At 29.2% G+C, this 51,760-nt stretch overlaps 7 protein-coding genes across 10 annotated transcripts in view; 1 reads left to right on the forward strand and 6 right to left on the reverse strand.

Annotated features, from left to right (window-relative positions):
• The window catches only part of LOC112685199 (pre-mRNA-splicing factor Syf2), a 4,139-nt gene extending 3,400 nt beyond the window's left edge, over nt 1-739 (forward strand). Inside the window, exons 2-4 of the mRNA XM_025557019.1 lie at nt 1-26; nt 97-389; nt 454-739. The exon at nt 1-26 is cut by the window's left edge and continues 115 nt beyond it. Coding sequence (XP_025412804.1) covers nt 1-26; nt 97-389; nt 454-619 — 485 coding nt within the window. The 3' untranslated portion in view covers nt 620-739. The remainder of the gene's footprint in view (nt 27-96; nt 390-453) is intronic.
• Nucleotides 740-1,484: 745 nt separating this feature from the next.
• Nucleotides 1,485-7,443, reverse strand: LOC112685189. Of its 4 annotated transcripts, none has more exons than XR_003148769.1 (9): nt 7,316-7,443; nt 4,455-4,609; nt 3,699-4,380; nt 3,463-3,602; nt 3,317-3,404; nt 2,789-2,878; nt 2,519-2,726; nt 1,828-1,890; nt 1,625-1,655 (listed from the first exon to the last, which is right to left on the reverse strand). XR_003148769.1 is itself a non-coding variant. In XM_025556998.1 (9 exons), exons 2-9 carry the CDS (start codon nt 4,563-4,565, stop codon nt 1,633-1,635), a joined length of 1,299 nt encoding a protein of 432 aa, XP_025412783.1. In that variant the 5' UTR covers nt 4,566-4,609; nt 7,316-7,443. The 4 variants fall into 4 exon arrangements, 3 of the variants coding, with proteins under 3 accessions (XP_025412782.1, XP_025412783.1, XP_025412785.1); XM_025556998.1 differs by having other exon boundaries at nt 1,633-1,655; nt 2,625-2,726; XM_025556997.1 differs by lacking the exon at nt 7,316-7,443 and having other exon boundaries at nt 1,485-1,655; nt 2,625-2,726; nt 4,455-4,565.
• A 3,991-nt stretch (nt 7,444-11,434) lies between these two features.
• Nucleotides 11,435-11,920, reverse strand: LOC112685212 (craniofacial development protein 2-like). The gene has a single exon (XM_025557035.1). The coding sequence runs from the start codon at nt 11,918-11,920 to the stop codon at nt 11,435-11,437; it is 486 nt and encodes a 161-aa protein (XP_025412820.1).
• A 625-nt stretch (nt 11,921-12,545) lies between these two features.
• LOC112685213 lies at nt 12,546-13,364 on the reverse strand. The gene has a single exon (XM_025557036.1). It carries the CDS (start codon nt 13,362-13,364, stop codon nt 12,546-12,548), a length of 819 nt encoding a protein of 272 aa, XP_025412821.1.
• Nucleotides 13,365-13,675: 311 nt separating this feature from the next.
• LOC112685214 lies at nt 13,676-17,126 on the reverse strand. Its single transcript, XM_025557037.1, has 4 exons — nt 16,004-17,126; nt 15,640-15,906; nt 14,834-15,306; nt 13,676-14,740 (listed from the first exon to the last, which is right to left on the reverse strand). Exons 1-4 carry the CDS (start codon nt 17,124-17,126, stop codon nt 13,676-13,678), a joined length of 2,928 nt encoding a protein of 975 aa, XP_025412822.1.
• A 1,585-nt stretch (nt 17,127-18,711) lies between these two features.
• On the reverse strand, nt 18,712-19,125 carry LOC112685215. The gene has a single exon (XM_025557038.1). The coding sequence runs from the start codon at nt 19,123-19,125 to the stop codon at nt 18,712-18,714; it is 414 nt and encodes a 137-aa protein (XP_025412823.1).
• A 12,883-nt stretch (nt 19,126-32,008) lies between these two features.
• LOC112685198 (protein phosphatase inhibitor 2-like) lies at nt 32,009-35,168 on the reverse strand. The gene is made up of 4 exons (XM_025557018.1): nt 34,923-35,168; nt 34,627-34,806; nt 32,367-32,446; nt 32,009-32,254 (listed from the first exon to the last, which is right to left on the reverse strand). The coding sequence occupies exons 1-4, from the start codon at nt 35,036-35,038 to the stop codon at nt 32,124-32,126; spliced, it is 507 nt and encodes a 168-aa protein (XP_025412803.1). The 5' UTR covers nt 35,039-35,168; the 3' UTR covers nt 32,009-32,123.
• Nucleotides 35,169-51,760: the final 16,592 nt, after the last annotated feature.

Consider the following 51,760-nt stretch of genomic DNA (forward strand, 5'->3'; position numbering starts at 1 on the left):
AACTCAAAGAAGAAGCTAAAGAAAAGGTATGCCACTATTAATGAACTGTTTACTGTGAATTTTTAAGGCACTCAAGAGTATTTGCAATAATTTTAGGGACAAGACTATGAACGTTTAAAATTATTAAACATGACTGCAATGGAAGCAGATGCTATTGATCGGAAAAAAAAACGCAAAAATCCCGATCCTGGATTCTCAGACTATGAACAAGCCACTGCTCGTCAATACAATAGAATGATATCTAATATGAAAGTTGACATGAACTCTTATAATAGACAGAGAGACAAATTAGGAAAAGCATTCTATGCTGAAGCCAACACTTATTTGCATGATAAAGTCAAAGATTCAAAAGAAGGAATTGATAGGATGGTTGACGACTTAGAAAAACAGTAAAAACATTTAAACATTAAAATTTTAGGTTTGAAACACAATTTTATTTATTTTTTTTTTCAGAATTGCAAAGCGTAATAAATTTAGTAGGAGAAGAACACATAATGATGAAGCAGACATTGATTACATCAATGAGAGAAACATGAAATTCAATGCAAAATTGGAAAGGTACTATGGAGAGCATACTACTCAGATTAAGCAAAATTTGGAAAGAGGAACAGCAATTTAAATTTAAAACAACCATTATATTCATGTATTGTAAATTTGGTTTTTATTGTATATATAATAAATTAAAAATGTAATAACCAACACACAATTTATTGCATCAACCCATGTTCTAAGTAAAATTGTATACAAAAATAATAAAAATGCAGAGTTCTATTTGTTCTAAAAATTCAGTGGTATGCAAAATATGATTTAAATCTTCAATAATTTTTTTAAATTAATATTAAACATTTCATTTTTACATACATTTGTTAAACAATAGTCTATAATAAATAACTTAATTAACAAGATATTCAACATATTAAAATGGAATATAACTGGGACTTCTTAATTAAAAAATATTTATAATCTTAATAAAATTAGAGATTGACCAATCATAGGATTTTAACTAAAATTAGTTAAAAAGTTGAATGTATATATCATATACATAATTGATTTTTTTGTAATTTTAAAATTATTTAATTTTGATTCTTTAAATTCATCTTTTGACATAAAGCAGCAACTATTATACTATTTAAAAATGAATTATATTCATAGCAATAATTACTAATTTGAATATTTCATTTTACTCTTCATGTAGAAAAAATGTCTTCATATTTGGAAGAAAATAAAGAAACTAGTTTTGCATTGATTAATATCTATAAACATTAAGTTACAATTTTGGTAAAAAAAAATATTTCATCAAATTTAATAAAAATATCTATAATATGATTCCTTCAATCTTATACATAAAACCACATATATAGTTAAATACCTTTATAACATTTAATTTTGACTTGTATAAAAAGTATTGAAACATTAGCATACAAAAAATATATTGTATTCATATAACATATAGATGAATATAATGCACATTAAAATAAAAAATTACAAGGGCTCTCAAATTAACTTAAATATAAAAGTTAGCCAAGTACTTAATGTATAATATGATATTAATGTGTAATTTAATTGCATCAAATAAACTATAATTGAGGTTGCTGTTGTCTGCACCATTAACACATAATAATCCAAAATACTTCAATACAAACTAGTAGTTTTTCCTGCACAGAAACAAAATTTTTTTATAATTAATATTTAGTTTTTAATACAAAAATACAAACTTAAAGTTTTTTTAAATGTAATAAATGTGGAAACACATCATCACTTTCACTTTAAGAAACAAAAAATGTTATACAATATTTGTATATCTTCTTTAACTATGTATCAACTTACTTTGATGATTTATGCGATGAGTAACTCTTACATGAATATTGTCAAAATAAGGCTGAGGTTTTCCTAAAAAATAATTTTATATTATATTAAATTAATATTACATACAAAAATATTTGAATATCCACAGATACATGAAATGTACACAATTAACGTAAAATCATTTTAGAAATTGAAAATTAATTATATCTTACAAATGTAATATTGAACAGGGTTTCTCGAATCTATTTGTCATGCAACTCCCAAATATAATATCAAAATTTAAAACAATGAACTTATGGCTTAGAACATTTTTTAATATACTGTAGGATAACACAAAATAAGAACATAACAACGCTTTACAAGTATTACAAGCATCGAACATAACGGCTTCATAGTTTAAGTTACAGAAACACTGGTTTATGTAACAGATAAAACAAATAATTTTTAAGTATTAAAGAAAAATTCACACTTTATCAAACCAATTATGTAATCTCTATAAAATTCAGATTTTAAAATTTTAATAGACACATAATTTAAAAGCACTAAAAAATTAAAAGGATTTTTAAAAAAACTGCATTTTATATAAGAAGCCATGAAATGTTGAAACTAAATATATTTAAATAAAACACCATTTTTTCACAAAATCTCAGTCACAATTTAATGTTTTTGTACTAATAAAAAATAAACATGTTAGTTATGTTAAAATTCTCACCATAAAACATAGTAAAAATATCACATTTATGTTAAGCATGGCCTTGTTAGATTCGAGGTTAATTTGGTACACAAGGGTATATTGCTGTTCATGACTGACGTTGTACCTAAATCAAAACGAGCCATATCACACTGTTCACATCTTGGCAATATTGGATGATTTTGGAATGTGCACATAGGACAAACCCAGTTTTGACTTTCTAAATGTTCTACAAAATATAATAGGCACATGATGATTAATAAACTTAAAATTTAACTATTAATGACTAACCTTGATAATCATTGTGCATTTTCCCAAAAGAAATTTTTTGGCCAGTATAAATTTGATTATAAAATTTATCATTTGTTTCATCCAATATAACTATAATAAAATAATAAAAATATTAAAACATTTAAATACTATTAAAAAAAGAATATAAACTATATTATATCTAACATAAAATTTTAATTGAGAGAGCAATATCAAACATCTTTTATTACAAACTTCAAAATAATCACCAATTACATAAATAATATCACCAGATAATTCATAATGATGACAGAAAAAAACGTAAAGTGTAAGTAAAGATATACGAATGTCACTGATGGATGTTTTACACCATATATTATTATAATCATTGTATAAACTTTAATTAGATAAAAGATATAATCCAAAATTAATAAAATTTAACATAATTTTAATGTTTTAAGGAACTATTATTGCTATCATATTACTATAGTTTAATTATTCAGTTTATTTTAGATAATATTATAAAACATTTAACATACTTTCATTATATCAACAATTATTTTAACCTACCTTGATTTCCTGTCCCTGTGTCTACTTGAAGAGTTAATTTATGACATTCTAATCGTAAAAGTTCAATATCATTTCTTAAACGTTCAATCTAAATCAAATAAAAAAAACTTAAAAACATAAGCAAAATTATAATTTACACAACAAACTTTTCTGGAATATGAACGTCTTCTGGCAATATCTTCTTCCATCATAATCACATTTTTTTTCATAATTTCTAATCTTTGTCTTTCTATTGATAATTCTGAAGCCAATTTTCGTTTTCTTTCTAGTTGAGCATTAATTACCACTAAAAATTTTTTATAATTTAAATAATAATACATAAATAACTATTTAAATATGTAAGTAATATATATAAAAGTAAAGGTTGAAAATAAATCCTTACTTTTAATTTTAGGTAAAATATTGTCAGTTTGAATTGAACCAGGAATTTGACTTTCAGCTATCCGATTAAGAGGTTTAATATTTGTTGGTGATACCATAATACGAGATGTAGTTACAGTAGTTTCACCTTCAGGATCAATACTTATATGAAGTCTTGATTGATAGCAGTTTTTTGGATCAGTTGTAGGATCAAAAGAACAAGCTGTATACGTGAGCTCAGATCCTCCTCCCGTTGATAAATCTAAAGGAGGTAAAGGATCTTTGGTGGGTTTTCTTAGTGTCAGACTTACAGAAGTAAATGGCCGACATTGTGAATCAACAAATGACACAGAATCCAATGAAAGACTAGATTTGTGTCTGTGTTCTTCTTGGGGCAGTTGTAAAGGTGTTGATGGGGCTGAAATAGATGAACACTGGCATCTATTTAAATTAAAATCTATATCTAAAATTTTAGTATTAATTGAATCACTTCTACTTGAGTTCATTACATCCTTGGTATCATTTAATGTTGGTGGTGCATTTGAAAACTGTAATTTGGGTAAAGAAAGATTATTTTGTTGCATTTCAAGAGACTTTGGTCTGTTAGCCATTTTATCAACAATGTCAGATGGATAAGTTTGTTGAACGTAATTTTTTTGAATGTTCTTTAGATTTGATACACAAGCTTCTCGATTAATTGAATGCTAAAACAAGAAAACTTAATAATTAATAATTGTAAATAAACTTGTTGATTTTAACAACTGACTAACTTTCTTACCTTAAGTATACAATCAGAAACAACTTGATCAGGAACGGTTGGAAATTGTTGTTTGAGCTCGTGAAACATTTGCATCACCGAGATCCTAGATTGTTTTCGGTACTCTGACATTATTGATAATGACTCACCAGCATTTCGATTGATGTTTTGTCTGACTGAAAACAATAATGATATATTTATTCACTACATTTAAAATAAATCAAAACCTTAGATAAATTAGTTTTATTTTATTCCTACTTTTTCAATATTAATATTCAGAAAAAAATTAGGTATTGAAACTTAAATTTATACTTATTTATAATAAGAACTTAATATTTAATTATTAAACAATCGTTTTTTAAAAATATACATAATATTTTAATTACTATTCTTTAATGAAACAAATAAGGAAAAAAATATCATGAGTTAGTGCCAAAATTAAAAATAATAATACTTTATGAAAACAAATCAACAGGTGATTTTATAAAAATAGTATCTTTAATTTGTGATAAATTATAAAATTAGTTTTCAGTTGTCATAGGGTTTATAAGTAGGTAGTGTTTTATTTTTGACCTGCCATTTACAAATTTACACCTAAAAATAGCTCAGTATGTAAATAGTTTATTTTAAATTGTGACGGTCATATTTTTGGACAATAATCTTCATAACACCTACAAATATTTTTTTTATGTTACATCCGTGATGATATAATATATATTTTTAATTATAACCAAAAACACTAAAATTAGTTTAATAATACATATTTCACTCGTTTGGTTATTATAATAAACAAGTAAAATCAAATTATTTGTGTTTCTTTAAACAACCTAAAAAAATGTCATTAAACCTCTTATTATACAAATAACTTAAACGATCAATTAAAAATATATAAATAAACAATATTTATATACATATACATTTGTTCAAAATTATTTAAAATCAAATGAATAATTTATTCTTTAAATATTATATAAAACAGATTTGTAATTATATTATGTAAAATTATGTCTTACTAAATAGTAAAATAATAATAATTAATATGAAATAATAAATAACTGCCTATATCACTTAGTTCATTGACTCAACAAATAATAAAAATATGATTAAGAGTTGTAGAATTCCAAGAAAAACGGATTAAAATTAATGAAGGTCGTTAAGGAATACAGCTAACATCCTATATAATTATAATATACAGTATACACTAGCATAAATTAATACATTTATAAATGAAAACTTATAAAAACTAAATAAAAGTTAACACTAAAATGTTTTGAAATTGTATTAATTTATTAAATATTTAAAATTATTAAAAATAATAGAAATTTTACAATGTGAAAAATAAATGAATCAAACAATTTTATTGACATAAATTTTTATATTTTTAACAGAATTTTTTATTTTATCAGGATTAATAAAAGTTATTTACTTATGTTTTACTAAAAATAAGAAAACAAAAATTACATTTATTTAATATATTTTATGGTACTCAATTAATTAATTTTATTAAATTATTACACTACATAATTCTCATTTTTAACATTACAAATTTATAGAATACTAAATAGAAATAAAAAAAGGTTAAATAATATGGAAGAAGTTTTGTTATTTTTTTTATTTCCTCGAATAACAACTATATTTCTAAAAAGATGAATATAGAAACAATATTTAAAAAATATAATACATTTATAACTGCATATTTTTTTGGTAAAGTAAATCGCGAAAAACAACTCAAAATTACACAAATATAGGCTTAATAAAAATTTATCTCTAAAACCAATATGTTAAAACCATCAAACATATAGAAAAATTATAAAAATAAGATATCTAAACAAATTTAAAGGTAGGCCATACTTAATGATAAAAATAATGTATTTGGATAAAAATATAGATGATACGATAATTAATAAATTTCAATTAATGAGTATAATCAGTGGTGCACATACGGGAGGGGGGGGGGGGGTCGACTGACATCTCTCAGAGAATTGATGGATGACTAGTCTTGTGTGAACTGGTATGAATATTTGTTTAATTTAATTCTAACCAATTTTTCAGTTATCCAAATCAGCATACTAATTATGTTTACCCTAGAATTAAAGCGTCACATGAGAATAAGTAGTAAGGTTCAATCCCAAAAATTATGCTATATAAAATTATAAATTAATACCTAGAAAATTGAAAAATAATATTAGATTTATTTAAAAAAAAATTTATTTTTAGTATCTTTGTTAGTAAGAAAAAACCAATAACACTTAAAAATAAGAGTTATACTATGCCTAAACTCAGATTTTACTGGTTGGGGTGGGTGGGTACCTCGAAATATATTTTTTCGACACCCTTGTCAAAAATCTTCTGGGTATATTCTATAATACTAAAATCATAAATTAATATCTATAATATCCAAATAGGTATTCCATACATAACTGATCAAATAATTATCCTCATCATTACTCTCATAAAATCAAATATATTGAATTAATACATTTATTTTGATTAGCTGACAATTTGAATACTAATTGATAAACAAATAAAAATACATGCATATAACATACACAAACAATATTTAACATTAAGTATATAGGAAAAAAACTTAAAATTTAAAATGATTCTTAAATAATTATGAAACATTTTTAATTTTAAATAAATATACCATACAATAATTGTAATTTATAAAAATTTTGAATTGATGAATGTTAACATAATAATGATAAACAAATTATAATTGAAATTGAACTGGAAAATAAAGTAATAAAGTGTAATTGATTTAATTTATATTCAATAAATTATACTAGCATGTAGGTACAATTATATTCATAAGCACCCGTAAGAAAAGTTAGATTTTTGGTTTATTGTAATTTTTTTTTCTATCAAACCAAATTTCTTACTTGTTTAAGTATAGGTTGGTAACAATTCAGAGGAGCGAACGTACATATTCTAAAAAACGTATTATTTGCAAATTATAATGAGAAAAACAGTAAAAAAAAAATAATAATTTAAACCGTTAAAAATTATTATTGTTAAAATTAAAAATCTGACAATTGTGAAAAATTTAAAAGCACCAACAAGTTCCTTCAGATTGTTTTCATTTTCCAACGGCCTTGAACTGACCAAATCAGGTGGAATCCAGTGTGAGCAACTATTAAAATTAATTGCATAAAAAAATTATACAATAAAAATGCTGTAAAGGTAAAATAGTAATAATTTTCTGTGGGCTTAGGTCAGTTCTCCTCATTGATAAGAGATAAAAATGAAGTTTCCAAATTCATTGACCGCAACGTCCAAAAGAAAAATTCTCTCCAATCCAACCTCTACAGTGTCATTAACATAATAACAAACAAATCCTTGAATTTCAAATTTATTTATTTTCAAATACAAATTTCAAAACCAATGTTTTTGAAAAAATTAAAAACCGGTCTGTTATTCCATATATGAATGATCACAAAATATTATAGCTTGAAACTTAATATAGTTAATAGTTCGTAATAAATTACATACGAGGCAAAAATTAATGATTACGGGGTGTCGCGGCTAACAACAAGTTTTTATTTAAAAGTAAATTGTGTCTTTTATTGTGAGACTTTGAAGTTATTATAATCTAATTTGGTTTTAAACTATAAAATGTTTGTTTTGTCATTTTTTTCCTAGTAAATTGGGAGAATCAAATCCTAGTGTGTGTACTAAAGCGTTTGTGGTGATAAAACACTTATGTAAAGTAACAAGATGTTTCTGTACTTATCCTGTACTCGTTATCGTGGTCACCAAAAGGAGAATTTAATAAGTTTTAACCGAAAGGTATTGATATTTACTCTTTGACGGCCTTTGCGTGGCGTATACGACAGGTCATATTGTAAAATACTATAAGTAGATCTATGTGAAAAATGTTCGTAAAGTCATCAGATGATCGACAAAACACGTATGAAAATGTAAAATTTCTAATCGTTTGTCAATTTTAAAAGAAAATTGTTAAAATAAATTAAATTTATACTTTAATTATTCACATCTGCTTAGATTATTTATTTAGAGCATTTGTGATACAATATGTGATTGTTCAAGAGGTGGTGGTGTGCTAATTGCAATAAATAATAAATACTATTCTCGTATGTTACCCCTACCTCCCTATTCCGTAGAACATTTATTTGTTATTAAATTAATTTCGTTTACTATATTTTAGGTAATACTTATTTTCCTCCTCGCCCACCTATAACGTTATACAATAAAAAGTTCGATAATATTAATGATCTATTAATTTCCTATCCCTACGTTAAAAATATAATTTAAGTAGGTGATTATAATACGCCAAACTTAAAATGGCAATTCACTTCTCCTTCCTTTTCACCTAACTATTTAAATTTAAATCAATTGTCAGTAGACTTTCTATCTAAAAATTCATTTTTAAGTTTATCCCAATTCAATACTTTCAGTAACTAAGTTAAAAATATCAAACTAGCAGTCATTAATAAATTCTTCCTTCCCGTCTTCCACCCCCTAGTTCCACCCACGCCTACTCATCATGAATCTAAAATTATTGTTTGCAAAATATTTTTTTTTTTTTTCCGGCTTAACGATCCATTGAGGATCTTTACCGCCAAAACTATCTCCTCCCATTTCTCTCTATCTTGCGCTATGATTTGCCAATTCGTCCTAACTTCTTGGCCTACCGCATTCCATATTTCATTTACGCTGTCCATCCATCTTCTTCGGGGTCTACCTCTTGGTCTTTTCCCTGTTGGCGTCCAAGTCATTATTTCTTTTATCAGGCATCCTTCAAAACGCCATACATGTCCAGCCCATTGCATTCTTATACTTTTAACGTATTGTACAATATTTTCTCTTTTGTATAGGTTCTCGAGTTGTGCATTTGATCTTAATTCCCATTGTTGGGTTTCGGTATTAAATACTGGACCATGTATTCTTCTTAAGATTTTTCTTTCAAATCTACTTAGTTTTTCTTCATCACCTGTAGTTGTGGCCCATGTGGCACATGCATACGTCAATACCGGTCTTATGTAACTTATATAAAGTTTTTCTTTGACATTTTTTGATATCAATTTTGATTTAAATATCGTCTCCATTGCAAAATAACATCGATTTGCTGTATTCAGCCTCACATTAATTTCTTCGTGCATAATATTTTTGTTGTTTAGAGTTACACCAAGGTACTTAAATTCTTTAACTTGTTCGAATTCCTTATTTTCTACTTTAAGGTTGGAGCTATCCTCTGATTTTCTTCTTATTGCCATGTATTTTGTCTTCTCTTCATTTACTAAAAGACCCATATTTTTACTTGCCTTCATTAATTTCTTCAGATTCATTTGGATTTCTGTTCCACTGTCATCTGCGTATGCGGGTAGTAGTCCTCTGTGAGGTGACCAGGCATCTCCGTTTGATATTTCAAGTACCACGCTTTCCAAGGCCATGTTAAATAATATGGGTGAAATGGCATCCCCTTGTCTTAGTCCACTTTTGATTTAAAAAGCCATAGACACCTCATTCCCAAGTTTAACTTTGCTATACGTTTTACTGTTGCATAATTGTACCATTTTGATAATTTTCAAAGGGATCCCAAATGTCTTGAGCACCTCCCATAGTTTTTCCCTGTTCACGGTATCATAGGCCTGTTTATAGTCCACAAACACCATATGTAGGTCTTTTGCGTATTCATAATGCTTTTCCATTAATTGTCTCACTACAAATATATGGTCTGTGGTTGATCTTCCTTTTCTGAATCCACTTTGGTATTCACCTACAGTTTCTTCGGCGTATTTCTCTAATCGTTTTAATATTATTAATGATAGAACCTTGTATCCTGTATTTAATAGGGTTATCCCCCTGTAGTTTTTTACTTTTCTTCGATCTCCTTTTTTGAATATTGGGCAAATAAGTGTTTCTTTCCAGTTTTCCGGAAGCCTTTCTTCTTCCCATATTTGTAGAATTATCGAATGTAGTTCCTTTTCTACTTCTTGGCCTCCTATCTTCCAAAATTCAGAGTTAATCCTGTCTTCCCCTGATGCCTTATTATTTTTCAGAGTGTGAATTGCCGCTTTTGTTTCGTCCAGGCTAGGGGCAAGTACTTCCTGGTCTACTGTGTAATAAACTCTAGTTTCTTTGTCATTATTGTCATTATCTGGTATTTTATTTAGTAATTCTTTGAAATAATCTTTGAATTTGTTAACTATGATTTCTGGACCATATATCAGAGCACCATTTTCATCTATTAGGGATAGTATAGGCGGGACGAAGCCAGCTTTAATTGTCTTGCACCTCTTAAAGAATTCTCTTGGATTGTATTTATACCTTTCGATTTCTTCAATCTTTGCTTTTTCTGACATTCTTTTCTCTTTTCTGATTAGCCTTGACACTTCTTTCCTTTTAATCTCAAATTCAATGATGTTTTCAGGTGTGGGTACCTGGATTGCTTTAATTTTAGTATTGTTACGGTCCTGGATTCCTTATCTACAACGTTCTTTGAACCATTTATTCTTTTTTAGTCTTTGTGTGAATTGTATTATGCTCTCCCCGGTTTCTGTTATTGAATCTTTAACTATATTCCATTTGTCCTCCAATTCTTCAATACTAGAACTTTTTTTTTATTTTAATTTTTCTTCTACTGTTTCCTGGTATTTTTCCGTATTTCTTCTTCTTTAAGCTTCTCGATGTCAAATTTTCTAGTTGTTTTTGATTTTCTTTCATTATTCCACTTTGCTGCCATTTTACTCTTGAAGACTCCAATTACAAGATAATGGTCCGAATCTACATCTGCTCCTCTATAGGTTTTAACATTTGTAATATTTGATTTGTATCTATTATTTATTAGTACATGGTCTATTTGGCTGGTGTATCTGTCACCTGGTGATATCCACGTATGTTTATATATATTCTTTCTGGGAAACTGCGTGCTACTGATATTCATTCCTCTGCTTATAGCGAAATTTATTAGCTTTATCCCGTTATTGTTACTTCTTTCGTGAAGGCTATGTTTCCCTAACAGCTTTATATATTTCTTCCTATCCTATTTGGGCGTTTAGGTCTCCCATTATTAACTTAACACAATGGTTTGGTAGAGAGTCATAAGTGTTTTCTAATGAATCATAAAAGATATTTTTTATTTCTTCGTCTGCCGTTTCTGTATGAGCGTATGTGCAAATTATTACCAGATCATGATGTTTCATATTTATTCGTAAGTAGCATATTCTCTCATTTACTACTATAAACTGTTTAATCTGCGGCATAGTACTTTTATGAATCATAAATCCTACTCCGTTTTCATGTTTGTTATTCTTGTTTCCCCCGTACATAAACACCATATTGCCAGATGTGATACTTCCTTCTCTTGGCCACCTAGTTTCTTGTAACGCTATAAGGTGTATGTTATATTTTTCTACGACTTCTGTTGGCATTTGAAGGGCTCCTACTTTGTATAACGTTCTCACATTCCAAGTTCCAATCCTTAATCCATGTTGTCCGGTCCGATTCCAATGTTCATTATCCATAACTCTGTCCCGAGGCTTTTGTTTTGGTTTCTTAACAAGATATTTTTACAGTGGCGGGTTGTTAGCCCGTCGCCAAACCCCCAATCTGGAGGGCCAGACTGCCCCAATCAATTAAGATCAGGGTAGGGAGAACTGAACCAACTAATTAAAGTCAGTTCAGTTCAGAGCTCGGGGCCCCGGGTTCGCCATACCCGTCGCACTGTTAGTGCTCCCCTGAAGGAGTTTGCGAAATAATACTTATATCAAATCCACAGAATCTTCCTGTTACATATAGCTATAGCCTATAATTTATAATATTTGTTATATACAATAGCGGCTATATGTTCATGATATATATATATATATATATATACTAGCTGACCCGACACGCCGTTGCCCACGTATTAGTAGGTTTTTTGGCATTTTCGTAGGCCATGTATTAGTGTTATTATGTATGAGAAAATTTAAAAATAATAGGTAAAGTATCTAAATGTTGAAATTAAGTACAAACCAACATATATATTTTCTAAATTTACATTTTATTCATCTTATATTAAATTATTGTTTATAATCAGTGACCTACTTACAAAATATACTATATACATTAAAAATATACAAATATAAATTAAATTATTAAAACTAAAAATTATCTAAGTACTACTTTGTGTACAACATTTCTGGTTAACCTGTCTTTCGCTAACACGAAGAGATTTGATGGTTTTCCTACACATGAGCAGGCAACATAAAGCTGTCCATGTGAGAAACATGTGTTTTCCAAATTCAAACCGCAAATAGACATTGTTTGGCCTTGAGATTTATTTATGGTCATCGTAAAAGCTAAACAAATCGGAAATTGGAGCCTTTTAAACGGTATTGGAGATTCCGACCCCATCAGTGGAATACGTGGCAACAGGACGATATCTCCTTTAAATTTTCCCGACAAAATTGTTGCTTCAAGAATATTTTCGGTCATTTTTTTTATGACTAAACGTGTACCGTTACATAATTGAGGTGGGTTTAAATTACATAGAAGAATGATTGGTGAACCAATTTTCAATTGAAGGTTGTGTGGTGGCATTTCTGGTAAATCCAGAGAATTCAAAAATTCAGTTGGAAAGTTTACGGTTTCGTTTTCATCAATAACTGTGTCGATTGATTTAAAAGACATCAAATCACCGGGCAAAATCTGTTGTATATGGAAGTTAATTTCGTTCACATCAACATTTCTTACTGCCAAAATAGCACAATTACAGAGCCAATTGTGATCTAAATAATAATTCAATATATCCGGAAAGACACTCTCAATTAGTTCATTTCTCGTTTCAACAACAGTGCAGAAAATATCTGGTAATTTTATGTATTCTGTATTTTGATGCAACTCAATTTCACCATTTCCAATATCCAGCAATTGTTTTGAAAATACTTGTGCCGTTGGATCATTTTGCAATTGTACTCGCATATTCATAGTCAATCGAAGTGTCTCAACACTTGTCCATAAAACGATTGTTTTATGCATGCGTTGATCTCATTGGCAAAAGTAGAGTGAGGAATAACTGGTAGTTTGCCGGAAATCACCGGACAGTAGTAAAACAGTACCACCGAAAAGTTTATTGTTACTTTTAAATCTTGCATAGTTCTATGAAATGCTTCAAGTGAATGTTTATGAGTCATAGTACACTCATCCCAAATTATTATTGCACTCTTTTGCAACACTGCAGCCATTCCGCTTTTTTTTTTTTTAATGTTACACATTGCATTTGGTTTGTTATGAATGTCTTATGGTAACTTCAATACTGAATGTGCTGTTCGTCCACCATCTAACAAAGTTGCAGCAATGCCCGACGATGCAATTGCCAAAGCAATTTTCTGTTGGGAACGTGTCTTTGCAAGAATTAATGATATTAAGAATGTCTTACCTGTTCCACATGGTGCGTCTAAGAAAAAAAACCCACCTTGGTCAGCTTCAACGGTCAGCATTATCCGATTATAAATATTTTTTTGTTCAGCTGTCAGTAATGGCTCATTATTCACAATAATTGTAGCTAAATCGACGTCATTGTACTGTTTTTCTCGTTGCAAATCAGTGTTAACTAAGTCGGCAGCCGGGCGATCAGGTGATGACATTCCATGATGACTAAGTGGCAAATTTGAAATTAAAATACATAAATCTTCGAACAACACTAATACTTCATTATACATCTCTGGTGTGAAATCTAAATTTGGACATTGATTTGTTCGTCTAATTCGATGCAATATGTCTTCAGTCATATAATTCTTATATTTTTCCCACAGAGTCGATGATTGTGTTGGAAAACATGTTGTCAAAATTATTGCAAATAGTTGACGAATATTATTCGGTGTGAATGTCAACGCTGCATCAGCAAGTGGCAAGTCCCAATGATTATCTGCTTCCATTAGTTGCAACTCGCAACATGCATCTTGATATGTATTGAACACTCGATCGTTCACTGTTCGCAAATATTCGAAAGATGTTGGTCCGTGAATAATCACCAGCAATAAACGCAAAAAGAAGCATTCACGTTGTTTAGGATGTACAGTGTAAAGTCGTCCCAATGTCTTGGCTTTAAATATGCCTGGGATCGATGGATGTGGTTTTCCTTGCTTACGGGGCTCCCACTTTTTCCCTATTTTATTCCATGTAAAATAGCGTGGAACATCGGTATATAATAATGTTTTTGCAAATTGGCCGAATACATCAGATTTTTGACATAATGTAAAGAATTCAGTTAGTGTCGTTTTCGGTGTCTCAAATGCTCTTTGGAAAATATTTTCTTCGATAAAATATACTCGTTGATCGTTTTCAAGATGTACTGCAAGATGCTGGACAGAAGGTTCTCTTTCATGTATGGGAAAACTGAAAATACGTCAGATAGCTTCGCTGCTGCTTATATATCTACCCATTTGGTATCTTACTATTTCGTCATTTTTGTTTATATCTTGTATTTCAAATACGGCCAAATCACTACCTTTGTTAACATATTTACAAATGTACTTAATGGATTTGACGGAACTGCAAAACTCGACATTAATATGAGCCTTATACGCTTTTGACAGCAATGGTGAGTACGGAAATACCCACCGATTATCAATTTCAACTTCATTTATAGAATTCGGCTTTCGCATTGTAAATGTGTGACCACCATGCTCAGGGTCTCTGCGGCGATACAATGGATAACCATCGAATTCCGTAATAGTATCATTGGTAAAGGGTTTCGGGAAACGTTTCTTACACCTTCCTTCTTCCATGCATGGTGATGTCATGTTAAAAGTACCACATAGTCCGTGGATCATGTGACTAGTAACAATATTAAACAATTCTGAGTCAGTTAGTGGATCCGGAATTTCGACAGAAATTATTTGGTCAATTTCTTCTGGACGGATTTTATCTTCAAGCCAAACCAAAATATGAGAATGAGGCAAACCTCACTTTTGCCACTCAATAGAATACAGCCAGCAACGTGTGTTACCAAAAACTGAATATTTTACGATTAAATTAATTAAAGATTTTAACTTTTGTTTGAACACACGTGTAACGATATCGTGACGATGTATTGATTGTTGGCCTGGTAATAACAAACTTTTTATTTCTTCCCAATTTGGATTACACGTAAATGTAACAAACAAATCAGGTCGACCGTAATGACGTACATAAGTCATCGCATCTTGTATGTATTCCTGCATGCTCCGTGGACTGCCGATGTAGCTTGAAGGTAAAATACATGCAGTTCCAATGTCATTGGCGTTTAAATTTTCATCGATGTTTCTGGTGATAGCATCTCGTAAATGGATGTATTTATCTGATCTTAATTTAGCCTGGTTGTATCTAATATACCGTAAACGTTCACTTTCGATCTTAGCAAACATATCCACAACGTATTGATGGAATAGTTGACGATATCGAAGGATATAATTATCTTGATTAAGTCTAATCATCAATCGATGCGCGTAGTAGTTCATTGAACTAACTTTTTTATTGATTTCATTACCTAAAAAAAATGAGTCATTAAATGGTTATAAAAATTAAGAGTAAGAAATTAAAATGACCAAAATAATTTATTAAATAGTATAGATTATTAAACGTACCAGTGATTGGATCACGCTGTTTTATGTTGATGTGATATTCATCCTGCCCTTGCCAGAATATTAGGGGATACTGAAGTGCGTCATACGAACGATAAAGGTCTGAAATTATATGAACAGTACTGTCTCGACGTATGATTTTGAGGTCTCTGTTGTTAACTGGATCACCAACCATAATAACAGCAACTTCATCTACGGTTGGCGCGTTGAACCTTCCAGCGTGTTTTCCTGAAGGTACTTTGTCGGCTTTGATGACAATTTGATAATTATCATTTCTTAATTGAGGCGATACTCTTTTAAATAATTGGATAAGTTGATTATAATTTTCAAAAAAGTTTTCCAAAGATTCCACAATTGCTCTCTCTTCTGCTTGTTCGATGAAATTATGCAGGCATCGAGTTGTCACGCGTTCCTCACAACTGCCCTTAAAATAAATTTGGAGAAACTTTGGATCATCATTAGGCATTGGCATTAATGACCCAATCTTGTGGTACACTTGGCCTTGGATTTTGAACGTAGTTACAAAATTATTTCCATTAGATGTGAGAAGGCAAATTTTAGTTGCGCCAAAGGACGTCATTTGGAAGCAAGAATTGAATTTGCGTATCTTACGCAAAAATAATTTCGAATCGTCTGATTCACCAGCAAGAAATGATTTTAAAGGTTCCGGTGGAATAGGAGGAGGTGCCAGTACAACTTTTCCAGATGCACAACACATACCAATCGTTTCATTGCGGAATTTTGACGCTTGACAATATTGGCATATTTTATCCATTGCACCAATTATAATTTTAGTATGTGTTGAGTAATTGATGTCTGGTGCATATTCGAACGCAAGGCGAACGAATGATGCACGTGTTAATGCACGGTTGGTTTGTTGTCGCTCTCTTTCAAGTTCTCTAAATGTGGCTATGTGCCGTTCTCGCGCTGATCTTGTTATCAATATATTTTGTCGTAGACGTTCATCACGCTGTTCTCGAGACTCTTGTCTGCGAATTTCTGCTGTTCTGATTTGTTGAGCTGCATTTCTTGCTGCAATTTGTTCTTCCGATTCATGAGTTTTATTAGCACACATACGTCGTGCATTTTTACTACACTGATTGTTAAGGTTAGATTTCCGCCGCATTATACTAAATTCAGAAAAAATTAAAGAATATTCAATACTGAACACTGCACAATAATAACACAATACAAAGTATTTATGGTCAGTGTGTAGGTAAAGTAAAATACGAAAACACTAAACCAATACAAATTAAATTGTATAAATAAAAATAACAAACGAAACTCGAGACGGCGCGATTAACTCGATAATGACTGACTCGGTCAGATTGTGGCCAGTGCCGGCGGGAGATTTTGCGGGGCCCAGGGCAGATTTTTTTCATGGGCCCTATACAAATTAAAGAAGAAAAATACATTTTTTTTCTATTTAACATAACCCCTTAAAAATATTTCATTTTTTATGTACACGATTAAACAAAGTATATTAAACGTACAATTTTCAATTTGGATTTATTTTTTAAAACTATAAATATTTTTTTGCTTATGCACAGATACATTTTTCGTATTAAAATAAAATATGTATAGATCAAATATTAAGGTACAATTAATACAAGTTAACTACACAAAAACTAAAAAAAAAATCAACATTTTAACATCAAAATTGTTTTTTTCTTTTTTAATTATTTAGAAATAATATATTTTGTGAGCGATTTCCGATAAACAATGTTAAATACATATATAATCGTAACAAGAGTACGTCGAGGATTGATTCGTTATCGCACAACTAGACAGTCCAATATAAGTTGTCTAATACTCTAAAATGAAAAAAAAATGAAATGACAACAGAAAGTGCACTCCGATTGTGTCTTAGTGGTTATGCGGACACCCATCACATACAAGATAAGGAGTACACAATCATTCTTCAATTATAAATAAATAATAATACGATAAACTATACGTATTTTCGGAAAGAAAAACACGCAACCCGGGTTATAATGGAATTATTGGAATTGATGTACACATAATAAATTACATAGTTTTCAGCGGTTCCACGTCAAAATATCCCGGTCAAAATATCCCCGATAAAATATCCCTAAACCAAAATATCTCCGGCAAAATATTCTATGACAAAATATCCCGCGTAAAAATATCCCCGACAAAATATCCCACGTAACTATTAATTAAAAATGTAAACCTTTTTATACAAGTTACATTGATATTAATACATTTACTGAATACAAAAATCAAGACATTTTTAAAAATATATTAAAATGGTATGTTTTTCGTCAAAAATTATTACACTTATTATGATAATATAAAATATAAATTACATAAAGATATTAATACATTTAAGGAATACAAAAAATGAATTAAAAAATTTATACTAAAATATGTGCTATTGATTTTAAATATTTATTGTTATTGGTTTCGTCATATCCTTTTACAACAGCAATTAACCGCTCGTCCAAATTTTTATACTTTCGCCTTTTTTTTTGTTGAGGTGCACCAGCTGTTTGCTGCTCCATTTTGGCCTCCTGCAGATCTTGTTCTCGTTTTAACATATTTATGAATTTCCACACTGTTACATGGTTAGCTGCAAGTGCAGAATTAAACGCTCTGTGCCATCCTTCTACTGCATTATTTGTCCTAGGAGAGTCTTCCGTTACAGAATCAAACATATTCCATATTTTAATTGGAAAAGTAGACGCTCTTCACCTACCACCACGTGTTGGTCTCCCAATCCACGTGTCCTCAAAATAATCAACAAATGTTCGTAATTCTTCTTCATTGTCTACGTAGTAGTTGGAGTTAATTAGTTCTTCAAATGCAGAAATAACATTATCAACAGGTACAAAAGCAAGAGCCGATAATTTTTTTATTTCGTGGGCAAATATTGCGTCTGTGGAATACCTGTTCTTTAATCCACACGATTGCAATTTTCGCCATAAGCACTGGGTAAAATGAAAAAAACATCCATGTATTTTAACATCAGTATATAATTCTTTAAATGATTTTATAAATGCTTGTTCGAAATCTATCACAATAGCTTTTGGTCGTAAATTTGATTTGAGTATATTAATTTGATTTAGTACTTCGGAATAACTATTTTCGTTTTTATTACACATTAATATATATATATAAGTGGATATACAGTGCAGTCAATGTTACCATGAATAGTATACAGCTGATAAAATATATTGGGTACAGATTTAAACGTTCCATCTGCGAACCATATTTCGGAGACATTCAGTATATTTAAATTTTCATTTGTTGTGAATATCAATATTCTGTTATTAATATCCCAATTTTCATTATTTTTACTGTCATATAGCAAAAAAGGTAAATTACGTAAAAAACAGAGTACAATAAACAAAATATACATATATACAGAAGATTTTGGTTATCTCGTTTGGCCATTTGGTGTTTTGACACAAAAATAAAACCCGTTTGCTTTTAGCACTCATGCGTAGCACATTATTTTCACCTACCACACTCCTCCCACGATGCAACATGGCGCAGTCTAGAAGGATCTGAAAATTGTGTATTGTGTATTTGAATTTTGAATTGTTGTTGAACCATGGAGTACAATAAACCAGATGCGTTGGTTTTAACGAGTAATTTGTCAGAAAATTGGCGCGTTTTTCATGAAGCGTTCGAGATTTACATTGAGGCGGCTGGTCTAATGACAGCGTCTAACAAACGTCAGGTGGCCATTTTTCTTAACCTTTTTGGTAAAGAGGGCCTAGAGAGGTATAACACTCTCAAGTTTGAAAACGTCGAAGACAATAAGAAAATTGATCAAGTGCTAACCGCATTTCAAAATTATTGCAAACCAAAAAAAAAAATATTCTACACTCCAGGTATATATTTTATAAACGGTTTCAAAAAGAAAATGTGTCTATAAAGGAGTTCCTGTCAGCGTGTCGTGATTTGATAAAAGATTGTGAATTTAAATCTCATGAAGAAATTTTACATGACAAAATTGTTCTTGACACGAAGGATAGCGAGACTCGCGACAAGTTAATTAAGCAAGCTGATGTTACTCTTGAAGCTGCAATAGAAACCCTTCGTATTACTGAAATTCAACGAAGAGAACTCAATCAAATGAAGGAGATTGGTGAAAAACAAAATTAAGTAAATGTAGTTCATTCAAAAGTACGTGGTGATAAGCGTACATATCAAGCTCAACAGAACAACGGTAACAACGGACATCGTGGTCAATGTCAAAAGAATCAACGACAGGTAAAAGGAAAAGTCTATAGCAAACAGGATGAGTCACCACAGGTTTTCAAAAATACGGGTAATTTTTTCTGTAAGTAATAAAAAAACGAATAATAATTGTAATCGGTCTGATAAATTATGTAAATATTGTAATTTTATGCACGACAAAGGCAAATGTCCTGCGTATGGTAAAAAATGTTTAAAATGTAACAAAATTAATCATTTTCAAAGTGTTTGTAAATCTGAGATTGCATTTGTTGAAAACGTTGAAGGGCTGAGTAATGATAATTATTTTTGTTCTACGGTATATACAATGAATACTTTGGCTTTTTCCTGGTCTGAGACTATTCTCGTTGAAAATAAAGGTATTAATTTTAAACTAGATACTGGCTCTGATGTTATTCTACTGACCTTAAATGATTTTAGCTTAATTAAAAATAATTGTCCTTTTAAAAACTTAGTAGTTAATAGGCAACCGATAAATTTACGGGCATGGTGATAGTAATATTAATACATATTTTACAGTTGATTTAAAAGTAAAATTAAGAGAAAAAGAATATATTTTAAATTTTGTAATTGTTGATAATCATTGCAAGGCAATTTTAAGTCTGCATAGCTGTATACATTTAGGGCTTATAAATAAAATAGAAAATGTTGATTAGATATTAAGTCGTAATTATGTACTGGAGAATTATTGCACGGTTTTTACAGGTCTTGGTAACTTTCCCGATGAATTTAGCATACAATTAAAGCCCAATGCAACACCTGTTACGAATGTTCCACATAGAGTTCCTATTAATATCCAAAATAAGTTGAAATGTGAATTACATCGATTAGTGTCAGAAAAAATAATTAGAGAAATAAATGAGCCGACTGAGTGGGTAAATAGATTAATGATTGTTGAAAAGAAAAATGGAAATACGAGATTATGTCTTGATTCACGCGATCTACATAAAAATATAATTCGTGAATATTTTGTAATCCCTACATTATCAAACTTATCGTCAAAACTGAAAAATGCAAAGGTCTTTTCTGTTTTTGATTTGAAAGATGGTTTTTGGCAAATAAAATTAGATTTAGAGAGTTCTAAATTATGCACGTTTGGTACTTTTTGTTTTAATAGACTTCCTTTTGGAATAAATAATGCAGCTGAAATATATCAAAAATGGAATATGAAAGTGTTTGGAGGTATTGAAAATGTATTTATATATCTTGATGATATTTTAATTTTTGGTGACCCTGAGGCTCAACATGATTGTGCATTAAAACAGGTTTTAGATTTGGCTATGAAAAATAATATTAAATTTAATAAAGACAAAATTCAATATAAGGTAGATAAAGTTAATTATCTTGGACATATATTTTCATATGAAGGCATGAAATTAGATAGTGATCGTATTAAATATATTTTCGAGTATGAGATACCAAAAACTATAAAAGATTTACAAAGATTCTTAGGTATGGTTAATTATGTCGGAAATTTTATTCCTAATCTGGCAATGTTGACTTAACCACTAAGAGATCTTCTTAAAAAGAATAATGAGTTTGTATGGACATCAATACATAATGAGTGTGTAAATAAACTTAAAACAATAATTGCTAGTCCCTCTGTACTTAGAAACTATGATAACACAAAAGAAGTGATAATACAGACAGATAGTAGTAAATTTGCCGATGGATGTGTTTTGTTACAAGAAGGCAGACCAGTCTGTTTTAAATCGAAAAGCTTATCTGAAACCGAAATTAACTACGGACAGGTTGATAAGGAATTTCTGTCTTATTTGCGTGTAAGGTATTTCATCATTATATTTATGGTAGGCGCGTGACAGTTTAAACCGATCACCATCCTTTAGTTTCGCTAATGAAAAAGAACATAAATGGCATTCCGTTTAAAAGACTTCAGTGCATTAAGGTCAAATTATCACGATATGATATTAATCTTATACATGTACCGGGGAAAGAAATGTTTATCGCAGATGCATTAAGTCGTGCGTGTATATCGTCTCAAGATAACGATGTTGATATCGATGTCTCCGATGCACAGATATCTATATTATACTAGATGACGAACTTCCGATATCCCTTGAACCACGCATTGATTATGTTATCATTTGTCCGCCATGTTTTGGGTTGGCAAAATATTGTATCAACACTATTCCCTACACATCACAATATTAATTATACACTATTTAGTAACTAATATTTATTAGATATGCCTGTTTCTTGTGTTACATACGGTTGTTCAAATCGCTTTAAAAGTAATTCCTCAATTCACTTTTTTCAGTACGTATGAAGTATAGATAATATGATTTAAAAACACCTCAACATTTACATTTTTAATTGCAACGTATATTCTGTACATTCTCTGTATCTGTATATTCTCAATTAGCTGAAACATTCCAGCCTTATTCGTGCACCGATCCCGAAAACGACACAATTATTGAAATTCAACAATTTCTATCAGCTTCGCTCCTATGTCGCTACCTGCAAAACCCTTCTTTCCTGGTGAAATTCAGTATATAATTAAAAAATTACCTCCCGGCATGGCACCTGGAAATGACCTCATTACAAACAAAATTCTGAAAAATCTGTCTCTCAAAACTTTATCATTGCTCACCCACATATATAATTCTATGCTAAGATTTTCCCACTTCTCTTAAATCTGGAAATTTGCATTCATTATACTTGTATACAAACCAAATAAACCTAAACACTTATCTTCGTCATACCGTCCCATAAATTTACTTCCAGTCCTTGGTAAACTTTTCAAAAGGGCCCTCCTGAAAAGATTACGTCCCATCCTTCAAAACAACCATATCATACCGAATAATCAGTTTTGTTTTCGAAACAGGCACTCAACAATTCATCAAGTTCATCGTCTTACTGATGAAATCTCAACTGCTCTCGAAAATAAAGAATATATGTATATATATATATATATATATATATATATATATTCAGTATACTGTTCCGGACTTTTTTTTAATATTGCTCAAGCATTCGATAAAATCTGGCACGATGGCTTACTATACAAATTAAAACTTTTCATGCCAGCTCCCTAATCTCTTATTATCAAATCTTACCTACAAAATCGTTCGTTTGTTGTATGACAGGGAAACGATATTTCATCTACTCACCCAATATATGCTAGAGTTCCACAGGGTAGTGATCTATCCCCTGATCTATATAATGTATTCACAGCAGACATCCCTCAATCTAGTAACACCCTTCTAGCAACATACGCTGATGACATAGCTATTCTTTCCTCCAGTCCAAATCTTATCTTAGCTTCAGCTGAACTCCAGGTTCATACTAATAAAATTGAAGAATGGGCCAAAAAATGGAAAATAAAAATTAATACGGAAAAGTCTGTACAAGTTACTTTCACGTTAAAACAATCTCCCTGTGAGTGCCCTCAATTAATTATGAACAACGTCTCCATCCCTGTCCAAACCAAAATCAAGTACTTAGGCATAACGCTTGATAAAAGACTAACTAGGGGCCCCCACCAAAAAGAAAAAAGAAAATCATCGAACAGATTTCACCTCCTCCGACCACTCCTAAACTCCAAAATAACACTCCAAAACAAACATATTATATATAAGTCAATCATAAGACCAATCTGGTCTTATGGAATAGCAATCTGGAGTCCAGTAAATCCCTCGAACATCAGGCCAACTCAGGTTTTTCAATCAATTGTGCTAAGGTTAGTATCCAAACTTGGAAAACAAACCCTACTACAGTATATCAGTACTAGAGCTCTCGAATTTGAACGTGAATTAAGATTCACGTGATCACGTGTTTTTTGTTTACGTGTACTTAAATTTAAAAATCCGTGTATTTAATTCACGTGTCATTAATTAGTAAATCACAGATATTTATTTAACGTGTGCTTGAAACAATATTTACTGAATTCATTTTTTTTTTTTTTTTTGGCTTATTCCGGGCTTTGAAGGTCCATCGCCTTTAAAACTATTAGAATGAAAATTATTATGTTTATTTTTTACAAATTATTGTTATTTAATTTCACATAACATGTAGTATTTATAGGTATAATATTCTAATTATAATTTATAACACAAATACATACACATGGATATCTGTTATCGGTTAGGATTTATTAAACTATAACATATATATTATATTATACGAGTAAATTATGCACGTGAAAAAATTGAGCTTATTGTCCAAAATTAATAAATAAATAAAATGTAAAACATGTTCTTATTGTTATAAATTTTAATGCTATCCATAATTGTTCAATTATTTTTGTATGTATGTAAAATGTTATTAAGTTTCAAATAATAAACATTTGTCAAAAAACTGTATTCTAAAATATTAGTTTTCCGTGGATGTTCTTTTCATAATAAATAATTGTTAACCGATCACTGCCAATTGTCATGTAAAAAGTAGGAAGTCATTGGAAGATATTTAATGTATTGAAAATAAAGTTTTAAATGTAATAATAAACGCGTGATTTAATAACAAAATTCACGGACTCACGTGAAGTTAAATTCACGGATTCACGTGTATTTAAATTCCTAAATGCACGTGAATTTATTTCACGTGATTGCGTACGTGAATTTTAATTTCACGTGTATCCGTGAATTTAACTACACGTAAAATAGAGACCTCTAATCAGTACATAAACATTTATTTTATATATTTTAATTAATATATATATATAATAGTTAAAACTAAATATAGTAAGTATAGTGATTTGGTTTTGTGTATTTAAATAAGTCATTTTATTTATTGTATACTCATTGCTTACGAGTATAATATAATCAATATATATTATATACATTATATAAATAATCAATAGTGCAATTTTAAATTAATATTCTCAATTCTGTGATAAAATATTATTTTGATTGAACGCAATGAAAAATGTTTAATTTAATAATTTAGTGTGTTCAACTATTTTATATAGTGTAAAGTAATGTTGTTTTGCCAACCGAAAACATGGTGGACGTATGATAATCTTGCGTCCCCGGGCTTCACTTCTCTCAATGGAAAACATCGGTAGTTCGTTATCTAGTATAATATAGATATCTGTGCTCCGGTGTAGTCCATTCAATTAATATGTCTACAAATATTCGAAATGAGTTTGTACACGAAACAATTAAAGATGATTTATTAAAACAATTAGTATACGTGTGCAAGAATGGCTGGCCTAACCAGAACAATAAGGTCTCGCGTGAGCTTAAACCATACTTTAATATGCGTTACCAAATATCATTTGAGGACGATTTACTTTTTCTTAATAATCGTGTGTTTTTTCCCTATGAGGTTACAGAATAAAATTTTATTTAAACTACACGAAGCTCATCTTGGAATTTGTAAAACTAAAAGCACGTTCTTTATTTTATTGGAAAGATTTAGATAAAGATATCGAGCAATATATTGGTAAATGTGCAGTATGTAATAAATTTAGGAGCGAGAATACTAAAGACCCTATGATATGTCAAGAAGTTCCTAATCTACCTTTTGAGAAAGTTGCATGTGATATTTTGGATTATGGGAAAGATACTTACCTTGTACTAGTTGATTACTATTCCGGTTGGCTTGAATTAAATTATTTATCTTCTAAAATGTATTATTTATTTATTCAAGTCAAATAATTAAAATACTAAAAGTTATTTTTTCGATACACGGGATTCCAAAGCAACTTGTGGCAGACAATATGCCTTTTAATTCTAACGAATTTCAGAATTTTGCGACTGATTGGGAATTTGTTATAACTACGTCAAGCTCTAGATACCCAAAATCTAACACACTTGCGGAAAAAGGTGCAAATATTGCGAAATCAATACTAAAAAGATCGGATAAAGGTAAAGTTGATAAACAACTAATGTTGTTAGAATATCGTAACAGTGCTATTATTGGCTCTAAGTTTTTCCCAGCACAACTTTTAATGAGTCGCGTTTTAAGATCGAAAATTCCAATCTTAAACAACTCTTTAAAACCTACTTTAGTAAACAATTTTAATTTAGTACATGAAAATAAGAATATAAAAACAAAACTATATTACGATAGAAATGCCAAAGTTAAAAATAATAATGATTTTCAACCGGGTCAAAAAATTGTTTAGAGATCTACTAACTAAAATGTGGAATCCAGGTAAAATCATCAATAAATATAATAAGCCTAGATTTTATGTTTTTAGTGATGACACGGGTAATAATAAACGACGAAATATTGTACATTTAAGGCCTGCCGGTAAACAGCTCAGGTATAATTGGAATAAAGATAATAACGTTGTTTTGAAGCCTAGTTGGATACGTAAGCCACGTATATTGTATCTCTAACTAAGCTTAATTTATAATTATTATTATATACTTTTAAATTTGTAAGCTTAATTTGTAATTTGATTATATATATAAAAAGGGAGATGTTACATACAGCTATAGCCTATAACTTATAATATTTGTTATCTACAATAGCGGCTATATGTTCATGATATATATAAATATTATGGTTATCTCGTTTGGCCATTTGGTGCTTTGTCACAAAAATAAAACCAGTCTGCTTTTAGCACTCATGCGTAGCACATTATTTTCACCTACCACACTCTTCCCAAGATGCAACACTTCCTGACAATTGTAAAATCAAATTTGTAACAACTAACGGACATGTTTGGAATATACTTCCACGCTCAAATTCTTGGTTATTTTATATCCAACCTGAGATTAAACAATTTACTATGAAAATCGAGTCTGAACATTTACATTTAAGGTTAATGGTGTACGTTGATTGACTATTTTCACAAAATTTAATTACATACTGAAAGAACATTATTTTTACCCTCGCATCACATAAGAGCAAATACTTATGCTGATTTAATTCCGGAAAATCCTAAATTTAATGTTAAACAATCTTTAATAAAATTGTTGAATTCGTGTACACCTCAAAATATCACCAATGTACATAGGCGGACATTTGGTTGAATTTTGAGGGGGGGGGGCTATAATAATTCAATGTAAAATAACCCGCAGGATCTTCTCCCCCATACCCCCTTCCCATCCACAAGTAAAACTTATTACTATCAAAAATATAGATATGTTTAAATTTTATTAAAAAAACAATAAATAACGTATATTTAAAATTAATAATATTTTATTTTAATGACAAATATCTGTTTGTATCAGCAAAGATATTCAAAATATCATTGCTTTTTATATTTTTTGATATATGCATCTTTTTTTGATATATAATATTGAAAGATCGCTGAACCTATCTTGAACGAACGATGTCTTTAGCCAAGTTTTTATTTTTTTCATTGCACTGAAACTTCTTTCGCAAGTAGCCGAACTAATTGATATTGTTAATGCTATTGTAAATAGATTTTTATTATTTCTTATTAGACGATTTTCAAAAAAACTAATAGATAATTATAAAAACAACGAATAACATTTCTAACAAAGTTTCGATTTGGGTGGCTATTCAAATGTTTTAGGTGGGCTAAGCCCCTCAATATCCGCCTATGTTAATGTACAAGTCATAAAAGACTTATTTTCACAGAACCTCCACGGATCGAAAATATATACATATATAAAATCCGTTTAAGACGCTCTCGCTTAATACGATTTCCTGCGTAATACGCTCATATTTACGAGTCCCTTGATTTTGAAAGCAGTTAAATGTAAATGACTCCGGATTATAAATTTATATTTCCGGATAAGACGCTCTATGTCAATGATGTTGTGTAGTATAAAATTTATAATCACAATATCAAATCAATGATGATTTTCAAGATTTAGAAGTTTTCTGGGTATGTAAAAATTGATGATATCAATGATGATGATATCGCTACGAGTAGCCTTAGTATTGATCAGATAATTACTGATAACATTTCATCTGCTGATGTCAGTACTATAAAGGAAGAAAGTGAAAATAATATGGATGTTAAACACCCCCCATTGACTGTATTTTATGGTATTCACCAAATTGCAAACTTACTTAATTTGAATAAACGTTGTATACAACTTTTAGATTTTACATATTCTGTCCTAATATAATTATTTTCATTATTACTAGTAAACCCGTTGCGAAAATTCGAAATAGATAATTTATTTATATAATAAAAAATATAGGTGTAATCGAATCAATACATATCAAATACACATTACATATCAACACATTTTAACAAATCAATAAATGAGTATACAATCAAAAATTGAAAGACCTATCGAAATGACAGAGAGTGTTTATTAAAACTAATTCATAAGAACCAATGAGAATGCAGTATTTGGAAAAATTTGAAAGTAAATTTGATTGTGTACACATAACTTTTCTCAAACTCGACGAATTTAAGCAGTTAATAGCCCAAAAGAAAGAGTTTGATACACTGAGTGAAACGATGAAACGATCAAGATCCATTCATTAGAAGAGGAGCCATAAGAATTTGAATTGCTTGAGTGAGATTAACATAGCATTCGGATTGTTACGATGTGTTCAGGACGCGGATGTGAACAAAAAAGACCCGTAGTCGACATTTGAATGGATTATAGATTTAAATACGAATAAAATTGACGCTGGGTAAAGCGCCCCAGCTGCTAATGCTTTGAGCGAATTGAACCATTTAGAGATTGTACATTTAAGATGGTTAAAATGAGGCATCTATCTAAGTATTGGGTAAATTATTGAGTCCAAGTTATGTAATTGAATTAGATGGGACAATGGTCTCGTTGTTGGAGTAAACAGGAGGGAAATAAATGTAACATTTTCTAGTAAATATCATTAACTGGATTTTGTCCACTTTAGAGTTGTATGCACTTTTCACATCAACAAATGCAGCCATAAGAAACTCACAATTGCAGAAAGTATCATAAATTAGACCAACAAGCTTAGAAAGGCATTCCATGGTACTGAGACCGTATCAAAATCCAAATAGATTATCTGGAATTAGATGATAAGTCTCAAAATACAATCTAATTGATTTTTTAGCATACATTCTGTTAATCTGCAAAAAGCCAACGATAAAACGTACTCAACTTTAACAAAAGTAACTTTAGATATAAGGTAAAATTAGATAAAATATGTTAGTACTTTATAAGAGTATGTGTTCTAAGACATACAACAATATTTAAAATGTGATACATTTGATAAGCCTTTTGTATCGTTAATATGCATTTTAGTAGAACAATTATTATTCATTGTATAAATTAAAGTAATATCACACATAATCACATAAAATATTGATTATTTCCAAATTATACAGATATTTTTCATATAATCTTTAGTCTATTAATTGAACATCACCTCGGAAAAAATTCTTGTCGAGTTATTGATTAAATATTGAAAACACAACATTGCACCAACCTTTGTTCAGATATTTTTTATATATATATAATAATAATCAATAATCAATATACAATAGCATAAATGCACAATTAAACATTCTTTATGAATATTTAAAAAAATACATAGTATTTAATTAAAATAAAAGAAATATGTCACAGGTAATATATTAAATTTATATATAATTATTATTCATACATAATTAATATAAATGTATATATTAATTAAAATAAATATAATTCCAATATAAATGTGACCAAATATTATAATAAGTGCATTGATTATTATTTTTTACTTATTTTAATTTTACAACTATTCAATTATTTTAGGTATTGCTATTATTATTTTCTAATAATAATTCATTACATTAACAGTCTTATTTAAAATATTTAACATAAATTACATTATTGAGAACATTTAATTCTTTTTGCTCTATAATCCAAAGCATTAACACATACACACACGAATATATAAATATTTATAACATATTATTAATATATTAATATAATCTATTGATACAGAAACATTGAATGTAACTATTAATATTCATGTAGAAGTGAATTACAATTGTAAACAATTGATTTTTATAATTATTTATTACATACTTAAGTTGTGTAGTAAAAGTGTATCACAAGTTTTTAAAAATAATTTTTAGGTAGAAAATAACATACATAAATACCACTACAATTAAATTAGTTTTATTTGTTGGGGACAGTGTATAAAAATGTAGAGTTAGTTTTGAATTAATTTATTTTCTAACAATCTAGCATATAACAAATAATTAGTTAAAATATCTTTCTAATAATCAGTAAATCTATAGATGGTGTTATTATTATATAAGTTGTTTATTAAATGTATTTTAAGAAATATAAGTATTTTTATTAAAATTATAACTTTGGGAACATATACTTAGAGAATAAGAAAAATATGGGTAACTATTAATGAAAACTTTACAAATTTAAAATAATACTATAAATTAAAATTCTAAATTTTCTTCTTACAAGTAAAAAAAAAATTCTAAATTAAGAGATTAAAAAGCTCCTATTTATGAAGCTTAATGAATTAAATTAACAAAAAAAAACCATAATAACTGTCTGATATAGACTAACAGCATAATGCACTTATGTCTAAACACATAGTTGTTGGTTCAAACAATTAGAAGTTTCACTTTCAGGGAGTGACAACTGTTGTCACTGATGAAATTAAAACCACTTATTTCTAACATAGTTATAACAGAGCTTAATAATAATAATACAAGTTGAGATATAATTCCTTTAGATACAGACATTTCAACACAAAAAAGAAAACTGAATGTTAAAAATAAGAATGAGATCATCACAAATTTATTATTTTAACCAAGTTAATGAATTATAAAATATAGAGTGCATATATCAGTGCCAAAGTAAATTTAAATGGCATTATTTATGATTCCTTTAAGGCAAATAAATCTGTTAATTAAAGTTATTAATACTACAGTTCTAATTAAATACTACTTGTTATACTTTTATATTAGATTAATAGTTTACTGAATATATTAGCAATGCAAAATTTAATAAAAATTAGTTTAAAAGGATCATAAAAGTATAGAATAATTTATAAATTTGGATGAATTGTAAAAATAAAAAAACTATTTAAATAATTTGTGAATCCTCCTTTTATTTCAAAAGTTAATTGAACTTAACAAATAATAACTTTAATGTTAACATTGTTAACAACCATATTCTATATCACTTACATAAATACTTATGTTTTGATCTTCATAAACATTGGATTTAAACACTAAAAACTTTATGTCTGATTAATTTTTATTTTCTTGCATGAAATAGGTATAAATCAATAAAAATGTGTTTAAAATTATACATTGATACATGAGATAACATTTAATTGAATAGTGTTTTTACTTCATGACTAACATTCATTAAATATAATATTATACATTCAATAAATATAATAGTGTACATTTGTTTTTACTTTTAAAAATATATTAAGTTCTAAACCCAGATTCAAAATTTTAATTTATAAGTTATATATTATCAAATCCAAAAATTAACAAATTATAACCTGAAAATAAGTTTTATAAATATATTTTAACATTAAATTTTAGTTAAATATTATTAAAATAAAATGGCAACAATTAAAATGTTATGTATTAATTTAATATTTGACAGTTTAACATTAAATAACTAAAAAATAATTATGTTTTCAAAACATTTAAATATTTTTCTATTCATAGAACACTTATAATTTTTAAATGACATCTAAGGCACATATTAAATTTTATTTTGGATAGATAACTATTTTCTATAAATAATTAAAATTAATATGTATTATTACATATAATTTAATAAATGATTTAGAAAAAATTGTTCTTGACGAATTTAAGCATTAATATTTAAAATTAAGTAGATTTTTTTTATCAATTTTCTATTTTCAAAAAAATAATTTTAGTTAAATTTAAAATACATTAAATGAAAGATATTTTAAGGTTTTTATTAACTAATTGCAAATTATGCAAAATGTTTGTTCCTCAATATTGTACAACAAACAAATAAAAAACAAATAATAAAAATTATTTATTTTAAATCATACTATAGCATACTTAAATAGCATCGTTATTTGGTTTATCATTTTCATCTTCTTCATCATCCATCATTTGTTTTGCCAATATTTTTGCAGTCTGAAATTCATTATAATGTTCTTTTCTTTTCTTTTCAAACACTTCTCTTGCAGCTAAAATTTTAAAAATATATATTATAATATTTGACTTTATTACTGATTTAAACAATTTTAATTATCATACACTAAAAACTAAAATTTGTATAAAATTTAAGATTAAACGCACCTTTAGTTTCTAAAGTTTCATCTTCAGATTCTTCTTCAGATTGAAATGAACTACTTCTTCGCCTTCCTCCTTCTTCAATTCTAGTAAATTAATTGAATTATAATTTTTCCAGATTTAAACTATTTACAAAAATTGAATTGATTTATTATTACTTTATAATTATTTTAAAATTTATAAAAATTAATGTTTTTACTAATATATATATATGAATGTAAAATAAGTAATTTTTCTAAAAAATTTAAAAACAGAACAAATTATGTAAGAAAACATCTAGCCGTTCCAGATGTAGGATAATATAAAAATATAAAACTGAAAATTCTCAAGATAATTAATACTGAAAAATGTTAATGCATTTTAATTTTAATATAACAACAATATGTTCACAATATGTAACACCTATATTATACCATAGTTTTTTTACTGTCAATAAAATATACAATCTTATATGTAAATATTGTACTGAAAGCAGGGGCGGATAACATGATCTGACCAGCCCAGGATAAATAAAATATAGTGGCCCACATGATCATATCCAAGTTCCAACAACACAATGACCAACTAGAATAAGTATGCAAATGCATATAAATTCGCGCTCTAGTTATCATATATTGGTATAATTTGGAACATTCATAAAACATATTTTCCCATTTTTGTTTTCATTTATACAATAATAAAATCATTGTACAAATTCAATAATATTCCATTGTTATTAATATGAATAATATTAATATTACCTATATTTCTTTATTATAATAATAAATATAAGTAACACAATTATGTTATGATTTTTGCAAGAAAATGTTTTCATTTTTTTGTTTTTTTTTTAATGTTTAAGTTGATATCTGCATAATGTTTTTTTTTATTTAATTATTCATTAATCAATCATTGTAAATTATTTTATGAGCATATTATTAAAAACAATGTTACATTTTCAGTAAAAAAAAAAAAAATATATTCTCTCTAAAACCGCAAACTGAAACTCAACATTTAGTTAATTTTCAGTTTTTAAAAAATTAAAAATCGTTACCCTGCAAAATCAGCTTCTGGCTTTTTAATAATTATTATTATTAAAAAAATAAACGGCGTAATCAGAGTGGCGGCAGTCAATATCATGTGGCGTATAATCAAAATGGTATATTACAATTTACAAAAACAATAATATAAATAGTTAATAACTATTATTATGATGTATAATTATAATGTAATTAATTATAATATAAAAATGCAGAGAGGTATTTAAGGAGAGGGAAAGGGTGGTATAGGTGTTAGAACACCTTCCATTGGCCATATTTTATGGTATTTCATCAAATTACAAACCTATTTATAGTATAATTTGAATAAACGTAACCAACTTGTAAATTTTACATATACTGTCTTAATATAATCATTTTCATTTAAATAATAATTTATATAAATACATGGTATTTATTAATGTAATATAAGGGAAGGAGGGCAGAGCCTCTCACTTAACATAAGTGTACTCAATTTTAAACATCCCAGTTAAATGAATTCTGGATACACCACTGCAAAAATGTACCTATTTGTCTAAACGACGAAACTCCAGAATCTTCTATAGTAAAATATGTTAAATCCTAATAGATTGGTATGTAATATTACATAAGTACAACTGACTATTGTATAACAGAAAGACGTAGTGACTAGTTGGAAATACGTTATATGAAAAACCTAAGCCTGCATTCGATAATAATAATAATTATTTATATTGGTTGATGACAACTACAGCAGAGGATTAATAAACACAAAAATAATACCCAAATTTCAAGATAAACACCAGGACGGTTAATTTAACCTATTCTATTCTTCATTAGCGTGATGATGCATGTAAATAAGGTGAACTTCCCCACTGTTCAGTCATACTAGAATATTTAAAGATTTAGGCAAGATTTAAATATATATTATCAGTATTATTTTTATTTACTTTTATTTGCATGTATGTACAATAGTGTATGTATAATAGAGTTAGTAGTAATATTTTTCATCGGCCATTTTCGATAATATAAGTAGCGGCAAACCGAGAAAATCTCGGTGTCTTGGCAGCCCTATCTATCCCTGACTGAAAGTACTTATGTAGAATAAATTATTATTTACAAGAAAAGAAATGGTAAAATCTATTAATGAACAGAGTTTTTGATCATTCTTTATAACACATTGGAGTTTAATTTTAATGTTTTAAATAAGCTAAGAGTTTTATGAATAGATATGTTTTACTTTTTAATGTCTGAAAACTGAAAATGTTTACCTTTTACTCAGTTCTTCTGGATTTACACCACCATCCATTTCATCATTCTCTTCATGAAAATCTCGTTCATATGGTGTTTTGGGTTCATCCACTTTCATATGGCCATAATCTTTATCTGGTGGATGTAAAGTCTTAAGTATGTTCATTTCATCCCATTTAGCAGACTTCAACTTCTTTTTACTAAAATGTTACCCACACAAAATAAGAAATTCTAATGAATAATATAGAAATTTAAATAAATTTACATTTTAATATACATTATAAATTTAATTTTATTTTAATTTAAAGAGACATACTCTTTTTCCTCATAGCTGACAGAAGGCTTTAGTATGCCTTTGGACGGTTCTTTTTTCAAATTTTCAGTGGGATCTTCGGTAACAAACGAACTCGATGTAGTCGATGTAGATGCCATTTGAATTCGATTTGATATTTAAACAAAAGTTGGTTTTTATCGAAGGACTTAAATAGTTACTTCTATAATGCACTGTCCGGGCTTAGTAATGTTTAATAAATTTGTTTGAAATTATTATCACTTAATTTTATTATTACTATGTATCCAATGTTACAATGATATCAAAATCCAACCATTATTATACAGTTGCAGTAACAATTTTTTTTTTCTATGACAACAAATGACTTTCCATGAAAACATATACAAGATTTAATTTTATACATAATTATATGTATTATATGTTACCATAGTTATTAAAAATTTGGTCCATTTTTGTTGAAAATATACAAACAAAAAAATGTAAAAGAATTAAAATTTTTTTTTGAAAACAGTATAACCTATTAGTATTTTTCCCGCTTTGAAAATCGGGAGATATTGTATAACTTTTATCAATATAAATTGTTTAATTGGATTTAGTAATTTTCGATATAGTTAGTAGGTACTGCTTTTTCAAATTTCGGACCTTATAATTTCTTAGGTCTTTATCATTTTTCGGACAAGTGCCAATCACGCCTTTCGATCAATGATGAATAAAAAATAGGTACTGAATATACTGTGTAATATGCATATATTACTAAGAAATAATAATACGCATATTCCTGAGTCAATAAGGAAAAACGTACCAAGAATAACTTTGCACACATAAACTTTAATGAGTGCCATGTGCCGAAAACAACACAATTAAAACAGAATCAAACAGAGTATATAAAGGCTCCGTTTCACCACCAACGGCAGACGTGTCCAGCTATTAGTACAAGCCCTTCTGAGTTTCGTCTTTGATATTGTTAGTGCACAAATTTATAATTTGTATCTGTATCTGCATTTGTATCTGTATTTATTAAAGTGTTTACAAGTGTTTAAATTAATTATTGAATCAATTATCCTACTCCAACAACATCATTACGATAGGTACCTGTTTTTATTGGGTACCACGTAACAACTGTTATTAGGTTTATGGTATGATATTCTTCGTAATTTTTTTTTTTTAATTATTAATTACATTAATTTAACATAAAATACTTATTAAGATCCGTCCTCAATAATAATCACTAACAAAAATACGAAAATAAAATTTAAATTGGACAACGATTCGGGTCATACTGTTTTAAAACGTTTTCCCTTATAATTCAGTTAATTCCATTGAAACTGCGATAATAATAAAGTAAAAATGGTACACTTATGGTTTAAATATTAAATTTAATTGTTCTTTTTTTCTGGTAACTATTTTGACAGGCATAAGCGGTACTACCACAGAATAAATGAAATCAGAGTGGTCACTTCTAAATGTAAACAAAATTCAACCACCATATTTTTGGAGTACTAATTACTTATCACACTAAAAGTGATAACATTTATTTTGTAAATGTCTTGAAAACATTGACGTACACGTGCTTAATAGTTATTATATTGACTCAATAAATATTGTGTATTAAACATTGTTAATTTCTAAATAAATAATTCTCGTATTTATTGTACATCAAAAAAAATTATTTATTTATTTACAATGGGAGTAGTGAAGTATGCTGTGAAAGGATGCAAAAATTCAATGAAAATTATTATTGGCATAGTTCTATCGCAGAATAAATTAAAATTATACCGTTTTACAATGTTACTAGTGGCAAACTGGCATATATTGAATGAATTTAAATGATGAATTGAAATACAAAATTAAATTTCAATAATTTTATGTAAATGCTACAATACAACAGCAGTTGTAATTAAATTAATTATCAGTCTATGCGTTAGGTAGTCACACTATTGGGACTCCAAAACAATGACCGAATGATTTTTGAACTTCCTTATGTTCTCTGTGTAAAATCTTATCGGTGACCATTCTGATTTCATTTATTCTATGGTACTACGGAGGGGCAAGGTAGACGGCTGTTCCCCCCCCAGCGAGTTCTAACTCTATCTCCCTATAGATATATCTAGTCCCTATACATTTCAAATATTGGTTGGTAATCCCCCTCATATTACATGCTTATTTAGAGTCTGTATGGTTGTAAGTAATAATATTATTATCTACAACCGTGGGAGCCATTCATGTAAATATGCTGATAAGATTTTTTGCGTTAACATTTTCAATATTATTATAATTTATTTTTATCATTGACAAATCATGAACCAATATTATTACTTTATTATTATCTGTATCACAAACGTTTTGTATGATTTTATACTTTGATTTGAAGTGTGTATTTTATTTAGTATTCTTGAGTTTTTTGGATAATATTAATTATAATAAGAATAATGAACACAAACCAAAGTAAAAAAATAAAAACTTTATACGACTTTTTCATACAAGAACCATCATAGGTGGCTCTACGAGGTGTATCGGGTGTGCCTTGGCACACCCTAATATGAATAATACGAATAAAAAAATTGAACAGTTACAATTGAGAATTTATGTGCATACACATTAATTAAATTTTAGTTTCTAATATTGCAAGTGTTCAGAATATGTTTGAAATAATAATTACATGTATATTTTACCAATCGTTATTTTACATCATTAACGAAGCCTTTATTTTTAGCATTTAAATCATAATACGGTCTGCACGTACGTGTTTGTAGCCTTCCCTTTATATTTTGAAAAAATAACCAAAAAATGACAGGGCACACTAAAATGTATCACTCTGGGTCCGCCTATGAGAACCATCACAGGTAAATTGTGGTAAGTTATTATTTTGAAATTTTATAAGATAAAATAATATAAATGTAGGTATTTGTAAGTGTATTATTCATTTTACAAAATAATCTTGAAATGTGTTAAAATAGTTATTGATAAAATACTTTTTTTATAGTATTGCTAGTCAAAAGATTTAGATAAAATAGTGTTAATATTTTACTTTAAGTATTTCCTGCCCCCCCCCCAGCCAAGAGGGTCTAGTACCGCCTATGTTGACAGGTATTTTTTTTATAAATTTTAATGGCCAAACCAACTTCCTAAGTTAAAAATTAGCTGACTTATGAATTTTTAAATGTTTGATATTAGTTGAAATAGTTGCATCACGTCAAGGTGATGCTGAACGGAGGATTACGTTTATTTATTTGATAACAAACAAACTACATCTATAGGCTAAAAAAATTAAAAAAATATCTCTGCAGTAATAAGAAACTTGCCCATGTCAATCTGTAGCCCTGGACGTCAAATTTTTGAAGGGCGACAAAATGTTGTATAATTTGGTGATAAAAAAAATTAATTTAATTAATTTAAATTTATTCTATATACCTACCCTAAAATAAATTACTTTTATTTTTTTATAAAATAAGTTATAGCTGAATAATAACAGTATAGCATAAGAAATATAGTATGGCTTACTAGCCTTACAGTGTGTAGACATATGGGCGGAAATATATTTGATTTGTGCTCCTCTATTTTTAGCAAAACATTGTTATTTTTCTCCTCGAGTTCGGTTATTCGACCGTTTATTATCAAATAAAATAGTTATAATTAAAAAATTATACATGTTTTGCTTATAATAAAATTATTACTATTAATGTTGTGTACAAAATTGGGCAAAGACCATTTTTGTATGTTGTGTACTGTGTAAACTGTCAAACATCAATTACGAGTCGCTGATCAGATTGATTTAAAAAGCATATGTGTTTTATCGTCTATACTTAAATGCGCGTCCAAACCAAGAAACATTTGTCGCCGATTTTGTCACCAATGTCGGTGACAAAATGTTTCTTTAAATGCCACCGACAAAATTTAAAAACAAGTGCGTCCACACCAAAGCAACATATTTGATAAACATACAACAGGATAATTTTCAAGGTGAATATATAAAATAATTGAATAACAAATACATTTTTACAAATATATTTAAGTAATTTAATGTTTTTGTTAACAGTTCATAATTCAATCAATCCAGGCTGTGTCTAGTGAGCCCTACGATTTGTAAAATTACATATTTTTAAAGTTAAATGCATATTTTTTGATTTTTCGTGCTCTTTATAGCGTATATTTTAGAGTTTTTGAGTGCATATTTAAGAGCTAAAAAGTAACATTTTTAATGCTACAACTTCTGAACCCAGGTAATGAGTATAAAAATAAAATAAAAATATGCACTGCGTGTAGGCGGACGAGGAAAAATTAAACGAAAACCAAATAAATAAATAAAATATGATGCATTTACTAAATGTTTATCGACAGAATTTGACTGGTCTGGGGACGTGTCAATTTATTGTCAGCAACAATGTATATAAACTTTGTCGAATTTTTCCCGCGTTGGATGGAAAACAAAAATTTTTCGATAACAATATCACCAACACAATAGTCGGTGACAAATTTTAGAAAGGGTTCTAATTTTTGTTGCCAACATTGTCGATAACACATGTTTGCGACAAATGTTTCTTGATCTGGTTGCGGCTTTAAATTAATTTAAAAGTGTTTGTTAAAATGAGTGACGGCAGAAAGCGTCTTAGTGGTTTTGCTTGTATGTATGTATTATTATTATTATTATTTAATCATAGGACAACAAGTACAATAACACGTACCCGAATAGATATAAACCGCCGCACACAGTCGATAGCCCGTTTAATATTTATACGTAAAATATTATGTACATCAAAATGAACTCTAAAGCCAATACTTCTAATTCAAATAATACACAACAGTCAAAAACTTCGAAAAAATATAAAGTACCTCCACTCATAATAAAAAATTATAGACTTCTCTCAGAAGAAGAAAAATCAAATTCATAATCTCCAAACTCCTATAATGAATTCAGATCACCACGAAAAACATTTTAAGAACACGACTCGATAAACAAAAATAAATTTTTCTCTACACCAAATCGGTATTCACCGTTAGAAAATTTGGATACAAACCAAATAGAAACACCCACAAACACCACCCGAAGACCAAACGAAAATTTAAACAATCACATTACACAACCACAAACCACAAATAATATTCCAAAAATACTTTCACTATTCGTAATAAATATATCGCAATTACACAGTTCCGCCAAAAGATAACAGGAACAATACAAAATGATTTTATAATTACAACAAAATTAAATAACATTAATATAAATGTCGAAATAATCGATGAATTTCGTACACTCACCAAATTCCTAGACAGCAAAAAATATATGAATACTACATCTATAGGCTAAAAAATGAAAAAAATATCTCTGCAGTAATAAGAAACCTGCCCATGTCAATCACAAAATTAGAAGTTATGGAAGAACTAAAAATTTAAAATACCCAGTAGAGTCTGTAATATGACTAACAAATAAAGATAAGGCACCCACACCTCTAATGGCAATATAACTATCAAATCATCACATATCACAAGACATCTTCAAACATAACAAATTACTAAACTGCATAATAATCACCGAACCACGACGAAAATCTATGGATCCTTCCCAATGTACAAATTGCCAAAGATGGCACATACATAAATCTTGTAAACTTCAATCCTGCTGCGTTAAAATCAATAGTTCACATCACTATTCTCAATGCACCAAAGTACCAGAAATACTGCCAAATTGTGTTAACTGTAACGGAACACACCCGGATAATTACAAAGGATGTACTTACTTCAAACATATTAAAAATAAAAAAACTAATAACACACAAAAAACTACACTAATCGAAAATGAATCTCCAGCAAAATAAACACAAACAACTCTAACCTAAAAATATTAAATCCAACTACATATGTAGAAATAACTAAGGAAAAAATAAATCCTAATCAAACTACACAAAATAATGCAGATCATGTATTCACAGATTTTTCTAAATGAAAATATACAAAAAACAATTACACAATTTATTGAAAACATTCTAAAAAATATACAGTCAATCATAAGCTCTATTTTCAACTATATAACAAGCAATCTATCTATACCAATTAATAATGAATATAATTAATCTAAATGAAATTAAACTAATTAACTGGAATGCCAATGGCATAAAATCTAAAAAATCTACTGTAATAGAATTCTTATCACACCATAAAATATCTATAGCTTGTATCACAGAAACCCACCTCAAAAATTCCGATAAATTTAGGATCAATGGCTTTTATGTATAAAGAACGAACAGAAACTCAACCCACTACTGAGGAGGAGTAGCAATATTAATAAAAAATAATATTAAACATCACCAATCCACCATTCCTGATATGATTAACTTAGAAGTCATCGCCATAACTGTATTAAAAAATAGACATGATGTAAAAATAATCACTGCATACAACCCACCCAACAAAAAAATCCAGAACCAAGACATATCCGAGTTATTTAAAGATAAACCAATCATTCTCTTATGGGACCTCAACTCGAAACATCAAACCTGGGCTGTTTTAAAAAAAATCAAAATGGTAACAAACTTCTCAAAATCACATCAGAGCAACGAATAATAATATCACCTCCCCCTAGTCCAACCTTTCAACGACCCGGAAGACAACCAGATATACTTGATATCGCTCTAATCTCCAATCTCCAAATCAACTTACACCACCAAATCCTAAACGAACTGGATTCAAATTATGTTTCTGTTATCTCCAACATGAATAATCAAATAAAAATCAATCATCTGATTCCAAAACTAGTTAACGCCCCCATAATATGGGAAGCCTTCAGAGAAAATTTAGATAAAAACCTTAACAACCAAAAACAATATCAAAACATACATGATATCAATAAGATTATTGAGCATATAACAGAAGCCATTAAAATAGCAATGACCCAAGCACAGATAAAAAAAAGCACAGTAACATAATTCAGTCCACTGACTCCTTCCCAATCACTATACAAAATCAAATCAAAGAAAAACACAAAGTAAGAAAAATTTAGCAGAGAACAAGAAATTTAGGAGTTAAAAGAATACTAAACCAGTTAATTAAAAGAGTTAAGTGGGAATTAGATAACTTAAAATACAACTTTTACAGAGCTTATTTGGAAAAAATCAATCCAAATGACTCAAGTCTTTGGTTAGCTACAAAAAGAATACTTAAGCAGTGCAATGTAATCTGCCCATTAAAAAATGGAATAGCCAAATATGATACAAATGCAGAAAAGTTCAAAACCTTTGTCGACTACTTCGAATGCTTCACCACGGAAGATGACACTCATCATCAAAATGAATACTCAGAAGAAATGTCGAATAAAACTAATGATGAACATCATTAGTATCACGCCAACATCCTCCATGGATTAATTAATACAATTAATCATATCAAAATTAGCAAGCAAAAAAAGTCCCGGCCATGACTTAATAACAAACAAAATTTTAAAAAACCTTACATAAAAAAACATTAACATACCTAGCATCTCTATTTAATTCAACCATGCGTATAGGTACCTTTTCCTTTACATGGAAACATACTATAATAGTCTCAATTCATAAACCTGGAAAACAAGCAAACTCTCCCACAAGTTACAGATCAAACAGCCTATTACCAACTGTATCTAAACTGTATGAAATGATTTTACTGAGTAGGATAAAACCATTCTTACATATAATCCCAAAATACCAATTTGACTTCAAAACACAGCACTTCACATGCCACCAGATCCAACGTATATCAGAAATAATTGTACACGATTTCGAAAACAAACAATATACTAACGTAGTCCTCCTTGATTTAACATAAGCCTTTGATAAGGTCTGGAATCGCGGGCTTGAAATAAAAAGCACTTAATCTTCCTATGTACCTATTAAAAACCATCACATCATTCATAACAGATAGAACATTCCAAGTGAGAATAGACATAAACTTATCTCTATAACACAAAATGAAATCTGGGTCCCACAAGAATCAGTATTGGGGCTAACTCTTTTTAACATTTACTGCCATGATATCCCCAATCCTTCTAACTCAACTGGCAATGTTTGCGGATAATACGAAAATCCTCACGCAAGATAGCGTATTAGACTTATCAATCGAAAAATTACAATATTCATTAAACGAAATTACCTCCTGGTTCAAAAAATGAAAGCTGAAACTAAATCCAACTAAAAGCATGGCTAAAATATTCACCTTAAAAAGATACAACGACCCAAGAATTATTAATATAAACAACCAGATCATACAATGGAATAGAAAAGATGACTCAGTCAAATACCTTGGTGATTTTCTCGATGAAAAACTCACTCAGGCATATGCCAGGATGAGAATTCTCTACCCCTTAGTGAATTACAAATCAACTCTACAAATGAAATCATCTCTCTTTCTCTACACCACAATAATCAGATCATTGATAACTTATGCCTGTCCTGTATGGGCTGCTGCCTCTTTAACTAAAATAAATAAAATCCAAATCTTACAAAATAAATTCTTAAGGATATGTCTCAAAGCACCGTGGTTCATGAGAAATCATCAGATCCATGACGACACGGGAATACCACTGATAAATACATGGATTAAAACCCAATTTAAAAACTTCCACGCCAAACTAAAAAACTTGGACCGTGCTCGTCATTACAATATAGGAAGAAAAACAATCAATAGATGTCTGCGGCCTCAATTTCCCTAGGACATTCTCTTAACAGACATAGAAGACTCATCATCAGAAAATGAAGATTATTAATATACTAGACCTTATAATTATTATTATATTCATATGTGTTATCGCTTTATTATGTCACATTATCATATCACTCTCACTATTAATAGTTATGTCATTAATACATTTATAACTTATTTAAATTTATAACAAACAAAATTGTAAAAATTAAAAAGTTGTAATAGTACTAGATATGCTAAAACATTTTATAATTAAAATAAATGAAACAAAATAATTTTGTCATAACTAAAGTTATAAACAGGGCTCGGAAGTTGTAGCATTAAAAATGTTATTTTATAGCTCTTAAATATGCACTCAAAAACTCTAAAATATGCGCTATAAATAGCACGAAAAATCAAAAAATATGCATTTAAATTGAAAAAAATGTAATTTTGCAAATTGTTAGGCTCATTAGACACAGCCTAGATTGACTGAATTATGAAATGTTAACAAAAACGTTAAATTACTTAAATATATTTGTAAAAATATTCTTGTTATTCAATTACTTTATATATTTACCTAGGAAATTATCCTAGATTATTAAAATGTTTGATAATCTAATGCAGTGGTGCCCAACCCGTGGCCCGCGAAGGTCTTCTATGTGGCCCATTACGAATTTTCTAAAATAAAAAAAAATTTTAAAAATGTATGAAAAATTTTTTAAATTATTTATTTTCATATATTATTTTTATTTAAATTTATTAATTCGTTTAAATAATTATTCTAAGAAATACAATTATGTATACCTCAATTCATAATCTTTTCAATAGATAATAAAAGATAAGAAAACAATTCCAATATATAAGATTATTTGTGTACTCTTTTACTTTGTGGTCCCCTTGAAGATAATTGTTTACCAAAGTGGCCCGCCAAAGGAAAAAGGTTGAGCATCACTGATCTAATGCAATGATATAATAAAAGAATAACAATGACATCACTAACACTATTTATACATCATATTTTCAATGAAACAAAAAAATATTTGATGAAGTCTATTTATTTCCAATAATTAAAATATTTCTTAAAAACATAATCAAGTAAATACAATTGTTATCAACAAAATTTGATTATTTCCTACATTATGTGAAAATATATCTCAAAATAGAACTATTAACCCTAAATTAGCAAAATAGCAATAAAACCCGTAAGTATGCAAAAAATAGCAAAATACATATTTGTATCTTACTTTGAATATTCTAGGATCAACCAAGAAAAATATGCATTTGCTTGAACTATCAAGCCCTGTTTATAAATTATAAACATTTCGGATATTTTTATTATGAGTAATTTTTTTTTTTTTAATAAAGGATATTGTTAAATTTACATGTTATCATATTTTTTTTATATTTTATACCTATATTATAATAACTAATGCTGAAATAGACTAATATTGCATGGATGGGGGGGGGGGCATTATTAGCCTTGGACCGCAAAAATTTGAAATACAAACCTGGTTGCAAGGCCAGATGCTCGGCCGAGTCATGGCGTTCTAAAAAACTATTGAAATGATAAACTTCTTGCAAGTCAATTTCATTGGAATTGGAACGCCCAACAGCTCCTGGATCAGATGGTGACACAGAGGGACAACAACATTGTCATCTTAAGCGAACCGTACGCCATGACCGACTGGCGGGGGGGTAGGTTGCGCTTCAGTCTCGACCACAAAGCCGCGGTTATCATCACGTTGGTTACCGATTTCGTTCACGAAGATGGGGGAGTAGGTGAGGGCTTCACGTGGATAAGAGTGCAGGATCTGATGGTCTTCAGTTGCTACTGGAGCCCTGCAACCCCATCGGTGATTTATACGAAGCGTTCCTGAAGGACCTGGACAATGCGATTCGAGCCAGGGGCGATGTCAGGCTGGTCGTTGGCGAGGACTTCAATGCTTGGAACGTCGAATGGAGTTCACGTTGCAATAACCCGAGGGGCGAACTCCTTTCGGACTTTGCTGCTAGCCTGGGGCTCGCTCTTGCTAACTCTGGTGATACTCCCACCTTCGTCAGAGGTGAGGCGACCTCCATTATTGATGTCACTTTCGCCAGAGGTACTCAAATCACCTACTGGGAGGTCCTGGATAATATCAACTTAAGTGACCACGCTTGTATATTATTCCGGAACGGCGCTCTGCCCCTGGTCCCACAGCCGGATGGCTTCAGGACGGTACTCGAGGCAAAATCCACCAGGATTGGGCCCTGAAACAGCTCAACCTCGAAGTCTTTTACAAACACGTCAACTCCACTTCCCTAACTTCCCCGAGGTGCACCGCACCTGCAGATGCAGCTTTCGTGCGGCCGAGGCTCTTGACGGTTACATCGTTGACGTGTGCAATGTTTCGTGCTTTTGCGAATCACGGCCCTAATGGTAAAAATCCCGTGTACTGGTGGTCTGACCACATCGCTGAGTTGATTTCCACAACTTTCCACCTGCTTATTAGTCTAGCATCAGGAGGGTAGGTCCAGGAGGCTCGCATTCCGAAAAAGCTGCTTACTCCGACGCGAGAAGGGATCTCCATTGTGAGATAAGGAAGGCTAAGGAGAAAGAGTGGAAAGACTTTTGCTTGAAAATCGATAACGATCCTTGAGGCAAACCCTATAAGTAGTATGGTAGAGTGGGAGTAAACCTCAAAAAAATTGGATTAGGAGAGTGGAGAACAATAGTTCATAAAAGGGAGGAATGGAAGCAGATCTTGATAGCGGCGAAAACTCTTCAAAAGTAATAAATGCCAGTAGTAGAAGAAAAAGAATTACATTACATTTATTATTAGCAGTACCGTAACTGAGGGTTTCTTTGCACCAAATTTCTTGGTTTTTTAAACTAAGATATACACTGTTACTTTAATAATAATGATAACATTTTACAAGTTTCACAGTCTTTTAGGTATGAACATAAAGAATGATTTTGTGCAACAAAAATTTGACAAACTTAAAAATTGATTAAACAATTTTTTTAAAAAAAATTGGTGCACAGTTAACTATGCTTTGGGTAACATTGCACCAACATCAAAAATGCATTTAATTTTCATATTTAGAAAACGTTAGTGCAAAGTATCCTTATACAATTTGACTATAGGTATATACTTCAACATTTAAAAGCAAAATAATGAATAAGTTTAGGTTACTTTATGTAAAAGTTAGAATTTACTAATAAATTATTATATTTTTAAATAGTTAAATTAATTTTTGAGTAACTATTAAGTAATAATTGAGTCTTCTAACAACATTAGATATGTAGGTATCATGTAACAATATAAAATCAATACCTACAATTTATTGATGTGTTTGGAAAAATTAAAACAAATTAACATTTATTGCACATTAATTGCAGACTTTTACAAAATTATGACAAATTATGAAATTAAAATAAAAAATTATTAACAATTAGAATATGTTAATTGCAGTCTTATGTAAAATTATAATATAAAAATAAAAACAAACTTAATGTATTAAATGCAGTCTTTTGCAATATTATAACAAATTATAAAATATTAAACTGTAAACAAACTGAATGTAGGTATAATTGCAGTCATTGTTAACAAAAAGGAACTTAACATCTGGTACTTGTAGGTAACTATTCTTTGCTTACTTATTGCTTATAACTTCTGAATATACATATCAATATAGTAATTTTATAAAAAAAAACAATATTACCAATAAAAACTAAATTTACTTATACCTAACAGTCTTATGCCTCCTATTCTGTATAAATACTATATTCTTCAACTCTAAAGAAACCTCTTCTGACTAACTTTGGGGGTTTTATCTTCATCATAATATCTTTCCATAGGTAAAACATTTCATCTACTTTTTCTGGCCATCTATAAAATTTTCTTGTTTTTTCCATAGATTATATATTAGCCCCATCAGGTTTAATACTTGATACACGACCAGGATACAGTGTTTCCATATACTTGAATATAACAAAATCATTTTCTAAGTATTTTCCATTCTTACTAACTGGACAGTCATCTCTTTCATCAGTAACCGAGCCAACATCTTCGGACTCATCTGATTGTTCTTCACAAGAATTTTCACTATCATCATGAGCATAACTTTTGCCGGGTGCTACATGTAGTTTCTTTATTTTATTTCTCAGAGGTTGTACAGTTTCTGATCTTTTGGCACTCAAATGCTGAATAAAGGTTTCTTCAATTGAGGAATTATTATCTCCAGAATTTGGAAGTCTTCCTAATAATTCATTTATATCACAAGGATATATTCCACATTTTTCAAAACCAGTGGCGCATATAGGAATTAATTTCGGGGGGGGGGGGGGGGGTTATGAAAAAATATATACTAAATGAAGGTTATAAATTAACTTATTTTTAATAACTATGAAAATTAGAATACATAAATTTAATTACAGAACAAAATCTAATTTTCGAGGTAGATTTGCAAAATTATTTATCACTTCTTCAGTGTTTATTGAAATACTTCGATGAATTGACATGAGATAATCCTGTTAGTCGATTTTCGCTTGTACTATTTCTCAAGCACGACTTCAATCTTTTCAATATCGAAAACGATCTTTCTGATGACGCTGTTGAGACTGGTAAAGTTACTAGTATTGACATATATATATATATGACACCATATATTTGGAAAAAAAATCAATGGATAGTTTATTCAAAGTATCAATAGCAGATTTGGATTTCTGACAAACCACGGAACATTTGCAATTATTCTGAGGACTTTGTTTTGGACAATTTGCATTTTTTTGATGTCCGAGGATGCACAATTACCCCATACCGGGCAAGCGTAGATAAGAATTGGGCGTATAATTTGCTTAAAAATTAGGAGAGAGCATTTTTTTCCCATACTAGACAGTTTGGTTTTAATTAATACATAGATTAAAGAAATGCACACGTAGATCGTACTAACCATAAATTTCGGGGGGGGGGGGGGGGTTACCCCCCCACCCCCCCCCCCCTATATACACCACTGTTTAAAACCATTTTGTAATGTTGTTGCCATTGTAGGCTGTAAAATATTTAATAACTACTTTAATAATGCAGGGAATGATTGTTTTTGCAAGACAGTATTTTTTAAACCTTCGGTACTACTCTTCCAGTCAGATAAAATTTTTCACCAAGCCACCTTCATAGGATGGAAAAATGCAACATCTAACGGTTGCGTAAGATGTGTGCTATTTGGAGGGAGGCACACAAAGTATATATTTTCTTTTTTACAAATTTCAATAATATGAGAAGATAAATGTGAAGATAAATTATCCCCTATGACAAATTTTTTCCCTGGGCTTTTTTTTAAATGACGCAAAAGTGTTTTTTCAAACCAATCTTGGAATATGTTTGCATCAAACCAGCCTGAAGGACTAGTGTTATACCGACAATTTTTGGGACCATTTTGTGTCCAAGGTTCCCACAGACCTTTTGCTTTGTATACAACATAAGGTGGTAATATTTCTCCTTTAGCATTTCCACACATCATAAGGCTAATAGAAACTTTAGAAGTGTTGCATATTCGTTCTGGATATTTACTTCCTTGCTTAACTAATATTTTTTTTTGACCAGGGTTGTCAGTCAAATTAGTTTCATCGTAATTATAAACATTTTCAGGAAGTACACCAGACAGAGTTTCTTTTATATTTGTCATATAATTTTGTAAAATGTCTTTATCAATTGCAGCTCTTGTCCTCTTAATATTCGAAGCCAATCGAATACTTAGGTTCTTATGTCGTTTTATAAAATTTGCAGTCCAAGATAGACCTGGTAAATTATTTTGAAACACACTCACCTTCTTACCAATTCTATCTAAATATGATTTCACAACATGTCTTAAATCGGTTTTATCAATTGGAAATCCATAGTTGCTCATAATTATTATATGGTCAACAAAACTTTTCTCCTCATTGCTTGAAAATATTAATGGACGACCAATGTTTAAATTGTGAAGGTTTTTAAGTTTGTAGTTGATAGTTCGACGTGAAATACCATGCTCAGCTTCCCTTTGTGTCATAGTCTTATTTTTTATTTCACTTAGGCATTTTTCTAATGTTTCATCAGAATAATTTTTATAGTTTCGTGAACCTAATTGTTTTTTGTATTTGTTTGGCATCCTCTAAAAATATTTAAATAACATTAGGTAATTTAAACATTATTTAACATAGGTATTGTAAAAAAAATTAAAACATTGCACCAAATATTGGTTGGTGCAAAGTTGGCAAAAAAAAGTCAAATTTAAATATATTTCACAATTTAAATTTATTAACATAATAAAACAATGTCAACTCGATTAAAATTATACATAATCTTAATCTGCACTACATATAAGATATAATTTTGAATGTCTTACCAGTATTAATATTTTATTTTTTGACGAAATTTGACTATTTTGTATGAAACGGTTTTTGTGTGTTTGATAACACGGCTTATCACTTAAACACAGTTTGGAGGGAAATCAATGATTTGAAGTTGTATAGGAAACGACGGGTTATAAATATTGTGAAGATTCATACAAAAAAAAAATGAATCAAGTGATATCATTTTATAACTCGTGATAACAAATAAACACAAAAATATATTTTGGAGCAATGTTCACTGGCCTTGTGCAAAGAAACCCTCAGTTACGGTATACGTTACATAAGACTCAATACGAGTTTATTCAGAGCGTGATGCGCACTAGGTGATTCTAAACAATTTGCTTATTGTATTTTATTATTTGTTTGGGACAAAATATCTCTGATCTACAAGGGTAGTTATATAATTTTGGGTCAAAAATATTTAAATTATTGACCGAATAGTAATTTATCTAGATGATTATTCTTAGATGGTCATTTATTTATCTAGATAAGATAAAAATATACTTAAAATAATTTATATCTAGATAAGATAAAAAGATAACTATATTTCATCTAGATAATGCAAAACACTGCTCATGACTCGTGACAATATGCGTCTGACGGTAATAAGACATAAAAAACCTATCTATGTATAGGGTTCTTGTATTGATATCTAATAATAATATTGGGAATCAATATATAATATTATTCTATTAGTTTATTACTTATTGGTTATAGTTGCCTACAAGCGTTAAGTTTTATGGTTATTAAAACATTTACAATTGTCATTTATTTTATTAATGGCTTTAAGAGAATATTTGAGTGAAACTTTAAAAGAGTCATTTATGGGACTTTTTGCAATTGATCAACACGGAATAGAAAATGATAAAAAATTTAATAAAAAAATTTCCCACTTAGTTATACCAAAGTTATAAAAACAACCCTAAAAAAACGTATATTTTCATATAAAATGATTGGATATTATTTTGAGAATTAAGACTGTTTATTTAATTTTAGACTGTTTCTAATTTAATTGTATTAGAAAATTCGTTTATGTCTATCGACATAATGAGCCTAAACCAATAAACCTAACCGATAAAACGATAACAATATGGGTTTTATTTGAACTAATATTGTGTAGTTTAAAAATGCTAGCTAAGTGTTAGGCAAAAATGTTGACTTTATCGGAGTCTGAAGTGGCCTACGAGTTGTTGGCATACGGAGGGGAGGGGATGGTAGTTTATGACGGATACATTTTTTAGTGGAGTTCTATAAAGTCGAATCTTTAGTTGAAAGATTTAGGATATAATTGTGTTAATTTTTGTTTTTGTGTTTTTGAATAGCTTTGTTTAAGTTATTTTTTCAAATGATTAAGCCTTAATTTATCCGAAGGGTATTTAAATTTTTGTCGCTTGAATCTAGCTCTACGTTTTCAGCGAAAAAGAGCATAATATGGACAGGAATATTAGTATTTTTTGTGGCGGAGGGTGGTTGCTTGAGGCAGCTAAAACAGAATTTTGAATAGTGGAAGTTAAAGAAAGGGTAACACTGTCAATTTTGGAAGTAGTTTTTAAAGAGAGTTTGAGGTTTATTTTTTCGGTTAGTAATTTTTTAAATTTAGTCTAGTTTACTCTATCATTAGTGAGAGAAGGTTTAGTTAATTTAGTTGCCCTGATACCCACCTCAAGGTAAATTGGGGTGTAATCAGAAAAAAGATCAAATAAGTTATACACACCTAGCCATAGGAAAGAACATGGAATTAAAAATACCGTGGTTAGTGATGTGTCTAGAACATTTTTCGGAGGGAGGGAGTTCAACATTACTTCTACCACGTATTTCAAATGTATTTATTTCACATGAT

This window comes from Sipha flava, unplaced genomic scaffold (assembly GCF_003268045.1).
Source record: "Sipha flava isolate LNK unplaced genomic scaffold, YSA_version1 269_pilon_pilon, whole genome shotgun sequence".
In the NCBI taxonomy this organism is placed as follows: domain Eukaryota; kingdom Metazoa; phylum Arthropoda; class Insecta; order Hemiptera; family Aphididae; genus Sipha; species Sipha flava.

Excerpts from the sequence above, each read along its gene's own strand:
- LOC112685213 (XM_025557036.1), bottom strand. The coding sequence starts at position 13,364 with ATGAATATGCGAGTACAATTGCAAAATGATCCAACGGCACAAGTATTT.
- LOC112685212 (XM_025557035.1), bottom strand. The coding sequence starts at position 11,920 with ATGGATAATGAACATTGGAATCGGACCGGACAACATGGATTAAGGATT.
- LOC112685215 (XM_025557038.1), bottom strand. The coding sequence starts at position 19,125 with ATGTGTAATAAAAACGAAAATAGTTATTCCGAAGTACTAAATCAAATT.
- LOC112685198 (XM_025557018.1), bottom strand. The coding sequence starts at position 35,038 with ATGGCATCTACATCGACTACATCGAGTTCGTTTGTTACCGAAGATCCC. Across the intron at positions 32,447-34,626 it reads CCAGAAGAACTGAGTAAAAG|AATTGAAGAAGGAGGAAGGC; the intron begins GTAAACATTTTC and ends TTAATTTACTAG. Across the intron at positions 32,255-32,366 it reads TGAAACTTTAGAAACTAAAG|CTGCAAGAGAAGTGTTTGAA; the intron begins GTGCGTTTAATC and ends TTAAAATTTTAG.
- LOC112685214 (XM_025557037.1), bottom strand. The coding sequence starts at position 17,126 with ATGCGGCGGAAATCTAACCTTAACAATCAGTGTAGTAAAAATGCACGA. Across the intron at positions 15,907-16,003 it reads ACAGCGTGATCCAATCACTG|GTAATGAAATCAATAAAAAA; the intron begins GTACGTTTAATA and ends CATTTTTTTTAG. Across the intron at positions 14,741-14,833 it reads TAAACAAAAATGACGAAATA|CATCTTGCAGTACATCTTGA; the intron begins GTAAGATACCAA and ends CCTTCTGTCCAG.
- LOC112685189 (XM_025556997.1), bottom strand. The coding sequence starts at position 4,565 with ATGTCAGAGTACCGAAAACAATCTAGGATCTCGGTGATGCAAATGTTT. Across the intron at positions 3,603-3,698 it reads TATTTTACCTAAAATTAAAA|TGGTAATTAATGCTCAACTA; the intron begins GTAAGGATTTAT and ends AAAAATTTTTAG. Across the intron at positions 2,727-2,788 it reads AATGCACAATGATTATCAAG|AACATTTAGAAAGTCAAAAC; the intron begins GTTAGTCATTAA and ends TATATTTTGTAG.